Consider the following 72,089-nt stretch of genomic DNA (forward strand, 5'->3'; position numbering starts at 1 on the left):
TTGTCCTTTCATATATTATGACTAAATCAAAATTCAGCCCTCTGGAAATTTTTCCGAAGTTTGACCAAATTTTTTACTTAAGTCAATGGACTATGAACTAAAATAAAAAATATAATATGTTACTCTTACGTCACAAGACACAACTTATTTAGTACAATCGTCGCACGCGCGATTTGCACGCGCGCTTTGAAAACCTATATTCCTCTGGCAACGTAGACTTGTGAAAACAAGATAATAGGCGAAAATTATTCGCTAGTTTTGAAGTAATTTTTAGGAAATAGCGAGCAACTTCAAAATACAGTTTGGCTGTTATTGTATGGAAGAAGTTGGTAGTTTGGGGTAAAAGGTGTACTCTTTTCGTCCCAAAGCGAGCGAATAGTTTTGGCCTAATGTGACGTAAGAGCTACATTAAGCAACAGGGCCATGTTACTTTATCAATAGAACTTTTGGGAAGGCGAGTTCTCCCGGTAGGATTAGATCATGCTGCATGAACAGTCATCCTTCGGCGTTTTAAATCGCTTCCGCTGAAGCACTTCCGCCTGCAGTTTGTCATCGCATTGAGATTTGGATATCACGCGAACAAGGAGATGAAAACGGAAGCTAATGGAGCGGATTTTGAATGCGCGCCGAATAATCCTTTTTTCCCTCGCGCGTATCTAACTTTAACAATCTATAATTTAGCTCATGCCTCGCGATCACGTTAATTTGTTTCCATGGTAACCTTTTCAATAGGACAAGGCTAATAAGACATTTACATTTTTGGGTCCACTTAATTAAGCCACTGTCAAACTAGTGCTTAAAACACAGTTTAGGTCTGTTTGAATGCCAGTTTTGACCGCCGACGATAAATCTTGGTTCACACGTGCGAAATCGCTTCACCCCGGTTCGCTTATAGCCAAGGCTTAACGTCATTTCAAATTATGACCAGAATTTGACAAATACTACACTGTTTCCTAAAACAATTAGTTCATTTTGTTTAGTATACATACAGTAATATTTTTTAACATTATTTCGAATTTATTGCCATTATTTTTGAAAATACGAGCAATGTTACTTCTCCACCTTGTCGTTTTGAAAGCGATTCTAAGCGAACCAGCGAACCAACTTGAATGAGTTGCTTCCCGAACCAATACGAAGCGATTTCTCACGCTGATTTTGAAAAGTTGTTATCTAAAACCCATCGATTTTAGGGAAAAGTGTGAGCCGGACTTTATTGTGTGTTCCGTCACTTCGTGTAAAACAAGGCCTCATTTCAATGGTTTCTATAGAAATATTATACAGAGACACATATTAGTGATTATGTTACATATGGTATTACTAGATATCATAGTTTATCTGATATTTGACAAAGTAATAGTTGGATATATTTAAGAAAAGAAGTTAACTGAATCCTAACTGCACGTTAGAACTAGAGAATATTACAACAATCGTGCATTATTTTTTGGCAGATGTAATTTATATTGAGTGCTTGAAAAATTTTAAATGTCGAGGAAACGAAACGGTGGCTTAATTCCAGTACGCGTGCTCGACATTATCCTCTAAATATTTAGAGTTAAATCTGTGGCTGAATTGGTTTTTAATGCTAAAAGTTTAGGTTTTTTAACAATATGGTTAATAGTGTTTTGTTTCTGGCTGTAAAAACAACGTGACTACACAGAAAAACAAATTGGCAAGCCAAAATATACCTCTCCTCGGAAGAATTGTCCCTAGTGGTATTAATTTCTCGAGATAACCCTTAAAGATATATCTCCGCAATTTAGAGTTATTTGTTAAACATATTAACCCATTTCTATCCGCCCGGTATAAAATTTTTATTATAATTAAAATAATTGAGACGAAACGACCAATTTTAATTTATTCAGAATATCATAATTTAAGTAGTTACAACAGTAAGTTAGACGTACTATAACAATGCACAATTGAATTAAACCCTTTTACAGAACAAGTTTATCAGTTAAATATAATACGAAGCAAATTTTAATGAAATAAATATCTACAGAGGCTTTTTGGAATTACTCGCTTACGAAATACTTGCCGCATCTTTAACGCTCATTTTATTTCAACACTCGCCCTTGATGAAGATACCGTAGATATCTGGTAGTGGACGACTCGTTCACTTCCTGTTGACGTTGTGACGCATACCACATGAAAAAGACCAATGCCGTCCAATTTCCAATATCATATAATGACTCGCACACCCAAGAAATCATTGACTGCGTTAGAAATCGTAGATATCCAAATATCCACACCAAATGTATTTACAAGAAGCAAAAACCTTACCATCAACAAAGCACAGAGAGCCACTTGACTAACCGCCAGCTTTTAAAGCAATTAACGTTAAATTATCTCCTTTGAATTAACAGAACTATATATAGGTCGTTAAGAAAGTGGACCACCCACAGGGTCTACCCTTTAACCCTCTAATCTCGGCTGACTGCGCTAAAACAAGATTTAACCTTTAAAAAATACCAGATTAGGCCTTCATAAATTCATTAATAAAAAAAGACTTTATTACCTATTATGCTTACGATGCCTGTCTTAATTTCAGTGAAACTAAGCAGCTATCGGTGGTTCTGTGGTAGAGCGCTCGACTGCCAAGCCGAATGGTCTGGGTTCGAAACCTGGGTGGCGCATTTGTTTTTAATCAATAGAGAAACGCTAAATTAGAATTTCTTCGATGCAATAATTTCAATTTCAATTCTATTTCAATTAAACCAAAATTTCGTACTCTATTAAATACGCTTCCGATAAAGCTGAAGGTCTAATTTTCAATAAGGCGTAACAAGTGTCGGTGGCTCTGTGGTAGAACGTCCGCCTGTCAATCAGGAGGTCTCGGGTTCAAATCCCGCCCGATGCGATCGCAAATTGATACTAAGACGAATACCGTGTACAACTGGTGGAAACCCTGCCATTGGACGTTGAGAGGTAGCATTACACTCAGCACTCGGTCCGTCCCAAAGTCATTAAGAAGAAGTTGGAGAGAAAACGCCCATATAAACACAACAGACTCAACATGCACATCCATCAGAACACAAACACAACAAATTCAACACTCACAACCTACGCATAAACATTACAAAAACCGTAATACACCAAACCGTCACGACGGTGAGCGAAAAAACACCATCCAAACCAAACCGCAAATGCATCCGTTAACGCTCACCGTCACACGGTGGTTTCGCCAACCCTTTGAGAAACTGCGTACGCAGTGATTACACTTTGCGCCGAAAATGCGAACGCGTTCGCAGTCCTGACAGACAGACACACCCACAGACCCACCCACAGACCCACCCACAGACAGACACGGTCGTTGTATAACCCCTCCTAGGGGACTTTGTCCCCTCGGAGAGGTAAAAAGGTGTTTAGATACTAAACACTTTCTTAAACACCAAAATGCAACAGAATATTTATCATGTTTAAAAACGATCATGTTTAGGCGATAGTGGTGTATAGCTTTGCAACATCATGCGTTTAGAAATTAAACGTGTTATTTGCTTCTTATATTTATCGTTAAAACGTGGTTAGATAAAATACGTTTAGAGATTACACATATTAAATGCATTTGGGGCTTACAATGAAAACACGTCTAAAGATTAGTTTCTAAACATGTTCAAAGGTTCGGGTGTTGTGGTTTAAAACATATGTTAATTTTTCCGTATACGCCACTCTTTGAGTAGCCGTATATTTGAGTGGCTTAATTACGATCTAAAATAACATTATTATTAATTGGCTACGAATTAATGAAACCTACTGCCTATACTGTCGATTTCATTTCTTTAACTGCCTGATTATACTTTAGCGATATTAATTTAAATTATATTTGTGTTAATACGGACTTAAAACACATCAAAAGTATTTCGTAGTTCATGTTCAATTATTGATTTACAGACATTAGTGTTATTTAATAAGTCTTAATTACCAATAACCTAAAATTATGAGATGATATAGGAACCCGTTCCATATTGTAGTTAACACTATTAATATAACCAGGAGACATGTCTCCTGATATAACGGTGATTAACGAATATTATTTTTTTAGAAAAATAGAAAACGAAATTAAACGAAATATATAGACAATGCGAAATATGCATTAAACTCGTAACGCAATATACACTTATTAAACATCAGTGTTTAGAATTATGTTTAAAAACATCAAAGTTTAATTTCTAAACATGACCTCTTACCAGCTGTTCCGGTTTGGAACACTACCGCAAAGATCTTGGAAGATTGTTTGAGAAACTCGTTTTATTTAAACAGATGTGTTTTAGGAAACAACACCAACTCTTATCCGTGTTTAGCTGTCAAACATGTTTAGATGTTAAAAACCTAAACACCTTTTTTCTGTGTATGTTAAAGGCCTCTCGGTAACTAAATTAAAAATGGCAAAAAAAACATCGATAAATATGGTTGAGCTCTTCCCATTTCTAAACAAACGATTAAAAAACCATTCCGCATTATGAAAATACAGGTATTTATCCATATTCTGCTAGCTGTTGCCATTTGTTAAGTAATAATCAATTCAAATTAAGGCTGACCAGTTATTCCCCCCCCCCCTTGAAACTTAGTTCGAATAGATTCCGTTTAGGGGCACTAATGAAATTTTGGGTTGCAATATTCCTTTCTGCATTGATAGTCAGGTCGCAGCTGTTAAGTACTTTGGTAAATTTGCCAAGTTTGATTTTTCAACTGAAATAGATTAATTACATGCTAAGCTTAATATTTAGCCTTGGGTTAAAGAATTCTTTGGCCATTTTCTATTAATTTTAGTCATTTAAATTATCGCAAAAAGTTTTAATTTGGTTGTTTAGTTTGCATGGTACGTAGAATCTTTACCATCATCTTTAATACGTTTTATAAATATCTCTAAAAACCACCAAATTCCAACAACAATTTTGTAGATTAAAAAAACTAGAGTTCAATTAAATATTTTTAATTAATTAATTAATTAATTATCGATCACAAATATGAAAATTAAGATTATTTCGGATAGCTTTAGTACTTTTAACTTTAATCTGGCAAAATATTAATAGTTCAGTACATTCTAGATTGTTTTTGTTACACCCACATGATCGATTTTTATAGCCCTTTGTGCAATTGCATTTTCGAAACTGTGCGGGAGGTAGGTTGCATTGTTTAGGCCTATATACGTGATCCAAATATTCCCATCTAAAGTCAGTTGCGAGTGGTAATTAGAGGTCGGGGTTGGTTAACTTTTATTCAATAGATAAAGCTCTCAAAATTATTCGTAAAATGTTTTGATCAAGTAATTTATATTTCTGTATTATACGATTAATTTTTTGATAAATTTGTAAAATTAATCGGAAATACGACTTTTTTTTCAATAAAAAGCTAAAATTTTACGAATAATACATGTTTTTTAATCATTTTTCGAAATATTAACCGGTAAATTTCTTTGTTTACATTTTTTCCTTGAAAAAAATCATTTTAAACATGGCTAATGATTAACCATCCCCGACCTCTAGGGGTAATCTCGGCAATGGTTGATTTGATTTCTTCAAAACAAAACGTGAAAATATGCGCGATTAGTGTAAGTTTCCTACAGACCCAGAATTGTTTCCAAAGAGTGAAAAAGTCACTGGTGATAAAAGCTTTAAAGTTTAATTTTAGACCCTTTGTCAAGAAACACCCAGTATTATCAAAAGTAAATGAACCGCAGTTATCATACTGCTATACTCCCTATGTTGGAGGCATTTTCCTAATGAAGTTACATTTTTACCTCGAATTTGAAATTTTGTGCGCTCCTAGACCGAAAAAAATTGTTTTTGTTTTTATGAAACCATTTTTTAAACATATAAATAGCTATACCCACAATTCCCAAGTGCAATTTATCGCTTCAAAAGGGGGGGAATGGAAATTAGCTTTTATTTGACTCGATTTTCATAAGGAAAACGCCCTCCGATTTTGATCGCTATTTTGGTAACTTCGGTTCATTTACTTCTGGTATTATCGCATACTATAAAGACGAACCAGCCAATTCAAACCTTTGATCGATTTGGTCCTATAGTCAAAAGTAAATATCATTTCTTTTTTTTTACCTTTATTTCTTATCATGGTAGTATTGGAGGGTAATTGTTCGTATAAACTCGTTAATAAGACCAGCACATCTCTTTTCAAATAAACGCGAATGTTTTTAGCGACATCTGGGGCGTGTAGAATTATTTGTTGGTTCGCTTCTTCTAAACAATGCCGACTTTGTTGCATTTCTTCAGTTTTTAAAGTTTCATGCAAATGGCTGTTCGACGAGATAATATTTTGAAAAGAAACTATAAATGTCTCACTGCTTTTTTTCAAGTTACCCATTTTTTTAATAATCTTAATGATCATATTTGTTCTTGATATTTGATTAATTGATAATATTACCTTAAAAAGTGTTTTTTTATCTGCAAAATTGTTGCTGGACGTTTGTGCTTCTTAGTGTTATTGATAAAACCATAAGGCTATAATAACATTCCATACGTTTGTTACTTTGGTGAATATGTTATTGAAAGCTTGCAACGGAGTGAAGTCATCACAAGCTCTATTAAAGTTTGTGTGGAAGTTCTATTAAAGTTTGTGTGGAAGCTCTATTGAAGTTTGTGTGGAAGCTCTATTGAAGTTGGTGTGGAATTTCTATTGAAGTTTGCGTGGAAGCTCTATTAAAGCTTGTAATCTTTATCAATACATGTACAGGTTTCATTGCCTTTTCGCTATTTCCTTTATTTAATTGGCCAGAGATTCGGTTATTATTCGATTCGGGTGTCTTTCTAAATTCAATTCGGTTTTCGATTTGGTATTCCAATTTGCCGAATGGGGTGTTTCGCAAATAATCAGAGCGGACGAGAATCCCCATAACAAGGTCCGGAAAGATGAATAGCTTTCCGAGACATAGCTAATACATCCCGAAGCAACTAAGGGCCGATTTCGATCCATTTTAGAAAGGCCAAACGCACACAAGAAACATTTATTAAAACTAATTAATGGGAAGTAGTAAAAAATAGCCAAAATATCAAAAGGAAACTTTCATCTGCTTCTTGCAGACATCTCTAGAGCAAAACCTAATTATCTGATTTGCATGGAAATTGGTGTCTACTTCATCTTTCTTTCCCATTGTGGCGTTCCAAAGGATAATACTCAGCCCCGAACGGTCGTTGAGTAAATGGAGAAACTCATTATCAAAACTTTGAAATATATACAGGGTGTTTTTTTTTGTTGCTCGAAAAAGTGATTTTTTTCAAAAACTATGTTTTTTAGAAAGTTGAAATTTGTACTGTACAGTATACGTGCCGGGTGACACTTTCTACCAAAAAGGCATCTAAATCAAAGTATATTTTCACGTTTTTTTAAATTTTAATTTTAACCGTTAGGTGCTATAAGAAAATTGTCAAAGAGAAAATTGTTTAGCGTCACCGAAAACGTACAAATAGCGTTGGCGCGAAAAAAATAGACGTATTTTTCACTGAAAAATTACGACTTGAAAAAGTGACAAGTTAGGCAAGCTAAAATAACTTTTTTTGAATTCCATTGGGAGAGTAGTGTAACTTTATGAAAGTCAGAAATTTGTTAATCTGGTGTTTAATGCAATAAACACCGCTGAAAAATCGAGGAGACAATGGCGAAGAAGGTATTACCCTATTTAATTTCGAAGGATGAAAAATGCGAATTTTTTTTAAAAAACAAAGAGACATTTTATTTATCTACTTACAAACAAAATTTATAAGTACGTTTCGAAAATACCACCTTCGGCTGCAATTCAGGCTTGGGCGTGAACAATCATATTGTCGAAGGCAGCTTGAATCATTTCCGGGGTTACCTTCCGCCAAGCGCTTACAATTCGTTGACGCAGCTCTTCAAGGGTCTCAACCGAAGTGGCGTACACCTTGTCCTTGACGAACCCCAAAGAAAGAAATCCAACGGAGTCAGATCGGGCGTACTTGCTGGCAAGTGTACGGGACCGTTTCTCCTTATCCATCGTTGTGGAAATTCGTTATTTAGGTAATCTCTCACGGCTCTGTGGTAATGCGGAATTCCAATAATTATTGTTTGACTGAGCCTCAGTCTATTGTGGTTGTAGCTGGTAGTAAATTATCCCACACGACCCTGGAGATTTTCAATCGTTCAAATATTCAAATAAAATAAAATGATGGATATTGTGGTATCGCAGTCTACCGCCCTAGCCAAGGCAGCTTCTGGCAAAGCGTATCATTGCCGAGATAAATAATGAACAAGACTCAGTGATTGCGAGTAAAAGAGTGCTTAATTTATTTAATAAAAACAGGTTGTATAGGTATGGATAAAAAACAATCTATGTATAAAAACCATAATTGATAACAGATTACATCACTTCCCCTCGAAATTAGAAATCGGGGAAGACTATTTGATTTATTAAATTTATTTAGTACTGAAGTCTGTCCAGTGGTTTCCGGAGTCTGGTGGATCGTCGTGGTTCTGGATCTTGGTCCGGACTCTCAGGTGACTGTCCAGCTCCGGAACTGGTATATCCGGCTCTTTAGTTCATGTCGTTGGTTGTGGTTCAGCCGTTGGTACAGGAACCCCTGAAACATCGGTTTTGGTTTTGTGTCGCCATACATGTAGTTGATCGACATGCCATCGCCAGGATTGGTTATCTTCGGTCGATACGGTGTAATTACGTGCGTCGCTGTCACGACTGATTACTGTAGAAGGCATCCATGTCTGACCTTGGCGTAGATTTTTTGGCGAAGACTGAATCGCCGACATGGGACTCTCGGTTGTGCCCTCCATAGCCATTCACTTGTTGTTGTTGTTTCGCATACACCCGGCGTTCTCGTTCGATTGGACGTAAAATGAGTGTCTCTAAAGTACTTTATAATTTATTTAACATGCTCCTTTATTCCTGGGTTTCCTTTATCAATGTCATGGGCCAACAAGTTGAATATGTGCGCAGAACATCCGTAGCTAATAATGTCCACTGTACCGAGATCTTCCGAAGTTGCCAAGCGTGTTCTCATATTTACCATGTTTGATGCGTTATCGGTGACAAAACTCTTCACAATACAGTTGTCTTTCTGCCAATTTTTATAGATTCCACAGCCAGGTTATATACATTTTCAGCATCATGCTTTTGTGCTCCAGTGTCAATAGTTTCGACTAAATGGTATGTATCATCTAACAAATCGGTGACTGAAACACAAATCACAGGTTCCATGTGAACATTGCTCCAGCCGTCTAATGACATGCAAACTGTTTTTCCATTCAGATTGTTCTTCATTTCAGTCAAAACACTTTGATATACTTCATCGAGTAACTGGTTTCCAACTTGACGACGCGACGGTGGTGTATATCCTGGTCTTAAACTATTGATCAATTTGATGAATTGTGGATGTTCAACGTGACGAAAAGCCGAATTGGTTGCATACGTATATCACGCGATTTGCAAATGAAGCTTTTTCTTTTCGGATGCAGATGTACGAATTACAAATTTACTTATTTTAGCACTCGATGACCCTGAGCTGGAGATTACTCACTGAGATTTTCTTTTGTGATTGGAGAGTGACAGTTCAGACGGAGTAGAGGAAATGGAGGTTACAGATATAGTAGATCCACTGGCAGTACTAGTGTTACCAGGAGTTAATGGTCGTTGGGGAAGGGCCCGGGGTACTACAAATACCAAAGAACAAAATAAAAATGATAATTATGATAATAAATAAATAAATGAAATAAAATCATTAAAATGACACCAGCCTATTTCATTTTCAGAAGCGACGTCGAATCAAAAAATACGTCTTCTTGTCCTAGAGTTGACAAATTAGCTAGGGGTATGTCATCTTCATCCAGATCATCCTCATCTGTTTTACAATTATTGTCAGAAATATCTATAGCACTTTCCAATGTGGCAAGACAAATGTCAACGTGTTTCTTCATTCTAGCAACCAGTCCTACCATCTCCGTATGACACTTCTTGCACCTCGCTCTAGTTATTTTAGTCTTCCTCAAACGGCCATCCACAAACTCTGCCTCACAGACGCTTGGGATTACAGGAGTACGCCACTACTCCCGGCGGCGTGAGAACTTTAACTGACGTTTGAACCCACGACCGAGGTAAAAAGGTTAACTTTTTAAGATTGTAACGCCATCTACAAGCGTTACTACAAAGAGTTTAAAACACGTTGAAAACAATTATTTAGTGTTTAAAACGTATTTTTTTACTTAGAAATAAAAACAGTTTAAAACTAAGAAGACTTGTTTAAAACAAAAAAAAGAGTATTTCTGTTTTTTTTTTAAACTCAAATTTTGCCAACCCTGTTCAAAACGGCCTGCTCCCGAATTCCCGCAATGAATTGATCACGTAGATAGTCATCGATTTGCGCTCCAAACAGGCAGAATCGAGCGAGATGTCGTAACGCTACGACGTAATCAGCGACAGACTCGCCAGCCCGTTGATGGCGTCAATACTGAACCAGATCCTTGTATGACAGCGTTTTCGGCGCCGCTGGAGAAAATAAATCTTGGATGATAGAATATATTTTCTTAGCGACAGATGTTAACAGGACTCCAGCGCGCAATGTGTCGTCAATCTGGTTAACGGCCATGAAAATCTCCCAACCTTTCTACATAAGTAGCCCAATCTTCTTCAGCAGGAACGAGTTCCCCGACGCTGCCCAGAAAAGATGCCATGCAAACGGAAGAGCTGCGCCTTGAATTTACTTGAAAATCCCGCAGACCAAATTATCCCCGTCGCCACTTGTGGTATCGTAGTCTTCCGCCCTAGTCAAGGCAGCTTCTGCAACAGCGTATCATTGCCGAGATAAATGATGAACACGACTCAGTGATTGCGAGTAAAAAAGTGCTTAATTTATTTAATAACAAGTTGGCAAGCCAAAATATACCTCTCCTCGGAAGAATTGTCCCTAGTGGTATTAATCTCTCGAGATAACCCTTAAAGATATATCTCCGCAATTCAGAGTTATTTACTTAAAACGTAATCCCGGTTCAATCCCGCCCGGTATAAAATTTTAATTTAAATAATTGAGACGAAACAACCGAGTTTAATTTATTTAGAATAATATAAATTAAGTAGTTACAACAGCGAGTTAGACGTACTAAAACAATGCACAATTGAATTTAACCCTATTTACAGAACAAGTTTATCGGTTAAATATAATACGAAGCAAATTAAATTCAATATAATTCACAAAAGCGTAAAATGTTGTTGAAAAACAATTTACAAAAGTGTAAAATGTTGTAGGAAAAAAATTGACGTCAATAACTTTATAACAGCGTAAAGGACTATCGCTTAGCTGTTTTTGAAAAACACCGAAGCTTAACAAGCGTTGGTGGCTGAGGTGTTAGAGTAAATCTCTCCACGCAGCAGACCCGGGTCCGATTCCCGGCTGCGCCAATAAATCGCAAATAGACACTAAGACGAATACCGTGAGCAATTGGTGGAAACCCTGCCATTGGAAGTTGAGAGGTTGTTAAACACTCAGCAATCGGTCCGTCCCAAAAGTCAACAAGAAAAAGTTGGAGAGAAAATGCACGTACACACAACCAACACAAACATAACACAACCAACACTAACACAATCAACACTAACATAACACACTCAACACCCACAACCGTCATAACACAAACTAAACATTCACACCCTACACATAAACATTAAAATAAGGTAATATCCAATCAAACTGCATCCACACTGTCGCGACGGTGAGCGTAAAACCATCAAAACCGAACCCAACCGCATTGTCATCCGTTAACGCTCACCGTCAAACGGTGGTTTTGCCATCCGTTAGACTTCGCTCCCTAATTCCTAGCAACTGCGAACGCAAAGAGCCCTAGCAACTGCGAACGCAGTGATTACACTTTGCCCCGAAAATGCGTACGCGTTCGCAGGACACACACACACCCACCCACAGACACGGTGATTGTATAACCCCTCCAGGGTACAAAGTACCCTCGGAAAGGTAAAAATAGGTTATATAGTTATGGATAAAAAATCTATGTATAAAAAACCATAATTGATAACAGATTACAACAGATATCAAAAAGTTATCTACTCCATATTTTACTGTCTCTAGCAGCTTGTACGAAACTCCCGCATAAAATGTCAATCAATAGAATGTTTCTACAAAATGAAATGAAAATAGAATAATAACAGACAGACCTTTCTCAGTTTAATTTTGGAAGGCGCGATTTTCACACGCAAGACGTAAGAGCTACATTGAAAAGCTGGTGTATTTTATCACCCTGACGGTTTCTGAGATATATTTTGCCCAATTTTGTAAAACCCCAATGGCCTAATATAATTTGGAGGCATTTCTTATAGCTATCATAAATTTTAAAAGTTTGTTCCATGGTCTTGGTTGACTATAAAATGTTTATAATAGACTGCTACTTCGTGGAAATGTTTCAGAAGTATTTATTTAATTATTATTTATTATTGTAATAAGAATTTAGTAACGTGCAGCTGAGGAAGGGCCACGGTCCGAAAGCTCCTGTGTATTTTAAATATTTTAATTACATCATTCAGTGTATGCCTAATATTTTACCATACATTTTTAAATAAAAAGGAAAAAATAAAAGGAACAAGATAAACATTTAGACTATTTACATATTTTTTAAACGCCCACAGGATATTCGCTCGCTACGCTTTTCCCCTTCAACGACTGACGTTAAACACACGATATATTAATAGCGTAAATGTACTTATTCCGCATAACGTTACGCAACAAAACATTTCGCTCCTTTTACACTATTTTATTTCCTTTGATTAATTTTCAGGCGTATTAACAGAATGATAAGGATATGCAACCCACGCAAACGACTAATATAAACCACACGAGAGGCGGGTTAGATATACAAATAGCAATTTTCCATGAATATAAGTCGGAGGTTTAAAATGCTAAGTTATATACAACGATAAATATTTTATCGTTCAGGTTTAACGTCTAAGAGTAAATTAAAGTAATTTGAAGTAGGTGAACATGGGAAATTTTGTACAGTAGGTGTACTTTCCTTTGACGTTTATGCCACAAATATTCTATATGTGATGTGTTTAAGTATTAGTACGAAATGTATATGTGAAGACGGAGTGCAAGTGAAATGTGAATGTGAAAAGTAAGGGTCAGTGTGAAATGTGAAGAATGAGTGTCCGTGTGAAATGTGAAGAATGAGTGTCTGTGTGAAATGTGAATATGTAAAGTAAGTGTCGGTGTCAAATCTTAATGTGAAAAGTAAGTATCAGTGTGAAATGTGAAGAATGAGTGTCCCTGTGAAATTTAAATGTGGAGAATGACTGTCAATGTGAAATGTGAATGTGAAGTATGAGTTTCAGTGTGAAATGTGAATGTGACGAATGACTGTCAATGTGAAATGTGAATGTGAAGTATGAGTTTCAGTGTGAAATGTGAATGTGACGAATGAGTTTCAGTGTGAAATGTGAATGTGAAGAAAGAGTGCCAATGTGAAATTTGAAGATTTAATGACAATGTGAAATTTGAAGATTTAGTGACAATGTGAAATTTTAAGATTGAGTGAAATTGTGACAGTGTGAAATTTTAAGATTGAGTGAAATTGTGACAGTGTGAAATTTTAAGATTGAGTGAAAATGTGGCATGTGATGATTGAGTGCCAATTGGAATGGGGTGGAAGATTGGATAGTTCTTCGTGCCGCAGCAAGAGGACCCGGGTTAGATTTCAGCTTGTGGCCCTTCCATCACTGGGTGAAAAGTGGGATCAATTCCTTCTGCATCGAGTTTACAGATTAAATCCCCCCCCCCCGAAATCTCAATTTTCCGGTTATTGTAAGAACGTGGTCAGTTTTTTTTTAAACAATTTTGCCCTCTAGGAACATGGTCAACTGTGAGCAGCTTCGTAACCTCAGAGGTCAACCTCACTCCTTATTTCCGTTTCCATATAACGTTTTTTTCGAACAACCACTAGTTAGTGTTTCGAGCAACCCTAGGTTTTAGCGATTTTTGGTCTTACGTTCAATACTTTTGTGTTATCAAAATCTGCCCAAAAAAGAACTGCCACTGAACTGGCAACTCATGTGACATGACCGGCTTGTCTCGACTCTAGCTCGCTGACTTCCGAGAATGAATATTTCTTGGAATTTCTGAACTTTGTGACTAATTTGTTTAATATTGAAATTCAAAACTAAGCAAATAGTCAAAACATTCAGACGGTCTTTTCAATAATTTTCAAATTTTGAGTTCAGAAATTCCAAATTCAGCGAAATATTCAAAAAATACAAATTCTGCATAGTAAACAATTTAAGACGGTTCATAAATTCAAAATTCAGCAAATTATAATCAAAAAGATCAGACGGTAGGTTTTTACAGGAGGATCAAACTAAAATTAGACATTCAGACGTTTCAGAAGTTCAGCAAAATAGTCAATATCTTGAATTCCTGTAAAGCCTATTAGTTCGAATGTGACGAATGAATTTAGAGTTGAAAGTGTGATTAGTTTGACCCTAGCTAAAACCGGAAGAGCTATGTTATATTGGTTATTCCTTTATTATTAAGATCAAATTCAACGCTTCGAAGCATTCCCATTGCAACTATGAGAGCGCCACCGACCATACACGAATTGGCCATGATGGGCATGGTCGACGACGTAAGCTCTGAGCTCAAGAAAGGCGTCAAAATAAACAAGCGTGACCACAAAACAAAAACAGCCATATTTCACGCCTCTAAACAGGGACACGCGGACGTAGTGGAACTCCTTTTACAAAAAAGCGCCAAATTGAACAAAAGAGACGCCAACGGAAGAACACCCTTATCTCACGCCTCCAAACAGGGACACGCGGACGTCGTAAAACTCCTTCTTCAAAATGGCGCGAAATTGAACAAAAGAGACGACAAAAGAAGAACGCCCTTATTTCACGCCTCTAAGCAGGGACACGCCGATGTCGTGACACTCCTTCTTCAAAAAGACGCCAAAATAAACGAGCCGAATGACAAAAAAAGAACGCCCTTATGTCACGCCTCTAAGCAGGGACACGCCGATATCGTGACACTCCTTCTTCAAAAAGGCGCCAAAGTCAACAAAGCGGACGCCGAATACAAAACGCCGCTGTACGTCGCGTCGGTAAAAGGACACGCCCAGATCGTCCGAATGTTGTTGGAGAAGGGAGCTGACGTCAACAGCCCCAGCTTCGAGGGCGTCACTCCCCTGTGGCAAGCGGCGAAAAAGGGACACGCCGACGTCGTCAAAATCCTCATCGGACATAAAGCCGATATCAGATGGGGCAAAATTGGAAACTACACCCCTTTATATATCGCCTGCAGACACGAGCATTTAGAAATATTTCGGATTTTAGTCGAGGGAGGCGCCGACTTCAACGCGTCCTCCTGCGCCGGGAAGACGCCGCTGCACTGTGCCAGCGAAGATGGACATTTTGAAATCGTCAAGTATCTGTTGGAACTCGGGGCGAACGATCGCGCGCTCACGGAAGACGGCGAGACGGCGGCCGATTTGGCGCGAAAACACGGCCACGAGAAGATCGCGTCTTGGCTGGCAACCCGGCCGTCAGAGAGAAATCAACTCGTGGTGAAGGAGCTGCGTTAACAGTTGACCGATCGAGAGGACGAAATCGCGGAGCTGAAACGAGTTTTAGAAAGGACTGGCAAAAACGCTAATGGCAGTAACTTCGCGAATGTAATTGTTAAAGTGCCTGTCATGAATACAATCAATAATAACAATACTGGCGCTAATCACGGTAATTTGCAAGTTAATCAAAACAATGCCGGTTCACGACAATGATGTTTCCATTTTATAGCATTCAAAATACTTTGATTTAGATGAATTATAATTCACTTACATCCCGATTTTGCGCTGGCTAAAAAATGTTTCGATTATAGCCTGAATGTTATTGCGCTATCTGTACTATAAAGACTCTTCCATGTCGTTACTGCATTTAATTGTTTGATGAAAATGTACTTCTTAATTTAATCAAATAAATACACTATTTAAATTATTCACGTTTAAATCCATGCATTGTGTCATAAGCTCACAATAAACGTCCTTGGGATGAAAGAAACATATCTTTGATTCGTTGTGACTCGCATTGGAAACGACATATGAATTATGACCAAAACCTTTGCCCATTTTTCACAGCACGTGCGTCATAAAACAGTCAATTACAGAAATCCTTAATTCAAAAAACACCGAATATTAGAAGATGATTGAAGCCTCTACGTTGTCAAGGTCAACAAAATCTATTCCGTTTTTATAATGTGATTTATTTTTAGTTAATACCGAAAACGTTTTTTAACATAACCGGCTATAAGCATTTCAATCGAGCGTTTATGATGAACCCTGTTTAGGTGGAAATACCCGGGAAAACACGAGTCTCCGGTTTGGTGACCGAGCAAAAACAATGTCAGGATCCTTTGTTTTGGATGCGAAATTAACCTCGGCACAAACGGACGAACTCGAAAAACTAATAGGCCAATCGGAAGTAGCGGCGACCGACAAAGTTGGCTTGAATTTCCATCGTCTCTTTATTTTCGGCAAGTCAACGCAGCACAACTATTTCATTGATACAGGTGCTGATGTTTCCGTGATACCACCTTCTAAACAGGAAAAAAAAGAAACTCCAAATGTCATCTTCAACTATTTGCCACGAGCGGAACGCAAATCACTACGTACGGAATGAAAATACTTCAACTTGACTTATGACTGCGTAGATCTTATTTGTTTAGATTCGTTATTGCGGATATAGGAAAACCAATCATTGGGCCTGATTTCTTGACTACTTCTTACCAACTGCCCGATATGAAACTGAGGAAGTTGGTGAACTGCAAAACATCATTGGCGGCTCGTTGTAAAGTCATCAATCAGCCGCCAACACGTATCACGACGACCCTGGGTACAAGATCATCCCGGAATTTCCAGAGTTAACTCGCCCATCAATGCCATTGCAACACCCCAAGCATAATGTTATTCGTTATATCGAGACTACCGATCCTCCCGTTGTTGAACACGACCGCAACTTCGATCCCAAGACACTCGCTTTTGCGAAAAAGGAATTTATTTTCTAGACCGAACAAAGTATCTGTCGTTCATCAAAAAGTAATTTTGCCAGTCCACCTCACATGGAGTGCAAGTCTAACGGGGAGTGGCGGCCATGCGGGGATTATCGAGCGCACTCGTCCGGTTCGGTATCCTTTGGCAACACTAAGCAACTTCACTTCTTATTTCGGGGCTTTCGAAGTGTTCACATGTCTGGATTCGAATCGACAAAGTCAGAAAACCTTTGCAACCTAAGTATGATGGTCCATATCAGGTTTTTGACTGCCACGAAAATACTTCAAGCTGCTCATCAAGAATAAACCCGATACCACCACCATTGCCAGTTCAAGCTTCATTGCAGTTCAGGACCCTCGGTTGTTGTACCGGAAGTAATTCCAAGGTCTAGGGAGTTCAATACTATTTGCAAATCAGTATCAGATTCGACGTGCCACCGCACTTCGTCCGGGCTTTTGTCCAAGGCGTTACTACGTAATGTGGGCGTTTAAAAAATGCATATATTATGTTTGTTTTTTAAAGATTAATTTAATTCGAAAACATTTTTTTTTTAATATGCGTGTATAAAGATTGGTGTGGGTGTTTTTATCGAACACGTCAAAATAAAAGACAGATAGAGCCTTGTTTATTGAAAAGATTGCAAATGATGACATGATTAAGCACCGATTATTCCTTGAGCAATACTGAGTCCCAAATGAAAGACACGTCTGTTCAGGGCAGAGTTGCCAGTTACGCGGTTTCTCGCCCAAATTGGGCTTCTTTACGAACGCTGTTGTGGGGAAAAAGCGTTGTGCGGACGGCGGTTTTTTGGGCTGATTTCTGCAAGTTCGACAGAATTATATTGGGCTTGGTCTCGAAATGAGTAAACGGAAATAAAATCCAAAACCCAAAAATCTAAGCATAAAAAATCATAACCAAAAATCTACGGCCAAAAAATCTAAAATAAATAAAATCCACGGACATTTAATAAAAATAAAAATATGATAGGAAAATGTAAATGTCAATAATTAAAACTGATAAAAATAAAAATAATGTAAATAATTAAAAGGATTATTAGTTCATTCACAAATTTCATGTCATGCAGGTTATTACTTCAAATGAGGGGAAGGAAAAACTTTGTTACAATGGCTATATTTATGTTGTTCAAGTACGCGATAAATCACGTATTCGCTGGCGGTGCTCAAAATCTAGTTCAATCAAGTGCAAAGCCATTCTTAAAACTACACTAGAAATAGATGACACCAAGATTTCAATAGCTCACAATCATCCGACAGATCCCGAAGAAGTAAAGGTTGCCAAATGCATATCACAAATCAAGGACAAGGCGTTAATATCGCGAACAAATCCGGTAGAATTATTTGTAGAGGGGGTGGCAATGCTTGACAATGTAACTAAGTCACGTATGTCTATTAGAGATTTGCAACCTATTCCAATCACTTTAAACATGGATTTTGAAAAAGCCGTGATACAAGCGTTTAGAAGTTGCATCTGACGAGACGAAAATTGCGCAACCAATTGTCTATATACCTTACCTGATACCACTACCAAAGGCTAAAGTGCCATCGTAGTTCTAGTTTATTATTTAAAGTATCTGGTAATATACCGATTTTCATCAAGAAAGACTTTTGTTTGGGGATAATTTTGGGTTAGTTTCCCAATTGGAGTGTGCCTGATCCTTACAATTATTCTGGCAAATATGGTTCAGGGCCGAACTAACATTAGGCACATAGCTCTTTCGTAGGTCTCAGATATTACTACTGAATACGAAAGATATAAGAAAAAAGTTTACCACATTTTTTACGAAAGTTCCGAATTAAAGAGCCAAGGACGTACGAACGCGAAACTTATTTGGTAAGAGTCAAATCAACTTAAAATTTAAAATGAATGGTGTAAATCTAAGCTTTCCTTAACGAGTCGACACTGAAACGAATCCAACGAGTTTAGTAACCTACATAAAACCAAAAAAACACAACCTGAATCCATAAAGAGCAAATAAATTAATTTTTTCCTAGGTTCGAACTTGGGCTTAGCACACGGAAAGTTTTAGTTAAATGGGTTCTGCACATTTCAGCTAACGATAAAGGTCGCTACCGTTACTGAAATTGAAACCGGGGCCATACCGAACGAAGGTCAAATTCGGGCAAAGAAGGCTGGATTTTGCCAATTCTACTTTGTCGAGTCGTATCTTTGAAAATTTCCTGAAAAAATAGGGTTTTTTAAAAAGGTCGTCAAAAGTCTAATATTTCCAAAGGACGTCATTTCACCAATTTATTCAAAGGGGCATCCCTGATTGAGAAGGAAACTGCATCCAGCGCTAGGACATTATTGTTTAATAGTGTAAAACTATCTATTTTGTTGGTCGATTTCATTTGTTGCAGTTTAAAGTGACTATTCGAAAGCGCAGTCTAATCATCGGACTTTTTCAGGGTCGAGCGTATTAGTTACAGGCGACAATCGTGTCCACAAGTGCGCTGTCCAACAGGATGAATTATTTGATTTAGAGTCTTATTGAATAACAGTTTAAAATAAATGGGCCGATTGTTTACGTTCAGCTATTTAAAGTACAATCCTGGACAGTTAGTGGCACTAGACCACGGTGATTCGACACAGTGTTTCGGTACTTGTAAAGCGAAGCGGAACAATGAAGAGCTTTTTCTCGACAGCACTTGCCATTGCGCTCTTGGCTGCCGCATATGGTAAGACAATTCAACATCTCTGCAGATATTAATTCAATGCACTTTGCTATCATACATAGTACGGTGCACTTACTTATCATTCACTTTTACACATTGAAGGCACTAACAAGGAGAGTACCCGAGGTGTTTATTTCCGATTTAGTTCAAAGTCGGCCGTAATGTGGACCTATATGAGATATGAAATTTCCCAAAAGGAGACGTTGCACTACCCATTCGATTTGCCATGGCAACCGAAAATGTTTTTGACCACTTACAACCAAAATAAGATTTTTCCCTTATTTTACCCAAAAAGTGTTACAAATTTACCCTAAACATGTTTCAATTTACCCAAACTTGATGAAATTTACCTAAATGTGGTCCAAACTACACATTTCGTGATTTTCAAAATTTAAAAAAAAATTCGTAGCTAGGACCCTGTGAAACCGAGAAAATCCCATGCTTTTTTAAATGGAGATTTTATCGTTTTAAGTGATCAAAAACATTTTCGGTTGCTATAGCAAAACGGATGGGTAGTGCAACGTCTCCTTTTGGGAAATTTCATTTCTCATATAGGTCTACATTACGCCCGACTTTAAACAAAATCGGTAATAAACACCTCGGGTACTCTCCTTGTAAGTGATAGAGCTCGGGGAAACGTATAAATTAATCACCAAAATTTCAATTAATTATAATAAATTCAATTAATTGTTTATTTATGGATATTATTCGCGACTACTAAACGATTTAATAAGCAACAAATATTTTTTTATTCGGATAATTTTCGGATATATATGTAAAAGAAATGAACGGAAAATTTCTTATCCGAACGCCGAGCCCTACTAACAATTGAAAGTGATCGTATTCTGTGCACTAAGAGCTTACTTTCAGCGTAGATAAATTAAATGTACTATAACATTCAATGTAAAATTACATTTCATTTATTTCAAGTGCGCTTAATGAGCATTCAGTATATATTCATTTAATGCAATCATAGATCATTAAGTATATATACATTTATTGCACTCAAAGAGCATTCAATATATATACATATAATGCATTCAAAAATCATTCAGTGTATATAAATGAAGTGCACTTAGAGATTAAGTTACGACATTCAATGCACTGGAAGCTCACATTCAGCGTATATATATGTATTGTACAATCACATTCGATGTTGAAGTACATGCATGTATTGTAATATAATGAACACTAAAAGATCATTCAGTATATATAAATTAAGTACCTAAGAGATTATTTAGTGTGCATTAATTCAATGCATATACATACGTGTTCAGTTGCAGTTAGCAAGACATTCATTGCATATACAACTAGTGCAGTTGGCTATGGCATTCCGTGCACATATTTGCTCAGTGCAAGTAGTGATCACATTACGAAATACTAGTTGCAGCTTTCGTTAAGTTGATACTGATTTGTTCGTAATAGGGCAAGACGGAAGCAGCTCTTCTGAGACCAGTTCGCAGGTAAAATAAAACACTCGGATACTCCAAATATCCGTTCATCTAGGAGCAGCTAACACAACAGCCCCCACAAGGAGAACGCAGCTAGCCTTTAAACACGCTAACGAAGTTTTGTGTGCAACTTTCATTGGACGAGCCTTTACGCTGAAAGTTTTACGGGCGGGGGGAAGACAATTTCCGAAATTTTCCCTACCGTCGGCAGCAGGCGCTAAAGCGTCCAATCAATGAAGACTGTACACAAGACGGTTTGCGTTCTCCTTGTGTGGGGTGCTGTGTTAATGCTCCAAGGTGGCATAATATTCAAATTGTCGTCTGTCCTAATTGCTCTCTACTCTGTTAAAAAAATTCGTTCAGAAGACGTTCAACTTAGAACAGTCTGTTCAAATATGAACGACAGCGTTCTAAAGCTAGGTAACAGAGAATGGTGTGTTCAAGATATATTATTTCGTTCAAATAAGAACGAATGCTCTTTCACCCTCTGGAGGAAGGTTTGTAAACTACACAATAGAATAGATTCGTTCCAATAGCCAGGAGCTCGTTCCCCTTAGAACAGGTTTTACACACAATCCTAAATGGATTTCTTTGTATTGGTTTCATGTACATGTACTAACATATAAGCGTGACACTTTCAACGTATGACCAAAAGTAAAAAATAAGTGTGACACTATTTTGCGGAAATCTTCGTATGGCCAAAAGTAACAAACAAGTATAACATCCATAAAGTAATAAATGAGTGGTTTAGAGTGCGCTTTGTTATAGGTAGTTTTTTCGTACATTATTATGTTGTTTTAAGTTAGTGTACTGGTTGATTAAACTATTACTCGTAGTAATTTATTTACAGGGTAAGTTAGAACATGTTGTAATGAAGTTGTTTTTGTAGTTGTATGTACAGTGTGTTTGGAAATTTACCGAAGATTCAATTTCATTGTTGGAGCGTAGCTCCTTCCCTAGCGACTCAAATGGCGTTAGGTCTGTAAAGCTGTTTCTCAGAAACTACCCCACCTATTGAAAAGAAACTTTACACAAATAACGATATAAATAACCTCCGTGTCCTAACGAAGTGGAAAACAAAAAAAGTTGTGAAAGGTCCGAATTTATAGGACACGCACCGTTTTTGTTAAATATATTTTTATTTGATTGGCAAGGTAGATGAAATTCGTTCGGAAATGTAATAGTTCTTTTTATAAACTAACGTGGCCTTCTTGTTGAAATGTTGCTCTTACGTCACAGTCTCTTACTTTGACAAGCCTGTTAGCGCGCGCTACAGTCGCGAGGAATATAGCTTTTTCTAGAGCGCGTGCAAATCGCTCGTGCGAAGAATACACAAATAAAGCTGGGTCTTGTGACGTAAGAGCAACATTTTAACAAGTTGGGCAAGACCACTTTTTATTTTATAAAATCAACTATTGCCCAAGTTCCAGAATTAAAATTTACAGAAAATATATCGTAATATACTGCAATTTTTTTTGACGTTTTCAGCATAGATATAAATTCTAAAATCGTCCGTTACCAGTTCTCGGCCTATCGGCTGAGAATAGAATGTAATATCTTTTGCGCTATGAAAAGGTTTTATTTATTTTGCGCATATCACTTTCGTGGTAGATATTTTAAGCTTAATAAGATGGTTGTAGTTGAGGTTGGAACTAAATTCAAATAATCTAGTTTTAGACCTGGTTTTCCTTTTCGGGGGGCAATGGGTTAGGTTAGGTTACTATTAGTAATTTAGCATGATGAACCGCCGGCAGAAGACATGAGCTATAATTTTGAAAACAATAACTGTATGTACTTTTTGTATTGGATAACGATAAAACATTCCAAGTCGAACGATAAAATGATCCACGGTGAACGACAAAGTGTTCCGCGGCCAACGAGAAAATGATCCAAGGCATACGACAAAGCGTTCCACCGCAAACGACAACACGTTCTAATTTGAACAAAGAAGGTTTGTTCAATATAGAACATCTAAGTTCAATATTGAACCATCAACCATCGTTGTTCATATTAGAACAAAATGGCGTTATGTTACAGGGACAACCTTCTGAACGGCGATTTGTTCAAATTATAATAAATTTTTATAACAGTGTACGGCATCCCCTTATTTTGATTTCTGAGGCTGTTATAACGATTGAGCTTTAGCTAGCGCTAAAGAACGATAGGTGGAAAACGTATGAAATATTACAAGTAACTTTATTATGCACAGGACACGATCATAGTAGGCGTTCTCCTTTCATGATATTAAGAACGAGCTTAATATTGTTTTCTTCCGCAGACATGTCTCAAAGGGGGCCAATGTGTGGATAAAAAATTAGCCGATCAATGTTACGAAAAATCATATCAAACTCCAACCTCGATAACAAAGGTAATTAACCAAACTGAAGAAAGTACTGTACTAGATATGGGACAGACATTACGTTTTCGATTACATTAAGACTTTATTAAAGCTAGTTTCGGTCCTATCATTGCCACCTATATTATGAAAAGGCCCCTGTTTTTAGAGATGGCCATGAATCTATTCTATACTAAAACAATTGGAAGGGTAGTTCTCATTGTTATTATGTTATTTGTGCTAAATGAATGGATTTGTTTTTAATTTTGGTACTTTAATATCTATTAGGTAATTTTTTCTTAATTCACTAGTCATATTGTTTAGCGATTCCATCAGGGTAAACAATTAAGCGTGACCAAATGTAACATAATTACTCGTAAGTATGCCTCTGTAAAACATTTCTATAGAAAAAATCTACATTTCCATAGAAAGCAAATCTTCTTCGCTAAACTCCGGCTCCCATAAGTTGATGACCAGTTTCTCGTCACAAATTGGGTTTACGTCAGAACCCGTGTGCAAGGTTTCAAGAAAAACCTTTTCAACATACATATGAGTTATTACGTTACAATGGCGTAACTGATAACAAGCTCGGTTACTAAAAAAAAACAACTATTTTTTTCGAACTTTTCAGTCAGGATGTCAATGGAAGTGTGTTACGGACGGCCACGCGATTCCACTCGACGATGACGATGGCGCAGATTGTGTCATCAGCATATTTGTAAGTCGATTTTCCCTACAATTAATATATAATTTAAGTAAGCTGGCAGCGCAGTCGAAAAACATCTAGTTCTTGCTTAAGCTCCGTCTTAACATAAAATGCATTAATTTATCATTTAAAATAATTCAAGCCGTACAAGTAAATACTTTCTAGATAATGTCTGATAAAAGAGAACTGACGGAGCTATTAAAACAATAGTATGCTCATTAGATAATTAACGCATTCCGAAGTTGGCTTTACTATTGAAAATACGAAAAAAATACAATATTTTCCTGGTAAAACCTATTACGTGGGAATTATATTGTTTGGCCAAAACGAAAAATGCAATAGTCCCATGGCGAAACGAAATATTTAAGATTTAATTTAGTTGAATATTTAGATAAATATTAGTTTAAAGTTTTAGATTGGATGTGAAATAGTGCTCCGCAGATCCGGCTCCGGCTCCGGCTTTTTAGGGAGCCGGAGCCAAAACTCGGCTCCCTAAAAAGCCGGAGCCGGAGCCGGATGCAAAATCCTAGAGCCGGAGCCAGAGCCGACTCCGATTGCACTAATAACTGTTTTAAGCGCATGTATATATTCAGATAACACTAATATTTCTGTGAAAGAATACACGATTGTGTTTCAAAAGCTAATTAAAGCGTTAAATAAACTTCACAGCATCATCATTCATCAATACTAATAAAAATATTTTATTTTATTTTTACACAAGATAGAAAACAAAATTACCAGTGGAGTGTACCACTACTACTGCTAGGACTTAAATAATTAGTATTTACCAAGTTATCAGTGGAGTGTACCACTCCTACTGCTAGGACTCGTAAATTCATAACAAAAAAGGGAGCGTTCATTAATTACGTGAGGCGATTTTGGTGATTTTTCGACCCCCCCCTCTCCCATTGGTGAGATGTCGTGAGATTAGGCTCGACCCCCTCCCCCCCTAATAGCACGTGAGATTTTTCAAAGTGTGTATTTTTAGTGTAAATACGTTAATCTGTGTTTGATTGCGTTGGATTTATTTAAAAAAACGTAATTTGCTTAATTATTTATATTAAAGACAAGTTAAGACTAGTATTTTAGAACGTAGTCTAGAATCACAGTGAGAAAATCGAACAATAACAAACTTAAATTTAAAGTATTAAGGAACTACTAAAATTCGTAAATTAATATTCATTCTAATTCAGTCCACGGGGACTCATGTGTGGTCTCAAGAGTGACTACTGGAACCAACATGTCCATGTGATTTTCAGTAAAATAATCTGCTCCTTCAACCTCGCTCTGATTAAGCCACTTAAAACCGTTGTCGCTTGTACACAGAAGCTCAGTAACTCGGCGTGCCACAATCCGTGAAGATCACACTTTGCACGCTGGTGCAGGTGGTGCTCTGTGGACCGCACGCCGGTGCTCTGCAGCTCTTGTGACGGATGAAAAGTAGATACCGCATGTACTGCAGCATCTCTTTTTCAGATCACCACGTACACTTGGGCAATAGAGGTCATAGGGCATGCTGATGAAGGTGTGTAAGGGTTGAATTACTTAATTTAACCCAGTTTATCGCAATTTTACACTTTTTCTTGCGGAAAAATTACGTGATATTTGCCGAACCCCCCCCCTCTCCTCCACGTGAGATTGGATGAGATTCAGCTCGATCCCCTCCCTCCCCTAAACGCCCCACTTAAATTTATGGACGCTCCCAAAGCTTAGACATAGAAAATTACCATAAAGGTATTGAAGCCGGCTCCTGGAGCCGGTTTGAAACACTTGGAGCCGGAGCCGCGGCTCCAGATCCGAGTCCGGTCTTCACCGGAGCCGTATTGAAGCCGGAGCTGGAGCCGAAGCCGACTCCGGCTCCGGAGACATGCGGAGCACTAATGTGAAATTACTTCTAAACCTTAAATTCGCTATTAACTATCTTTTTCAAAATGGCCTTTATAGTAGTTATTTATTGAATGTGTTTCGCCATTTCCGCCATTACCACTCGCTATGATTGGCCATTCTCGCTCACGTAGAAGTGACCGAATGTGCCGGTTTTGGAAACTTCCTAACCAATCATCCTACAGCTGCTTCTGCTGAAGTGCTTGCTCTCTTTTGAGTCTGAAGGGGTAATAATTTATCCCCACTTATTTATCTGATAAATATTTAAAAGCAACCTTTCGAAACCAAGAAATATCAATATAATCAGCTAGGCTAATACCCAAGGCACCACCTTAGGCCCAAGTCATCGAGCGACTTTTCATTCCACTAAACAAGTGGCCAGGTTACAATGCGTAGGAGGGTGGTGGCAAGTCCTTCATGCCACGTGAGCAGGAATCCATACCTCTACTTGGAATGCTAATCTTGACGTATCGCGTCTGGTAAGATAACTCTGACGGCTTTGGCCCCGCCTACGAGAGTAAAATCCCCTTTGCGCGTGCTCCCCTCTCACGTAGTTGTTTGTTAAGAAAATCTGCCGCCATAAGCATTCCAAGTAGAGGTATGGATTCCTGCTCCCTACACTCACTATTACCATTAACCTTTACAAGTTTTTATATTTCAATGTTATGTTATAATAGTGTATTTTGAAACAATTGTAGTAGGTCACCTGAAAAATACCAAATGGTAAACAACTCTAATAGCTGTGGAGGCGTATACATATTTGGGCGAAACAAATTCTACATTTTCGAGGTCACCGTTTGGAAGGTCAAGATCGCCATTTACCAAAGATCGACCACTTGGACACCCCTGACTTAGACCTATGGAGGTGGCTTGGGATAATAATTATGATGATTATTTATTTTTATAAGAACCAGTACAGTCGTGGATATATTCATATACTCCAATGAAAATAGTTATAGAGCCTGTCAACGCCCCACGGCTAAGTCACTATTGGATAGCGGAAAATAGACTATGAGTAGAGTAAGAGCGACTTTGTAATTCGTACAAGAATAGTCAATGAAATTATCAGGCCAATTTAACAGCAGCATTTAGAGCGTCATCGAAATCGATAATCTTAATCCTGCCTCTACGCCAGGAACATTGTAGTAAGGAGATCTATGGACGTTCTATATTCATGGGTGTATATGAAGAAATCCATGGTACAAATATTGCGTTAATTTTTAATCAGACCGCCGCCGATTAGTTAACAAAAGCATTTCGCCGAAATGATTAGTCCATGCATGAATAGATATATCTTTTAAGGCATTGTATCAAGAACCCGTAAATGTAGATTAATTTATTCCTGTTTGTACATATTTTGATTGCATTTACATAATTTTATCCATTATAGGGTGTTATTGCATACCCGGGAAAATGCAGGTCCGGAAGGTGCTCATTTTTTCGTCGTTAAAATATACAAAACTTTGTTTAGAGCGTAAGCTCAAAAAATACGATTATTAAAGGAAGGAGTAAAGCATTAAAAAATAACACAACTTTGCATTTTTATTTTTTCTAAGTTTAAAATTTTGGGGAAATAGCGAGTTGTTTTAATTTGTGGTGTCAGCCACCAAAAGAAAATACAGTGAAAATTTAACTGCTACTACGATGGTGTTATATTTCCTATAGAAGAATCAGGTGTCACATACATTTATTTTCCTGTAACGATTTCCAATTATCGTGTCCTATTTCTTAGCACCCGATTTCCAAAATTGACATTGCTACCTGCACTTTCCGATGGTAGTGGTCGAGTTCGGGTAAAAAACATTTAGTTTTGTGCTCTGGTATCAAAGTTGGGTTGTCAAAACACATTTATAAATATTTTGTTTATCATGGTGAAAATTATTAAGTTAAAATATTATTAAAAAAGAGCTTCTACTTCATGGTATGTACATTTTAATAAAACCTTAAAATATTAAGTTATATTCTATTAACAAATGGATAAACCTAGGCGAAAATCAAATTAAGAAGAAGAATCAAGCCTTCTCAACACACTCAAGGGTCAAGTGAAGATTCTTAATGATTTATTAGTTTATGAAATTCATTTTTAGCGTGGTTGTTGTAAGCCTAAGTTAAATGTTCCAAACTCGATAAATGTTCAAAAAATGACGTGATGCAACACAAGTCAGATGAAGAGGTAATGAACTTTTATCAGCATTCCTTTTAAAGAGACAATTCAATTAAACCCATCAGTACCAAAATAATTTCTAAAACCAAACTTATGATATGCACAAGATATTTCAAGATATGGCTGTTTTGTTCAGGACAATCTAATCTCAAACAGGGAATAGCTATAACTTCGATAGATCAATTTCAACCCAAACAGGGAATAGCTATAACTTCGATAGATCAATTTCCACCCAAACAGGGAATAGCTATAACTTCGATAGATCAATTTTAACCCAAACAGGGAATAGCTATAACTTTGGTAAATCAATTTCAACCCAAACAGGGAAAAGCTATAACTTCGATTGATCAATTTCAACCCAAAGAGGGAAAAGCTAAGGCTTCGATAGATCAATTTCAACCCAAACAGGGAATAGCTATAACTTCGATAGATCAATTTCAACCCAAACAGGGAAAAGCTATAACTACGATAGATCAATTTCAACCCAAACAGGGAAAAGCTATAACTTCGATAGATCAATTTCAACCCAAACAGGGAATAGCTATAACTTCGATAGATCAATTTCCACCCAAACAGGGAATAGCTATAACTTCGATAGATCAATTTTAACCCAAACAGGGAATAGCTATAACTTCGGTAAATCAATTTCAACCCAAACAGGGAAAAGCTATAACTTCGATTGATCAATTTCAACCCAAAGAGGGAAAAGCTAAGGCTTCGATAGATCAATTTCAACCCAAACAGGGAATAGCTATAACTTCGATAGATCAATTTCAACCCAAACAGGGAAAAGCTATAACTACGATAGATCAATTTCAACCCAAACAGGGAAAAGCTATAACTTCGATAGATCAATTTCAACCCAAACAGGAAATAGCTATAACTTCGATAGATCAAGTTCAACCCAAACAGGGAAAAGCTATAACTTCGATAGATCAATTTCAACCCAAACAGGGAAAAGCTATAACTTCGATAGATCAAATTCAACCCAAACAGGGAATAGCTATAACTTCGATAGATCAATTTCAACCCAAACAGGGAAAAGCTATAACTTCGATAGATCAATTTCAACCCAAACAGGGAATAGCTATAACTTCGATAGATCAATTTCAACCCAAACAGGGAAAAGCTATAACTTCGATAGATCAATTTCAACCCAAACAGGGAAAAGCTATAACTTCGATAGATCAATTTCAACCCAAACAGGGAAAAGCTATAACTTCGATAGATCAATTTCAACCCAAACAGGGAATAGCTATAACTTCGATAGATCAATTTCAACCCAAACAGGGAAAAGCTATAACTTCGATAGATCAATTTCAACCCAAACAGGGAATAGCTATAACTTCAATAGATCAATTTCAACCCAAACAGGGAAAAGCTATAACTTCGATAGATCAATTTCAACCCAAAGTGGGAATAGCTATAACTTCGCTAGATATAAATAGAAATCCTTCAAAAATATCTTGAAAAACACCCAAAATACCAATCTAAGTTGTAAATTGTACCGAGAATCTAACATTTTAAATATTATATAAAATATTTGTGGGTGCCCCACTGTTGTAGCAAAACGCAATATAATTTAGTAGCAGAGATAAAGTCAATTTGGCTAAAGGAACGGTGGCGGGCGAAAATACTCGTCGGTGGTCAAATTTAATTTAAAGATAGCCAATTGGAAACTTAAGCAGACACTTGACGTAATTAGACCTTTTATACGGTTTGGCACCGTTGCGTCATCTAGACCCATTTCGGTCGCTAATAGTTTCACAGTGATCAAGAATGCGTTGTCATAGGTCGTAAATGTTTCGAACTTCAGTCTTGTGTACCATTTTTTCAAGATGTCACCAGAACTAAAAGTTGGGTATGGGTAGAAATTCACGTTCTTCGAGTAACAAGGAGTTAAAACGTCTTATGAGATAAGTGAATAAAAATTTCAAGGTGCAAAAGCTTACTAAGCGTTCGCTTCTAGAAGTATGCTATCGTTACGATTTAAAACCATGACAAGGTGATTTAAATTACCAATACACAGTACAAAATTCATTTCTTTGTTTTATGTTTTCTCAGAGATAACCTAACATTATTACATTGATCATTGTTTTTACAAACGTTGTTGGAAATCGCCCCAATTGGCGAGAAGGCAAGCTTGGACGCGTCTTCGGAAAAATTCTCGAACACGACGAAAGATTTCTGGCGTGTTTAGTATTGTGTCGCCGCGGCGTCAATTACGCGTTTACGTAGGTCTTCAACTTCTCAAACTTAAATCTTGTATACCAAGTCCTTGATATGGCCCCAAAGATAGAAATCACATGGGTTCAAATCAGGAGATCTGACTAGCCGTGCAACTTTGTGACTAATTTGTTTAATTTTGAAATTAAAAACTAAGCAAATTGTCAAAACATTGAGACGGTCTTTTCAATAATTTTCAAATTTTGAGTTCAGAAATTCCAAATTCAGCGAAATATTAAAAAAATACAAATTCTGCATAGTAAACAATTTAAGACGGTTCATAAATTCAAAATTCAGCAAATTATAGTCAAAAAGATCAGACGGTAGATTTTTACAGGAGGATCAAACTAAAATTAGACATTCAGACGTTTCAGAAGTTCAGCAAAATAGTCAATATCTTGAATTCCTATAAAGCAAATTAGTTCGAATGTGACGAATGAATTTAGAGTGTGATTAGTTTGACCCTAGCTAAAACCGGAAGAGCTATGTTATATTGGTTATTCCTTTATTATTAAGATCAAATTCAACGCTTCGAAGCATTCCCATTGCAACTATGAGAGCGCCACCGACCATACACGAATTGGCCATGATGGGCATGGTCGACGACGTAAGCTCTGAGCTCAAGAAAGGCGTCATAATAAACAAGCGTGACCACAAAACAAAAACAGCCATATTTCACGCCTCTAAACAGGGACACGCGGACGAAGTGGAACACCTTTTACAAAAAAGCGCCAAATTTAACAAAAGAGACGCCAACGGAAGAACACCCTTATCTCACGCCTCCAAACAGGGACACGCGGACGTCGTAAAACTCCTTCTTCAAAATGGCGCGAAATTGAACAAAAGAGACGACAAAAGAAGAACGCCCTTATTTCACGCCTCTAAGCAGGGACACGCTGATGTCGTGACACTCCTTCTTCAAAAAGAAGCCAAAATAAACGAGCCAAATGACAAAAAAAGAACGCCCTTATATCACGCCTCTAAGCAGGGACACGCCGATATCGTGACACTCCTTCTTCAAAAAGGCGCCAAAGTCAACAAAGCGGACGCCGAATACAAAACGCCGCTGTACGTCGGGTCGGTAAAAGTACACGCCCAGATCGTCCGAATGTTGTTGGAGAAGGGAGCTGACGTCAACAGCCCCAGCTTCGAGGGCGTCACTCCCCTGTGGCAAGCGGCGAAAAAGGGACACGCCGACGTCGTCAAAATCCTCATCGGACATAAAGCCGATATCAGATGGGGCAAAATTGGAAACTACACCCCTTTATACATCGCCTGCAGACACGAGCATTTAGAAATAGTTTGATTTTAGTCGAGGGGGGCGCCGACTTCAACGCGTCCTCCTGCGCCGGGAAGACGCCGCTGCACTGTGCCAGCGAAGATGGACATTTTGAAATCGTCAAGTATCTGTTGGAACTCGGGGCGAACGATCGCGCGCTCACGGAAGACGGCGAGACGGCGGCCGATTTGGCGCGAAAACACGGCCACGAGAAGATCGCGTCTTGGCTGGCAACCCGGCCGTCAGAGAGAAATCAACTCGTGGTGAAGGAGCTGCGTCAACAGTTGACCGATCGAGAGGACGAAATCGCGGAGCTGAAACGAGTTTTAGAAAGGACTGGCAAAAACGCTAATGGCAGTAACTTCGCGAATGTAATTGTTAAAGTGCCTGTCATGAATACAATCAATAATAACAATACTGGCGCTAATCACGGTAATTTGCAAGTTAATCAAAACAATGCCGGTTCACGACAATGATGTTTCCATTTTATAGCATTCAAAATACTGTGATTTAGATGAATTATAATTCACTTACATCCCGATTTTGCGCTGGCTAAAAAATGTTTCGATTATAGCCTGAATGTTATTGCGCTATCTGTACTATTAAAGACTCTTCCATGTCGTTACTGCATTTAATTGTTTGATGAAAATGTACTTCTTAATTTAATCAAATAAATACACTATTTAAATTATTCACGTTTAAATCCATGCATTGTGTTATAAGCTCACAATAAACGTCCTTGGGATGAAAGAAACATATCTTTGATTCGTTGTGACTCGCATTTGAAACGACATATGAATTATGACCAAAACCTTTGCCCATTTTTCACAGCGCGTGCGTCATAAAACAGTCAATTAGACAAATCCTTAATTCAAATAACACCGAATATTAGAAGATGATCGAATCCTCTACGTTGCAAAGGTCAACAAAATCTATTATGCCCGTATAAGTCAGTCCGTTTTCCTGAAGTGTTTTATTTTTAGTTAATACCGAAAACGTTTTTTAACAGAACCGGAATTAAGAATTTCAATCAAAGGTTTATGATGAACCCTGTTTAGGTGGAAATACCCGGGAAAACATGAGTCTCACATTTACCAAGCTGCAAAGGCCCCACTTTATAGATGCGTATTTCATTTGATTTTCTTCATTTGGTCATACTGTATTTTAAACTATACGCCTAGCTAAAATATCACAAAGACAAATTTGAAAAATTTCGATCTAACATTACGAATAGTTTACTCGAGAAAATTGCGTTGGCGTTAGATTAAATTAAACTAGCAGTTGTAGTAGATTCTTCGGACACGTCATGGTATCAGTGGCGTAGCCAGGGGGGCACAGGGGACACATGCCCCCCCCCCGAAACGTACGGTCGTATGTACAAATTTTTTTATTTTTTTACTTTTTTTTCAATGGCATGCCCCCCCCCCCCCCCCCCGAAACAAAATCCTGGCTACGTAACTGCATGGTATATAGTTTCTATAAAAAGTGGACACAGTATCTTTGGAACTGCAGTAATTACCCACGCTAGTGTCCAGAATTTGATTCGTTAGATCCGCTCTCAAATTCGCTGAAAGAGTAAAATTTTTCAACTGATTCTTTGGCCCTTTAGGCCTTGGTCCAATCTTTTGTGCAACTAAGGGAAGATTTAATTTGAAGATATATCATTTTATAGTTTTTAAAATTGCTACTTGAGCAAGAATGATTTAAGTAACGTTGGACATTTTACTTAATTTTTAATTACTGCGAATTTGAAGGGCCAAAATGGCACGAATACTTCACCAGAAAAGCACCGCATTGCAGCTGTCTCTTCACTTTTTGTAATATAGATAAATAAATTTTAATAATGTTGATTTTAAATTCAGTTAACAGTATTTGTATCTTACTTTATCTTTCTAAGAAGTCTCAAACTCATGATTACAAGAAAGGGTGCTGCAAATCAACATCCATTATTTAAGCCATACGTCCAACTTTATCATAGCTTAATCGGAAGTAGCGGTGACGGACTAAGTTGGCCTGAATTACCAGGAAAAAGTAAACTCCAAATGTCACCTTCAACTATTTGCCGCAAACGGAACGTAAATCACAACGTACGGAATGAAAATACTTCAACTTCACTTGGGACTGCGTAGATCTTTCAAGTGGAGACTCGTTATTGCCGATATAGGAAAACAAATCATTGGGGCTGATTTCCTGACTACTTTTTACCAACTGCCCGATTTGAAACTGCAAAATATCATTGGCAGCTCTTTGTAAAGTCATCAATCAGCCACCAACAGGTATCACGACGACCCTTGGTACCAGATCCTTCCGGAATTTCCAGAATGAACTCGCCCATCAACGGCACTGCAACACCCCAAGCACAATGTTATTCGTTATATCGAGACCATCGATCCTCCCGTTGTTGAACACGACTGGAACCTCAATCCCAAAAACTCGCTCTTGCGAAAAAGGAATTTATCTTCATGGCCGAACAAGGTCCATCAAAAAGTAATTTTGCAAGTCAACTTCACATGGAGCGCAAGTCTAACGGGGAGTGGCGGGCATGCGGGGATTATCGAGCGTTGAACAGTCGTACTCGTCCGGTTCGGTATCCTTTGGCAATACTAAGCAACTTCACTTCTTATTTCACAGGTTGTCGTATATTTTCCAAATTCAATCTGTTAAGGGCATTCCATCAGATATCAGTATATCCCGACGACGTCCATAAAACTGCAGTTATCACACCGTTTGGACTATGGGAATTCCTGCGGATGCCATTTGGTTTGTGCAAATTGGCACAATATATTCAACGATTCATGGACAAAGTTTTCATGGGATTGAATTTCGTATTTGTCTATGTGGATGACATAGCCGTGGCATCACGTGAAGCTGAAACGTACAAAAAGCACCTCCAGATTTTCTTTGACATCAACTCAGCCGCTTCTGAGATGGTGTACGGTGAAACTCTAAACAACCTGGAGATTTTTTCCGCCCTTTCCAACCACGCCAAAACCCTGAAGATTTCCTCATTGCATTACGCACAGTCATGGAGTCAGTCCGTCCAGAGCCTGCTTCCAATCACTCCAATCAATGTGCATTTGTGCATAAGGGGCTTTCGAAGTGTTCACATGTCTGGATTCGAATCGACAAAGTCAGAAAACCTTTGCAACCTAAGTATGATGGTCCATATCAGGTTTTTGACTGCCACGAAAATACTTCAAGCTGCTCATCAAGAATAAACCCGATACCACCACCATTGATCAGTTGAAGCCAGCGTTCATTGCAGTTCAGGACCCTCGGTTGTTGTACTGGAAGTAATTCCAAGGTCTATGGAGTTCAATGCTATTTGCAAATCAGTATCAGATTCTACGTGCCACCGCACTTGGTCCGGGAGTTTTTTCAAGGCGTTACCACTGTAATGTAGGCGTTTAAAAAATATATTATGTTTGTTTTTTAAAGATTAATTTAATTCGAAAACATTTTTTTTTAAATATGCATGTATAAAGATTTAAAATTAAAAACAAGTTCAGTCTTTTTTCAACAGTTAAATGATACGTTTATTTTATTTTCGCTGCGTCACTGCCACTTCAAGTGATTAATCAAGTATTGGTGCGGGTGTTTTTATCGAAGACGTCAAAATAAAAGACAGATAGAGCCTTGTTTATTGAAATGATTGCAAATGATGACATGATTAAGCACCGATTATTCCTTGAGCAATACTGAGTCCCAAATGAAAGACACGTCTGTTCAGGGCAGAGTTGCCAGTTACGCGGTTTCTCGCCCAAATTGGGCTTCTTTACGAACGCTGCTGTGGGGAAAAAGCGTTGTGCGGACGGCGGTTTTTTGGGCTGATTTCTGCAAGTTCGACGGAATTATATTGGGCTAGGTCTCAAAATGTTTAAGTTAAGTAGAAAGTTGGGTGGTTAAAGTATGTAAAAGTCCCAAAACCCCAATGGTCAGGAACCCAGCGCAACGACCAATTGTCTATATACGTTACCTGATACCACTACCAAAGGCTAAAGTGCCGTCGTAGTTCTAGTTTATTATTTAAGATTTTTGTTTGGGGATAATTTTGGGTTAGTTTCCCAATTGGAGTATGCCTGATCATTACAATTATTCTGGCAAATATGGTTCAGGGCCGAACTAACATTAGGCACATAGCTCTTTCGTAGGTCTCAGATACTACTACTGAATACGAAGGATATAAGAAAAACGTTTACCACATTTTTTACAAAAGTTCCGAATTAGAGAGCCATAGACGTACGAACGCGAACCTTTTTTGGTAAGAGTCAAATCAACTTAAAATTTAAAATGAATGGTGTAAATCTAAGCTTTCCTTAACGAGTCGACACTGAAACGAATCCAACGAGTTTAGTAACCTACAGAAAACCAAAAAAAAACACAACCTGAATCCATAAAGAGCAAATAAATTAATTTTTTCCTAGGTTCGAACTTTGCTTAGCACATAGAAAGTTTTAGTTAAATGGGTTCTGCACATTTCAGCTAACGATAAAGGTCGCTACCGTTCTGGAATTGAAACCGGGGCCATACCGAACGAAGGTCAAATTCGAGCCAAGAAGGCTGGATATTGCCAATTCTACCGAATTGTTTCAAGTCACTTTGTCGAGTCGTATCTTGGAAATTTTCCGGAAAAAATATGATTCTTTAAAAAGGTCGTCAAAAATCTAATATTTCCAAAGGACGTCATTTCACCAATTTATTCAAAGGGGCATCCCTGATTGAGAAGGAAATTGCACCCAGCGCTAGAACATTATTTTTGAATAGTGTAAAATTCTCGATTTTGTTGGTCGATTTCAGTTGTTTCGGATTGAAGTGACTCTTCGAAAGCGCAGTCTAATCATCGGACTTTTTCAGGGTCGAGCGTATTAGTTACAGGCGACAATCGTGTCCACAAGTGCGCTGTCCAACAGGATGAATTATTTGATTTAGAGTCTTATTGAATAACAGTTTAAAATAAATGGGCCGATTGTTTACGTTCAGCTATTTAAATACAATCCTGGACAGTTAGCGGCACTAGACCACGGTGATTCGACACAGTGATTCGGTACTTGTAAAGCGAAGCGGAACAATGAAGACCTTTTACTCGACAGCAATTGCCATTGCGCTCTTGGCTGCCGCATATGGTAAGACAATTCAAAATCTCTGCAGATATTCATTCAATGCACTTTGTTATCATACATAGTACGGTGCACTCACTTATCATTCAGTTTTACACATTGAAGGCACTAAGTGATAGAGCTCGGGGAAACGGATAAATTAATCACCAAAATTTCAATTAATTATGAAAAATTCAATTAATTGTTTATTTATGGATATTATTCGCGACTATTTACGATTTAATAAGCAACAAATATTTTTTTATTCGGATAATTTTCGGATATGGATGTTAAAGAAATGAACGGAAAATTTCTTATCCGAACGCCGAGCCCTACTAACAATTGTAAGTGATCATATTCTGTGCACTAAGAGCTTACATTCAGTGTGGATATATTAAATGTAATATAACATTCAATGTAAAAGTACATTTCATTTATTTCAACAGAAAGTGCGATTAATGAGCATTCAGTATATAAACATTTAATGCACTCATAGATCATTCAGTAAATGTACATTTATTGCCCTTAAAGATCATTCAGTATATATACATTTAATGCACTCATAGACCATTAAGTATATATACATTTATTGCACTCAAAGATCATTCAGTATATATATATATACATATAATGCACTCAAAGAGCATTCAATATATATACATATAATGCATTCAAAAATCATTCAGTGTATATAAATGAAGTGCACTTAGAGATTAAGTTACGACATTCAATGCACTGGAAGCTCACATTCAGCGTATATATATGTATTGTACAATCACATTCGATGTTGAAGTACATGCATGTATTGTAATATAATGAACACTAAAAGATCATTCAGTATATATAAATTAAGTACCTAAGAGATTATTTAGTGTGCATTAATTCAATGCATATACATACGTGTTCAGTTGCAGTTAGCAAGACATTCATTGCATATACAACTAGTGCAGTTGGCTATGGCATTCCGTGCACATACATATTTGCTCAGTGCAAGTAGTGATCACATTAGGAAATACTAGTGACAGCTTTCGTTAAGTTGATACTGATTTGTTCGTAATAGGGCAAGACGGAAGCAACTCTACTGAGACCAGCTGTTCGCCAGAATGCACCAGTTCCCAGGTAAAATAAAACACTCGGATACTCCAAACTTCCGTTCATCTAGGAGCAGCTAACACAACAGCCCCCCACAACGAGAACGCAGCTAGCCTTTAAACACGCTAACGAAGTTTTGTGTACAACTTTCATTGGACGAGCCTTTACGCTGAAAGTTTTACGGGCGGGGGAAGACAATTTCCGAAATTTCCCCTACCGTCGTCAGCAGGTGCTAAAGCGTCCAATCAATGCAGACTGTACACAAGACGGTTTGCGTTCTCCTTGTGTGGGGTGCTGTGTTTGTTGCCCCTAGGTGGCGTAATATTCAAATTGTCATCTGTCCTAATTGATCTCTACACTCTAAAAATTACAGGTTTAAATATGGCATATAATTGGTTTAAATGGAAATTGTATACCATTAATGGCGAAAATTATGGATGTATAATGGTTTGTAAATAACTTAACCAACTTTAAACCATAAATGGATTACCTGCTGTACTGGTTCTAAACCATAAATATAGTTAAAATTCTTCCATTATTGGGAAGCCTTTGGTGTGATGCTGAAAGCACTATATTGGTTTAAAATTAAGCCTTTAATATACTAGCAGGAAGCCTTTATTATACTGTTGAAAACACCGTAATGGTTTATAGGTAAACTCTTTTTATATTTGAAATAAACCATTATTGTGCTATTTAAGTCAGCATAATGGTGGGAAGCTAAACTATTCTTCCATTTTTGGGTTACCCTTAGTGTGCTGCTGAAAGCACTATACTGGTTTTGAAGTAAGCCTTTAATATACTGGCAGGACACCTTTACTATAAAGTTGAAAACACCATAATGGTTTATAGTTAAACTCTTATTATATTTGAAATAAACCATTATTGTGCTATTTAAATCATCATAATGGTGGGAAGCTAAACTATTCTTTCAATATTGGGTAACCCTTACTGTGCTGTTGAAAGCACTATACTGGTTTAAAAGTACGCCTTTAATATAACAGCGGGGAACCTTTACTATAAAGTTGAAAACACCATAATGGTTTATAGTTAAACTCCTACTATATTAGAAATAAACCATTATTGTGCTATTAACACTGTATAATGGTGGGAGGCTAAACTATTCTTCCATATTTGGGTAACCCTTACTGTGCTGCTGAAACCATCGAGAGAAAAATGAAATTATAAAAAAGGTCGGCATTGGACAAACTTCGCCTGTTTGTGGCGCCTCGCGTAGAAAAAAAGTTAAATAATTAGCCATTTCACGTTAAACGTGGATTTTTTACGCATGCTGGAATATTTGAATTTCATTGAAAGTTGACCATTAAGTATGACCAGAAATAACAAGTAAGTGTGGCACTTATCGAAACATTATGCGTCAATTTCAACGTATGACTAGAGGTAACACATAACTCTTTCCCATTGATGAGGGAAAGGCTCAAACCTGGGACCCTTTGGTTGTACGGGCCCTGGGAATGTGTACCGGCTTTTATATACGAAAGCTGTATGGTTATGCCACAGGCGTTACAAAAGTTATATTTCTAAGTAAGTGATGGTTGGTTTGAAGGCTGTGCATATGGTATCGTATTACCAAAAGTAACATAACAACAATAAGTATACGATAACTGTATGGTTATGACAAAGATAAGTAAACGAAAACTATATGTTTTAGACACAGATAAGTAAACGAAAACTGTATGGTTATGACACAGATAAGTAAACGAAAGCTATATGGTTATGACACAGATAAGTAAACGAAAACTGTATGGTTTTGACACAGATAAGTAAACGAAAACTGTATAGTTATGCCGGTTTACCCCCATTTCGCCCAAAATAGTTCTCCCAATTCCAATTTCTCCCAATCCCATTTCTCCCAATTCCCATTTATCCCAATCCCATTTCAATTCACATATTCACAAAACGGTAAACTTACTTTGTTTACCGATTCCAAATAATGATTGGGAGAAAGGGGAATCCACATTTTTGGGAATATTGATCGTTGGGAGAAATGGGAATCAATTTTTTTGGGAAACTTGATCGTTGGGAAAAATGGGAATACATATTTTTTGGTTAAATGAACTCCGGTTCGGAGAAATAGAATTGGGACAAATGGGACACCATGTTTTTGGGAGAACTGATAACTTTGGGAGAAGGTAAAATTGGGTTAAATGGGAACATACCGTTATGCCACAAGCGTTACAAATTTAAGTGTTTAGGCTCGACTCGGTTTAGGCTCGACTCGATTTAGGCTCGACTCGATTTAGGCTCGATTCGGTTTAGGCTCGACTCGGTTTAGGCTCAACTCGGCTTAGGCTCGACTCGGCTTAGGCTCGACTCGGTTTAGGCTCGACTCAGCTTAAGCTCGACTTGATATGTGCTCAGCTCGTTTATGGATCAGTTCGACAAAGGCTCTAAAAAAACTGACTCGGCTCGAGTTCGACTCGGGTGGCGTTTTAGCTCGCCGAACCCTATTTTAGTCGCGCTCGACTCGTTTAAGACTCGCTCGCCGCATAACTCGCTCAAAATGTCTAAAAGTCAAAATTTCAGCCGGAGAATCCAACCGTAGACCGGTTTCGCCCTTTCGTGGCTCATCAGTACTGTGTAGGATTTCTGGCTTTTCTCGAAAAACTACCGATATCACTAAAACTAATAAAAAGTTGTGTATATAGGGCAACACAGTTGTATATTCGCTGAAAATGGTTTCCGATTTAAATTGCTCTGTTCGACTTGTGTAAAATACATAGTTTTACCGAGCGAGTTTATGAAAATAAATAACCACTTACAATCCGTCAATTTATGTTTTAAAATTAATTACCCGAACAATAATAAATGCGGCTATTTTAATTGAAACCTTGGTCACCACTCGAGAATGCTATTTACAATTTTTATTCTAGCACCAAAAAATTAAGTAAAACTTATCGTCGAACTAGACAGTTTAAAGGCCCATCCACACTATCCAACTTTAGTCAGCTGACAACTTGAAAGATTTTTGTCGGACGAACAAGGCGGGTAATGTGAACGTGTCAGTTGGTTAGTGTGAATGAAAAATAAGTCAGGCTGACTAGTCTGCCTGATTTGGTCAGCTGACTAAAGTTGGATAGTTAGAATGAGCCTTAAGGGTGATTTCAAAGTGAACTGATGAATAACAACAAACATTTAGAACTTTAAATCAGTGCAAATGCAGACCGAGTAAAAGCACAGTTAACGCGTAACGTTCAAGTCAATGAGGCAATGTAGAAATTCACAAAAAAATGCATAGAAAATGTTTTCAATAAGTAAAATAAAAAGGAACTGTCCAAGCCTAAATATAATTTTCGCAATCAACTATTACTGTGTAAATCGTGTTAGGATATAAGACCGTTAAAGGTCTTTGTTATGTACAGAAACGTCAATTAAGGCCGCTAAATTCAAGACCACACTGACCTATAGGCCGAATTAGCGATCGCCCTTTTGCCCTGGTCTCAAGAAGCAGTTTTGCCGCCCCAGTTTGAAACACTACTGCTGACTACAGCAACTTTCACCTGAGTCTTTACGTACCCAGTCCGACCCTAGCTTAGGCAAGCTACACTAATGAAATGAATACATTTAATTTAGTGCTCAAGGAAACCACATTTGTTTAAACGGTTTATTGTCTGGGTTTAAAATAAAGGCCAGCTATAATGTACAAAAAGTTTTATATATTCCTCACCATCCATGATTATCGCTGAGCAACCACCTGGTTGCTCCTACCCCCAAAGAACATCCTTGAATGCCTCAAATATAATACAGAATAATATGAACCTAATATCCATTTTTAGAAAGGTGTTACGATATGCGTTCCTTTAACCTTAGAAAGTAAGCTTTCGAGCTATTAAATAGCGAACCAATGGTTTTTTCAAGCGAGGGCACTTGATTCGTTTCAGGGCTCAACTTTTTAGCTCGTAGTTCGATGCGTTCGCCAAGAAACTAGCTCGACTCGTTCGCTCGATATGACATAGGCTTGGTTCGTGACATGGTTCGTTTTCTGCTGATTAACGAGCGAGCTCTAGAACTCGGCTCGATACGTTTTTGCTCGCTTCGACACGCGACTCACTTATTCTTTGCTCGCTTCGACACTCGACTCGGTTCGATACACTTTGAGCGTGTCGAGTTGCGAGCCCTCGCGAGTTTGCTCGGCTCGTTGACACCTCTAGTGGCGGCGTTAGGTTAACGTAAGCCTACATCTTTTGTTAATTATTAAATTTAGGTTTCTGTATTTAAATGGATTAAATTTAATTATAATAAAGATTACAGTTGTTTATATTAGCATCACCTACCTTACACTAGCAAGGAGACTACCCGAGGTGTTACTCACCGATTTTGTTTAAATATAGGGATTAAGTAGACCTTCATGCAACTTAAAAAACCCCAAAGGGAAAAAATGCGATGGGATTTAGTTTTACCATCGCAACGCAAAACGTTTTTGACAACTAAAATATTATATTTCTCTATGTAAATTAACATGGCAAAATCGAAGATTCTAAGGGTCCCTTATGAAATTATTCAAAAATTTTTAAACAAAGGTGGTTAAATTTGGGTAAATATCAAATTTCGGGTAATTGTCTCAATTTGGGTCAGTGTTTTAAATTGGGTATAATTTAAATAATAATTAGGGTACAATCTACTATATGTTTTCTGGTAAATAATGCTAACAGAACAACCATTACTGTGTTTTCAAAAGCGCAGTAAAGGTCTCCCACCAGTATAGTAAGAGTTTAAACACCAACCATTATGATGCCACTAGAAGCGCAGTAAAGGTCTCCCGGCAGTATAGTAAGAGTTTAAACACCAACAATTAAGATGCCACTAGAAGCGCAGTAAAGGTCTCCCGCCCATATAGTAAGAGTTTAGCTTCAAACCATTAAGCTGCTATTGGAAGTGCAGTAAAGGTCTCCCGGAAGTATAGTAAGAGTTTAACTTCAAACCATTAAGCTGCTATTGGAAGCGCAGTAAAGGTCTCCCGGAAGTATAGTAAGAGTTTAACTTCAAACCATTAAGCTGCTATTGGAAGCGCAGTAAAGGTCTCCCGGCAGTATAGTAAGAGTTTAACTTCAAACCATTAAGCTGCTATTGGAAGCGCAGTAAAGGTCTCCCGGCAGTATAGTAAGAGTTTAACTTCAAACCATTAAGCTGCTATTGGAAGCGCAGTAAAGGTCTCCCGCCCATATAGTAAGAGTTTAGCTTCAAACCATTAAGCTGCTATTGGAAGCGCAGTAAAGGTCTCCCGGAAGTATAGTAAGAGTTTAACTTCAAACCATTAAGCTGCTATTGGAAGCGCAGTAAAGGTCTCCCGGAAGTATAGTAAGAGTTTAACTTCAAACCATTAAGCTGCTATTGGAAGCGCAGTAAAGGTCTCCCGGCAGTATAGTAAGAGTTTAACTTCAAACCATTAAGCTGCTATTGGAAGCGCAGTAAAGGTCTCCCGGCAGTATAGTAAGAGTTTAACTTCAAACCATTAAGCTGCTATTGGAAGCGCAGTAAAGGTCTCCCGCCCATATAGTAAGAGTTTAGCTTCAAACCATTAAGCTGCTATTGGAAGCGCAGTAAAGGTCTCCCGGAAGTATAGTAAGAGTTTAACTTCAAACCATTAAGCTGCTATTGGAAGCGCAGTAAAGGTCTCCCGGAAGTATAGTAAGAGTTTAACTTCAAACCATTAAGCTGCTATTGGAAGCGCAGTAAAGGTCTCCCGGCAGTATAGTAAGAGTTTAACTTCAAACCATTAAGCTGCTATTGGAAGCGCAGTAAAGGTCTCCCGGCAGTTTACTAAGAGTTTAACTTCAAACCATTAAGCTGCTATTGGAAGCGCAGTAAAGGTCTCCCAGCAGTATAGTAAGAGTTTAACTTCAAACCATTAAGCTGCTATTGGAAGCGCAGTAAAGGTCTCCCGGCAGTATAGTAAGAGTTTAACTTCAAACCATTAAGCTGCTATTGGAAGCGCAGTAAAGGTCTCCCGGCAGTATAGTAAGAGTTTAACTTCAAACCATTAAGCTGCTATTGGAAGCGCAGTAAAGGTCTCCCAGCAGTATAGTAAGAGTTTAACTTCAAACCATTAAGCTGCTATTGGAAGCGCAGTAAAGGTCTCCCGGCAGTATAGTAAGAGTTTAACTTCAAACCATTAAGCTGCTATTGGAAGCGCAGTAAAGGTCTCCCGGCAGTATAGTAAAAGTTTAACTTCAAACTATTAAGCTGCTATTGGAAGCGCAGTAAAGGTCTCCCGGCAGTATAGTAAGAGTTTAACTTCAAACCATTAAGCTGCTATTGGAAGCGCAGTAAAGGTCTCCCGGCAGTATAGTAAGAGTTTAACTTCAAACCATTAAGCTGCTATTGGAAGCGCAGTAAAGGTCTCCCGGCAGTATAGTAAGAGTTTAACTTCAAACCATTAAGCTGCTATTGGAAGCGCAGTAAAGGTCTCCCGGCAGTAGAGTAAGAGTTTAACTTCAAACCATTAAGCTGCTATTGGAAGTGCAGTAAAGGTCTCCCAGCAGTATAGTAAGAGTTTAACTTCAAACCATTAAGCTGCTATTGGAAGCGCAGTAAAGGTCTCCCGGCAGTATAGTAAGAGTTTAACTTCAAACCATTAAGCTGCTATTGGAAGCGCAGTAAAGGTCTCCCGGCAGTATAGTAAGAGTTTAACTTCAAACCATTAAGCTGCTATTGGAAGCGCAGTAAAGGTCTCCCGGCAGTATAGTAAGAGTTTAACTTCAAACCATTAAGCTGCTATTGGAAGCGCAGTAAAGGTCTCCCGGCAGTATAGTAAGAGTTTAACTTCAAACCATTAAGCTGCTATTGGAAGCGCAGTAAAGGTCTCCCGGCAGTATAGTAAGAGTTTAACTTCAAACCATTAAGCTGCTATTGGAAGCGCAGTAAAGGTCTCCCGGCAGTATAGTAAGAGTTTAACTTCAAACCATTAAGCTCCTATTGGAAGCGCAGTAAAGGTCTCCCGGCAGTATAGTAAGAGTTTAACTTCAATCCATTAAGCTGCTATTGGAAGCGCAGTAAAGGTCTCCCAGCAGTATAGTAAGAGTTTAACTTCAAACCATTAAGCTGCTATTGGAAGCGCAGTAAAGGTCTCCCGGCAGTATAGTAAGAGTTTAACTTCAAACCATTAAGCTGCTATTGGAAGCGCAGTAAAGGTCTCCCGGCAATATAGTAAGAGTTTAACTTCAAACCATTAAGCTGCTATTGGAAGCGCAGTAAAGGTCTCCCGGCAGTATAGTAAGAGTTTAACTTCAAACCATTAAGCTGCTATTGGAAGCGCAGTAAAGGTCTCCCGGCAGTATAGTAAGAGTTTAACTTCAAACCATTAAGCTGCTATTGGAAGCGCAGTAAAGGTCTCCCGGCAGTATAGTAAGAGTTTAACTTCAAACCATTAAGCAGCTATTGGAAGCGCAGTAAAGGTCTCCCGGCAGTATAGTAAGAGTTCAAATTCAAACCATTAAGCTGCTATTGGAAGCGCAGTAAAGGTGGTATTTGCAGTAGCATATAAATATATTTAAAATGCTTTATATACAAGCCATTATTTTTTTTTAATACCCAAGGCACCACCTTCGACCACATAAGCAATGTTGCTTGTGCGTGATCAAGTAACAGGTTACAATGCGTAGGAGGGTGGTGGCAAGCCCTTCATGCCACGCGAGCCAACAGCTCCCTACACTAACTATTACCGTTAACCTCAGCAAGTTTTTATGGGAAGGGGAAACCGAAGATCTCGGTGGAAAACCCCTTTAACCAGTGGGGAGAGAACTTACAAACTCAACGCGGAAGGAGTAGTTCCGAGTTTTCACCCAGTGCCACAAGCTGGGATCGAACCCGGCTCCTCTTGCTGCGAGGCTAAAGTGCTAACCACTCAGCCACCCCACCTAAACTCTAATATCATATAAATCGTTTTATATTGCTACAGTAATGGTTTAAAATTAAACCAAATAAATAAATGTTAACTTCTCTGGAAATATAAATGGTTTAGAACTAAACCAATTAAATTTAGAATGGTTTTTATGAAATCCTTCGATGGATTGGATTTTGGACAAAAAGTGTATACACATTAATGGTTTAAATTTAAACCCTTAGTTTTTAGAGTGTACGGCGTCCCCTTATCTTGATTTCTGTAGCTGTTATAACGATTGAGATTTAGCTAGCGCTAAAGAACGACAGGTGGAAAACGTATGAAATATTAGAAGTAACTTTACTCTGCACAGACCGCGAGCATCGTAGGCGTTCTCCTTCCACGATATTAAAAACGAGCTAAAAATTGTTTTCTTCGGCAGACATGTCTCAGCGGGGGCCAATGTGCGGAGACGAAATACGTCGATCAATGCTCCGAAAAATTAGATGAAATGCCAACCTCGATAACAAAGGTAATTAACCAAACTGAAGAAAGTACTGTACTAGATGGGACAGACATAACGTTTTCGATTACATTAAGACTGTATTAAAGCAAGTGTCGGCTCTATCATTGCCACCTGTATTATGAAAAGGCCCCTGTTATTAGAGATGGCCATGAATCTATCCGATTCTTCAAAAAACGCGACTTTACTGGAGAGCGTGGTGCCATATATTTATGTCAAAGGAAGCTAAAATTGAAAATTGAGTAGAGTTTTATAGTTAGACAACTTGTACTTTATTTAGTGAACTTTAACCTAAATTATATATCCCATGTAAAAATATTGTTCATAATTGCGGTAGTTTATGTTATTGACCAATTTACAAACCAATCTACGCGCCATTTGGATTTTGACGCTAGCGACATCTATTGAAAAAAGAGCTACTTAACGTGGGGCTCCACTTGGTTTAAATTGATCTGTTGTACGGTAAATTCATGACTAAGACCATAGATAAAAAAATTAAAATAAGTATGACAATTAGCATAAGGTATCACCGAACTGATTTTCAGAGCTATTGCGAAGTTAAGATTTAGGTTAATGCAGAGCCACCTAGTGTTTAAATATGCCCAATTCAAAATAAACCATGAACGATAATATCATATTCAGTTCAATCGGATCAGAGCGAGAGTCTCAGTGCCTAAAAAAGGTTCGGTAAGAAAATTGGAATTATTTTATTTGTGCTAAAATGAATGTATTTGTTTTTAATTTATTATCTACTAGGTAGATTTTTTCTTAATTCACTGGCCATATTGTTTAGCGATTCCATCAGGGTAAACAATTAAGCGTGACCAAATGTAACATAATTACTCGTAAGTATGCCTCTGTAAAACATTTCTATAGAAAAAAAAATACGTTACAATAGAAACCAAATCTTCTTCCGGCTCCCATAAGTTGATGACACGTTTCTCGTCACAAATTGGATTTACGTCAGAACCCGTGAACAAGGTTTCAAGAAAAAGCTTTTCAGCATACATATGAGTTATTATGTTACAATGGCGTAACTGATAACAAGCTCGATTACTAAAAAAACCAACAATTTTTTTCGAACTTTTCAGTCAGAATGTCAATGCACCTGCATTTCGAACGACAATGCGATTTCAGTCAACGATAAAGATGGCGCAGAATGTGTCATGAGCATATTTGTGAGTCAATATTCCCTACAATTAACAGAGAAGTTAAGTAAGCTGACAGCGCAGTCGAAGACCATCTAGTTCTTGCTTAAGCTCCGTCTAACCTTAAATTCATTAATTTATCATTTAAAATAATTCAAGCCGTACAGGTATAATGTCTGATAAAAGAGAACTGACGGAGCTATTAAAACAATTGTATGTTCATTAGATAATTAACTCATTCCGAAGTTGGCTTTACTATTGAAAATACGAAAAAAATACAATATTTTCCTGGTAAAACCTATTACGTGGGAATTATATTGTTTGGCCAAAACGAAAAATGCAATAGTCCCATGGTGAAACGAAATATTTAATTTTAGTTTAAAGTTTTAGATTGGATGTGAAATTACTTCTAAACCTTAAATTCGCTTTTAAATATTGTTTTCAAAATGGACTTTATAGTAGTTATTTATTTAATGTGTTTCGCCATTTCCGCCATTACCACCCGCTATGATTTGTCCATTCTCGCTCACGTAGCAGTGACCTAATGAGCCGGTTTTGGAAACTTCCTAACCAATCATCCTACAGCTGCTTCTGCTGAAGTGCTTGCTCTCTTTTGAGTCTGAAGGGGTAAAGATTTATCCCCACTCATTTATCGGAGAAATATTTAAAAGAAACCTTTCGAAACCAAGAAATATCGATTTGATCAGCTAGGATAATACCCAAGGCACCACCGGGTTACAATGTGTAGGAGGGTGGTGGCAAGTCCTTCATGCCACGTGAGCAGGAATCCATACCTCTACTTGGAATGCTTATCTTGACGTATCGCGTATGGTAATATCACTCTGACGGCTTTGGCCCCGCCTACGAGAGAAAAATCCCCTTTGCGCGTGCTCCCCTCTCACGTAGCTGTTTGTTAAGAAAATCTGCCGCGATAAGCATTCCAAGTAGAGGTATGGATTCCTGACGTGAGCCAACAGCTCCCTACACTCACTATTACCGTTAACCTTTACAAGATTTTATATTTCAATGCTATGTTGTAATAGTGTACTTTGAAACAATTATAGTAGGTCATCTGAAAAATACCAAATGGTAAACAACCCTAATATGGGCGAAACAAATTCTACATTTTCGAGGTCACCGTTTTGAAGGTCAAGATCGCCATTTACAAAGATCAACCACTTGGACACCCCTGACTTAGACCTATGGAGGTGGCTTGGGTTAATAATTTGGAAGATTATTTATTTTTATAAAAACAAGTACAATCGTGAATATGTTCATATACTCCCATGAAAATAGTTATAGTTTTCACGGCATGAGCCTGTCAACGCCCCACGGCTAATTCACTATTGGATAGCGGAAAATAGACTATGAGTAGAGTAAGAGCGACTTTGTAATTCGTACAAGAATAGTCAATGAAATTATCAGGCCAATTTAACAGCAGCATTTAGAGCGTCATCGAAATCGATAATCTTAATCCTGCCTCTACGCCAGGAACATTGTAGTAAGGAGATCTATGGACGTTCTATATTCATGGGTGTATATGAAGAAATCCATGGTACAAATATTGCGTTAATTTTTAATCAGACCGCCGCCCATTTGGTTAACAAAAGCATTTCGCCGAAATGATTATTCCATGCATTAATACATATATCTTTTAAGGCATTGTATCAAGAACCCGTAAATGTAGATTAATTTATTCCTGTTTGTACATATTTTGATTGCATTAACATAATTTTATCCATTATAGGGTATTTTTACATTTAATGGAAAATGCAGATCCGGCCGATGCTCATTTTTTCGTCGTTAAAATATACAAAACTTTGTTTAGAGCGTAAGCTCAAAAAATACGATTATTAAAGGAAGGAGTAAAGCATTAAAAAATAACACAACTTCGCATTTTTATTCTTTATAATTTTAAAATTTTGGGGAAAAAGCGAGTTGTTTTAATTTGTGGTGTCAGCCACCAAAAGAAAATACAGTGAAAATTTAACTGCTACCACGATGGTGTTATATTTCCTATAGAAGAATCATGTGTCACATACATTTATTTTCCTGAAAGGATTTTCAATTATCGTGTCCAATTTCTTAGCACCCGATTTCTAAAATAGACATTGCTACCAGCACTTTCCGATGGAAGTGGTCGAGTTCGGGTAAAAAACATTTAGTTTTGTGCTCTGGTATCAAAGGTGGGTTGTCAAAACACATTTATAAATATTTTGTTTATCATGGTGAAAATTAGTAAGTTAAAATATTATTAAAAAAGAGCTTCTACTTCATGGTTTATGTACATTTTAATAAAACCTTAAAATAAAAAGTTATATTCTATTAACAAATGGATAAACCAAGGCGAAAATCAAATTAAGAAGAAGAATCAAGCCTTCTCAAAACACTCAAGGGTCAGGTGAAGATTCTTAATGATTTATGAGTTTATGAAATTCATTTTTAGCGTGGTTGTTGTAAGCCGCCTAAGTTAAATGTTCCAAACTCGATAAATGTTCAAAAAATGACGTGATGCAACACTACAAGTCAGATGAAGAGGTAATGAACTTTAATCAGCATTCCTTGAAAAGCGACAATTCAAACCTATCAGTACCAAAAGATATTCTAAAACTCATCAACTTCACAAGATATTTCAAGATATAGCTGTTCAGGTCAATTTAAACCCAAACAGGGAAAAGCTATAACTTCGCTAGCTCAATTTCAACCCAAACAGGGAATAGCTATAACTTCGCTAGCTCATTTTCAACCCAAACAGGGAATAGCTATAACTTCAATAGATCAATTTCAACTCAAACAGGGAATAGCTATAACTTCGCTAATTTAATTTCAACCCAAACATGGAATAGCTAGAACTTCGCGAGCTCAATTTCAACCCAAACAGGGAATAGCTATAACTTCTATTGATCAATTTCAGCCCAAAGAGGGAATAGCTATAACTTCGATAGATCAATTTCAACCCAAACAGGGAATAGCCATAACTTCGATAGATCAAGTTCAACCCAAACAGGGAATAGCTATAACTTCGCTAGCTCATTTTCAACCCAAACAGGGAATAGCTATAACTTCAATAGATCAATTTCAACTCAAACAGGGAATAGCTATAACTTCGCTAATTTAATTTCAACCCAAACATGGAATAGCTAGAACTTCGCGAGCTCAATTTCAACCCAAACAGGGAATAGCTATAACTTCTATTGATCAATTTCAGCCCAAAGAGGGAATAGCTATAACTTCGATAGATCAATTTCAACCCAAACAGGGAATAGCCATAACTTCGATAGATCAATTTCAACTCAAACAGGGAATAGCTATAACTTCGATAGATCAATTTCAACTCAAACAGGGAATAGCTATAACTTCGCTAGATCAATTTCAACCCAAAGAGGGAATAGCTATAACTTCGCTAGCTCATTTTCAACCCAAACAGGGAATAGCTATAACTTCAATAGATCAATTTCAACTCAAACAGGGAATAGCTATAACTTCGCTAATTTAATTTCAACCCAAACATGGAATAGCTAGAACTTCGCGAGCTCAATTTCAACCCAAACAGGGAATAGCTATAACTTCTATTGATCAATTTCAGCCCAAAGAGGGAATAGCTATAACTTCGATAGATCAATTTCAACCCAAACAGGGAATAGCCATAACTTCGATAGATCAATTTCAACTCAAACAGGGAATAGCTATAACTTCGCTAGCTCAATATCAACCCAAACAGGGAATAGCTATAACTTCGCTAGCTCAATATCAACCCAAACAGGGAATAGCTATAACTTCGCTAGCTCAATTTCAACCCAAACAGGGAATAGCTATAACTTCGATAGATCAATTCCACCCAAACAGGGAATAGCTATAACTTCGCTAGATCAATTTAAACCCAAACAGGGAATAGCTAAAACTTCGCTAGCTCAATTTCAACCCAAAGAGGGAATAGCTATAACTTCGATAGATCAATTTCAACCCAAAGAAGGAATAGCTATAACTTCGATAGATCAATTTCAACCCAAACAGGGAATAGCTATAACTTTGCTATCTCAATATCAACCCAAACAGGGAATAGCTATAACTTCGCTAGAACAATTTCAACCCAAACAGGGAATAGCTATAACTTCGCTAGCTCAATATCAACCCAAACAGGGAATAGCTATAGCTTCGCTAGCTCAATTTTAACCCAAACAGGGATTAGCTATAACTTCGATAGATCAATTTCAACCCAAACAGGGAATAGCTATAACTTCGCTAGATCAATTTCAACCCAAACAGGGAATAGCTAAAACTTCGCTAGCTCAATTTCAACCCAAAGAGGGAATAGCTATAACTTCGATAGATCAATTTCAACCCAAAGAGGGAATAGCTATAACTTCGATAGATCAATTTCAACCCAAACAGGGAATAGCTATAACTTCGCTAGATCAATTTCAACCCAAAGAGGGAATAGCTATAACTTCGATAGATCAATTTAAACCCAAACAGGGAATAGTTATAACTTCTATAGATCAATTTCCACCCAAACAGCGAATAGCAATAACTTCGCTAGATCAATTTCAACCCAAACAGGGAATAGCCATAACTTCGCTCGCTCAATATCAACCCAAACAGGGAATAGCTATAACTTTGCTATCTCAATATCAACCCAAACAGGGAATAGCTATAACTACACTAGCTCAATTTCATCCCAAACAGGGAATAGCTATAACTTCGCTAGATCAATTTCAACCCAAACAGGGAATAGCTATAACTTCGCTAGCTCAATATCAACCCAAACATGGAATAGCTATAACTTCGCTAGCTCAATTTAAACAAAAACCGGGAATAGCTATAACTTCGCTAGATCAATTTCATCCCAAAGAGGAAATAGCTATTACTTCGATAGATCAATTTCAACTCAAACAGGGAATAGCTATAACTTCGCTAAATCAATTTCAACCTAAACAGGGAATAGCTATAATTTCGCTAGCTCAATATCAACCCAAACATGGAATAGCTATAACTTCGCTAGCTCAATTTAAACAAAAACCGGGAATAGCTATAACTTCGCTAGATCAATTTCAACCCAAACAGGGAATAGCTATAACTTCTATTGATCAATTTCAACCCAAAGAGGGAATAGCTATAACTTCGATAGATCAATTTCAACCCAAACAGGGAATAGCCATAACTTCGCTAGCTCAATATCAACACAAACAGGGAATAGCTATAACTTCGCTAGATCAATTTCAACCCAAACAGGGAATAGCTATAACTTCGCTAGCTCAATTTCAACCCAAACAGGGAATAGCTATAACTTCGATAGATCAATTTCAACCCAAAGAGGGAATAGCTGTAACTTCGATAGATCAATTTCAACCCAAACAGGGAATAGCTATAACTTCGATAGATCAATTTCAACTCAAACAGGGAATAGCTATAACTTCGCTCAATCAATTACAACACAAACAAGGAATAGCTATAACTTCGCTAGCTCAATATCAACCCAAACAGGGAATAGCTATAACTTCGCTAGCTCAATTTCAACCCAAACAGGGAATAGCTATAACTTCGATAGATCATTTTCAACTCAAACAGGGAATAGCTATAACTTCGCTAAATCATTTTCAACCCAAACAGGGAATAGCTATAACTTTGCTATCTCAATATCAACCCAAACAGGGAATAGCTATAACTTCGCTAGCTCAATATCAACCCAAACAGGAAATAGCTATAACTTCGCTAGCTCAATATCAACCCAAACAGGGAATATTTATAACTTTGCTAGCTCAAATTCAACCCAAACAGGGAATAGCTATAACTTCGATAGATCAATTTCAACCCAAAGAGGGAATAGCTATAACTTCGATAGATCAATTTCAACCCAAACAAGGAATAGCTTTAACTTTGATAGATCAATTACAACCCAAACAGGGAATAGCTATAACTTCGCTAGCTCAATATCAACCCAAACAGGTAATAGCTATAACTTCGCTAGCTCAATTTCAACCCAAACAGGGAATAGCTATAACATCGATAGATCAATTTCAACTAAAACAGGGAATAGCTATAACTTCGCTAAATTAATTTCAACCCAAACATGGAATAGCTAGACCTTCGCGAGCTCAATTTCAACCCAAACAGGGAATAGCTATATCTTCGATAGATCAATTTCAACCCAAACAGGGAATAGCTATAACTACGATAGATCAATTTCAACTAAAACAGGGAATCGCTATAATTTCGCTCAATCAATTACAACCCGAACAGGGAATATCTATAACTTCGCTAGCTCAATATCAACCCAAACAGGGAATAGCTATAACTTCGCTATCTCAATTTCAACCCAAAGAGGTAATAGCTATAACTTCGATAGATCAATTTCACCCAAAGAGGGAATAGCTATAACTTCGCTAGATCAATTTCAACCCAAACAGGGAATAGCTGTAACTTCGCTAGCTCAATTTCAACCCAAAGAGGGAATACCTATAACTTCGATAGATCAATTTCATCCCAAAGAGGAAATAGCTATTACTTCGATAGATCAATTTCAACTCAAACAGGGAATAGCTATAACTTCGCTAAATCAATTTCAACCTAAACAGGGAATAGCTATAAATTCGCTAGCTCAATATCAACCCAAACATGGAATAGCTATAACTTCGCTAGCTCAATTTAAACAAAAACCGGGAATAGCTATAACTTCGCTAGATCAATTTCAACCCAAACAGGGAATAGCTATAACTTCTATTGATCAATTTCAACCCAAAGAGGGAATAGCTATAACTTCGATAGATCAATTTCAACCCAAACAGGGAATAGCCATAACTTCGCTAGCTCAATATCAACCCAAACAGGGAATAGCTATAACTTCGCTAGATCAATTTCAACCCAAACAGGGAATAGCTATAACTTCGCTAGCTCAATTTCAACCCAAACAGGGAATAGCTATAACTTCGATAGATCAATTTCAACCCAAAGAGGGAATAGCTATAACTTCGATAGATCAATTTCAACCAAACAGGGAATAGCTATAACTTCGATAGATCAATTTCAACTCAAACAGGGAATAGCTATAACTTCGCTCAATCAATTACAACACAAACAAGGAATAGCTATAACTTCGCTAGCTCAATTTCAACCCAAACAGGGAATAGCTATAACTTCGATAGATCATTTTCAACTCAAACAGGGAATAGCTATAACTTCGCTAAATCATTTTCAACCCAAACAGGGAATAGCTATAACTTTGCTATCTCAATATCAACCCAAACAGGTAATAGCTATAACTTCGCTAGCTCAATTTCAACCCAAACAGGGAATAGCTATAACATCGATAGATCAATTTCAACTAAAACAGGGAATAGCTATAACTTCGCTTAATTAATTTCAACCCAAACATGGAATAGCTAGACCTTCGCGAGCTCAATTTCAACCCAAACAGGGAATAGCTATATCTTCGATAGATCAATTTCAACCCAAACAGGGAATAGCTATAACTACGATAGATCAATTTCAACTCAAACAGGGAATCGCTATAATTTCGCTCAATCAATTACAACCCAAACAGGGAATATCTAAACTTCGCTAGCTCAATATCAACCCAAACAGGGAATAGCTATAACTTCGCTATCTCAATTTCAACCCAAAGAGGTAATAGCTATAACTTCGATAGATCAATTTCAACCCACAGAGGGAATAGCTATAACTTCGATAGATCAATTTCAACCCAAACAGGGAATAGCTATAACTTTGCTATCTCAATATCAACCCAAACAGGGAATAGCTATAACTACACTAGCTCAATTTCATCCCAAACAGGGAATAGCTATAACTTCGATAGATCAATTTCAACCCAAACAAGGAATAGCTATAACTTCGCTAGATCAATTTCAACCCAAAGAGGGAATAGCTATAACTTCGATAGATCAATTTCAACCCAAACAGGGAATAGCTATAACTTCGATAGATCAATTTCAACTCAAACAGGGAATAGCTATAGCTTCGCTCAATCAATTACAACACAAACAAGGAATAGCTATAACTTCGCTAGCTCAATATCAACCCAAACAGGGAATAGCTATAACTTCGCTAGCTCAATTTCAACCCAAACAGGGAATAGCTATAACTTCGATAGATCATTTTCAACTCAAACAGGGAATAGCTATAACTTCGCTAAATCATTTTCAACCCAAACAGGGAATAGCTATAACTTTGCTATCTCAATATCAACCCAAACAGGGAATAGCTATAACTTCGCTAGCTCACTATCAACCCAAACAGGAAATAGCTATAACTTCGCTAGCTCAATATCAACCCAAACAGGGAATAGCCATAACTTCGCTAGCTCAATATCAACCCAAACAGGGAATATTTATAACTTCGCTCGCTCAAATTCAACCCAAACTGGGAATAGCTATAACTTCGATAGATCAATTTCAACCCAAAGAGGGAATAGCTATAACTTCGATAGATCAATTTCAACCCAAACAAGGAATAGCTTTAACTTTGATAGATCAATTACAACCCAAACAGGGAATAGCTATAACTTCGCTAGCTCAATATCAACCCAAACAGGGAATAGCTATAACTTCGATAGATCAATTTCAACCCAAACAGGGAATATCCATAACTTCGCTAGCTCAATATCAACCCAAACAGGGAATAGCTATAACTTCGCTAGATCAATTTCAACCCAAACAGGGAATAGCTATAACTTCGCTAGCTCAATTTCAACCCAAACAGGGAATAGCTATAACTTCGATAGATCAATTTCAACCCAAAGAGGGAATAGCTATAACTTCGATAGATCAATTTCAACCCAAACAGGGAATAGCTATAACTTCGATAGATCAATTTCAACTCAAACAGGGAATAGCTATAACTTCGCTCAATCAATTACAACACAAACAAGGAATAGCTATAACTTCGCTAGCTCAATATCAACCCAAACAGGGAATAGCTATAACTTCGCTAGCTCAATTTCAACCCAAACAGGGAATAGCTATAACTTCGATAGATCATTTTCAACTCAAACAGGGAATAGCTATAACTTCGCTAAATCATTTTCAACCCAAACAGGGAATAGCTATTACTTTGCTATCTCAATATCAACCCAAACAGGGAATAGCTATAACTTCGCTAGCTCAATATCAACCCAAACAGGAAATAGCTATAACTTCGCTAGCTCAATATCAACCCAAACTGGGAATAGCCATAACTTCGCTAGCTCAATATCAACCCAAACAGGGAATATTTATAACTTCGCTAGCTCAAATTCAACCCAAACAGGGAATAGCTATAACTTCGATAGATCAATTTCAACCCAAAGAGGGAATAGCTATAACTTCGATAGATCAATTACAACCCAAACAAGGAATAGCTTTAACTTTGATAGATCAATTACAACCCAAACAGGGAATAGCTATAACTTCGCTAGCTCAATATCAACCCAAACAGGTAATAGCTATAACTTCGCTAGCTCAATTTCAACCCAAACAGGGAATAGCTATAACATCGATAGATCAATTTCAACTAAAACAGGGAATAGCTATAACTTCGCTAAATTAATTTCAACCCAAACATGGAATAGCTAGACCTTCGCGAGCTCAATTTCAACCCAAACAGGGAATAGCTATATCTTCGATAGATCAATTTCAACCCAAACAGGGAATAGCTATAACTACGATAGATCAATTTCAACTCAAACAGGGAATCGCTATAATTTCGCTCAATCAATTACAACCCAAACAGGGAATATCTATAACTTCGCTAGCTCAATATCAACCCAAACAGGGAATAGCTATAACTTCGCTATCTCAATTTCAACCCAAAGAGGTAATAGCTATAACTTCGATAGATCAATTTCAACCCAAACAGGGAATAGCTATAACTTTGCTATCTCAATATCAACCCAAACAGGGAATAGCTATAACTACACTAGCTCAATTTCATCCCAAACAGGGAATAGCTATAACTTCGATAGATCAATTTCAACCCAAACAAGGAATAGCTATAACTTCGCTAGATCAATTTCAACCCAAAGAGGGAATAGCTATAACTTCGATAGATCAATTTCAACCCAAACAGGGAATAGCTATAACTTCGATAGATCAATTTCAACTCAAACAGGGAATAGCTATAACTTCGCTCAATCAATTACAACACAAACAAGGAATAGCTATAACTTCACTAGCTCAATATCAACCCAAACAGGGAATAGCTATAACTTCGCTAGCTCAATTTAAACCCAAACAGGGAATAGCTATAACTTCGATAGATCATTTTCAACTCAAACAGGGAATAGCTATAACTTCGCTAAATCATTTTCAACCCAAACAGGGAATAGCTATAACTTTGCTATCTCAATATCAACCCAAACAGGGAATAGCTATAACTTCGCTAGCTCAATATCAACCCAAACAGGAAATAGCTATAACTTCGCTAGCTCAATATCAACCCAAACAGGGAATAGCCATAACTTCGCTAGCTCAATATCAACCCAAACAGGGAATATTTATAACTTCGCTAGCTCAAATTCAACCCAAACAGGGAATAGCTATAACTTCGATAGATCAATTTCAACCCAAAGAGGGAATAGCTATAACTTCGATAGATCAATTTCAACCCAAACAAGGAATAGCTTTAACTTTGATAGATCAATTACAACCCAAACAGGGAATAGCTATAACTTCGCTAGCTCAATATCAACCCAAACAGGGAATAGCCATAACTTCGCTAGCTCAATATCAACCCAAACAGGGAATATTTATAACTTCGCTAGCTCAAATTCAACCCAAACAGGGAATAGCTATAACTTCGATAGATCAATTTCAACCCAAAGAGGGAATAGCTATAACTTCGATAGATCAATTTCAACCCAAACAAGGAATAGCTTTAACTTTGATAGATCAATTACAACCCAAACAGGGAATAGCTATAACTTCGCTAGCTCAATATCAACCCAAACAGGTAATAGCTATAACTTCGCTAGCTCAATTTCAACCCAAACAGGGAATAGCTATAACATCGATAGATCAATTTCAACTAAAACAGGGAATAGCTATAACTTCGCTAAATTAATTTCAACCCAAACATGGAATAGCTAGACCTTCGCGAGCTCAATTTCAACCCAAACAGGGAATAGCTATATCTTCGATAGATCAATTTCAACCCAAACAGGGAATAGCTATAACTACGATAGATCAATTTCAACTCAAACAGGGAATCGCTATAATTTCGCTCAATCAATTACAACCCAAACAGGGAATATCTATAACTTCGCTAGCTCAATATCAACCCAAACAGGGAATAGCTATAACTTCGCTATCTCAATTTCAACCCAAAGAGGTAATAGCTATAACTTCGATAGATCAATTTCAACCCAAACAGGGAATAGCTATAACTTTGCTATCTCAATATCAACCCAAACAGGGAATAGCTATAACTACACTAGCTCAATTTCATCCCAAACAGGGAATAGCTATAACTTCGATAGATCAATTTCAACCCAAACAAGGAATAGCTATAACTTCGCTAGATCAATTTCAACCCAAAGAGGGAATAGCTATAACTTCGATAGATCAATTTCAACCCAAACAGGGAATAGCTATAACTTCGATAGATCAATTTCAACTCAAACAGGGAATAGCTATAACTTCGCTCAATCAATTACAACACAAACAAGGAATAGCTATAACTTCACTAGCTCAATATCAACCCAAACAGGGAATAGCTATAACTTCGCTAGCTCAATTTCAACCCAAACAGGGAATAGCTATAACTTCGATAGATCATTTTCAACTCAAACAGGGAATAGCTATAACTTCGCTAAATCATTTTCAACCCAAACAGGGAATAGCTATAACTTTGCTATCTCAATATCAACCCAAACAGGGAATAGCTATAACTTCGCTAGCTCAATATCAACCCAAACAGGAAATAGCTATAACTTCGCTAGCTCAATATCAACCCAAACAGGGAATAGCCATAACTTCGCTAGCTCAATATCAACCCAAACAGGGAATATTTATAACTTCGCTAGCTCAAATTCAACCCAAACAGGGAATAGCTATAACTTCGATAGATCAATTTCAACCCAAAGAGGGAATAGCTATAACTTCGATAGATCAATTTCAACCCAAACAAGGAATAGCTTTAACTTTGATAGATCAATTACAACCCAAACAGGGAATAGCTATAACTTCGCTAGCTCAATATCAACCCAAACAGGTAATAGCTATAACATCGATAGATCAATTTCAACTAAAACAGGGAATAGCTATAACTTCGCTAAATTAATTTCAACCCAAACATGGAATAGCTAGACCTTCGCGAGCTCAATTTCAACCCAAACAGGGAATAGCTATATCTTCGATAGATCAATTTCAACCCAAACAGGGAATAGCTTTAACTACGATAGATCAATTTCAACTCAAACAGGGAATCGCTATAATTTCGCTCAATCAATTACAACCCAAACAGGGAATATCTATAACTTCGCTAGCTCAATATCAACCCAAACAGGGAATAGCTATAACTTCGCTATCTCAATTTCAACCCAAAGAGGTAATAGCTATAACTTCGATAGATCAATTTCAACCCAAAGATGGAATAGCTATAACTTCGATAGATCAATTTCAACCCAAACAGGGAATAGCTATAACTTTGCTATCTCAATATCAACCCAAACAGGGAATAGCTATAACTACACTAGCTCAATTTCATCCCAAACAGGGAATAGCTATAACTTCGATAGATCAATTTCAACCCAAACAAGGAATAGCTATAACTTCGCTAGATCAATTTCAACCCAAACAGGGAATAGCTATAACTTCGCTAGCTCAATATCAACCCAAACAGGGAATAGCTATAACTTCGCTAGTTTAATTTCAACTAAAACAGGGAAATAGCTATAACTTCGCTAAATTAATTTCAACCCAAACATGGAATAGCTAGAACTTCGCGAGCTTAATTTCAACCCAAACAGGGAATAGCTATATCTTCGATAGATCAATTTCAACCCAAACAGGGAATAGCTATAACTACGATAGATCAATTTCAACTCAAACAGGAAATAGCTATAACTTCGCTCAATCAATTACAACCCAAACAGGTAATATCTATAACTTCGCTAGCTCAATATCAACCCAAACAGGGAATAGCTACAACTTCGCTAGCTCAATATCAACCCAAACAGGGAATAGCTATAACTTCGCTAGCTCAATTTCAACCCAAACAGGGAATAACTATAACTTCGATTGATCAATTCAACCCAAACATGGAATAGCTTTAACTTCGCTAGATCAATTTCAACCCAAACAGGGAATAGCTAAAACTTCGCTAGCTCAATTTCAACCCAAAGAGGGAATAGCTATAACTTCGATAGATCAATTTTAACCCAAAGAGGGAATAGCTATAACTTCGATAGATCAATTTAAACCCAAACAGGGAATAGCTATAACTTTGCTATCTCAATATCAACCCAAACAGGGAATAGCTATAACTACACTAGCTCAATTTCATCCCAAACAGGGAATAGCTATAACTTCGATAGATCAATTTTAACCCAAACAGGGAATAGCTATAACTTCGCTAGCTCAATATCACCCAAACAGGGAATAGCTATAACTTCGATAGATCAATTTTAACCCAAACAGGGAATAGCTATAACTTCGCTAGATCAATTTAAACCCAAACAGGGAATAGCTATAACTTTGCTGTCTCAATATCAACCCAAACATGGAATAGCTATAACTACACTAGCTCAATTTCATCCCAAACAGGGAATAGCTATAACTTCGATAGATCAATTTCATCCCAAACAGGGAATAGCTATAACTTCGATAGATCAATTTCAACCCAAACAGGGAATAGCTATAACTTCGCTAGATCAATTTCAACCCAAACAGGGAATAGCTATAACTTCGCTAGCTCAATATCAAACCAAACAGGGAATTGCTATAGCTTCGCTAGCTCAATTTCAACCCAAACAGGGAATAGCTATAACTTCGATAGATCAATTTCAACCCAAACAGGGAATAGCTATAACTTCGCTAGATCAATTTCAACCCAAACAGGGAATAGCTAAAACTTCGCTAGCTCAATTTCAACCCAAAGAGGGAATAGCCATAACTTCGCTCGCTCAATATCAACCCAAACAGGGAATAGCTATAACTTTGCTATCTCAATATCAACCCAAACAGGGAATAGCTATAACTACACTAGCTCAATTTCATCCCAAACAGCGAATAGCTATAACTTCGCTAGATCAATTTCAACCCAAACAGGGAATAGCTATAACTTCGCTAGCTCAATTTCAACCCAAAGAGGGAATACCTATAACTTCGCTAGCTCAATTTCATCCCAAACAGCGAATAGCTATAACTTCGCTAGATCAATTTCAACCCAAACAGGGAATAGCTAAAACTTCGCTAGCTCAATTTCAACCCAAAGAGGGAATAGCCATAACTTCGCTCGCTCAATATCAACCCAAACAGGGAATAGCTATAACTTTGCTATCTCAATATCAACTCAAACAGGGAATAGCTATAACTTCGCTAAATCAATTTCAACCTAAACAGGGAATAGCTATAATTTCGCTAGCTCAATATCAACCCAAACATGGAATAGCTATAACTTCGCTAGCTCAATTTAAACAAAAACAGGGAATAGCTATAACTTCGCTAGATCAATTTCAACCCAAACAGGGAATAGCTATAACTTCTATTGATCAATTTCAACCCAAAGAGGGAATAGCTATAACTTCGATAGATCAATTTCAACCCAAACAGGGAATAGCCATAACTTCGCTAGCTCAATATCAACCCAAACAGGGAATAGCTATACTTTCGCTAGATCAATTTCAACCCAAACAGGGACTAGCTATAACTTCGCTAGCTCAATTTCAACCCAAACAGGGAATAGCTATAACTTCGATAGATCAATTTCAACCCAAAGAGGGAATAGCTATAACTTCGATAGATCAATTTCAACCCAAACAGGGAATAGCTATAACTTCGATAGATCAATTTCAACTCAAACAGGGAATAGCTATAACTTCGCTCAATCATTTACAACACAAACAAGGAATAGCTATAACTTCGCTAGCTCAATATCAACCCAAACAGGGAATAGCTATAACTTCGCTAGCTCAATTTCAACCCAAACAGGGAATAGCTATAACTTCGATAGATCATTTTCAACTCAAACAGGGAATAGCTATAACTTCGCTAAATCATTTTCAACCCAAACAGGGAATAGCTATAACTTTGCTATCTCAATATCAACCCAAACAGGGAATAGCTATAACTTCGCTAGCTCAATATCAACCCAAACAGGAAATAGCTATAACTTCGCTAGCTCAATATCAACCCAAACGGGGAATAGCCATAACTTCGCTAGCTCAATATCAACCCAAACAGGGAATATTTATAACTTCGCTAGCTCAAATTCAACCCAAACAGGTAATAGCAATAACTTCGCTAGTTCAATTTCAACTAAAACAGGGAAATAGCTATAACTTCGTTGAATTAATTTCAACCCAAACATGGAATAGCTAGAACTTCGCGAGCTTAATTTCAACCCAAACAGGGAATAGCTATAACTTCGATAGATCAATTTCAACCCAAAGAGGGAATAGCTATAACTTAGATAGATCAATTTCAACCCAAACAGGGAATAGCTATAACTTCGCTAGATCTATTTCAACCCAAAGAGGGAATAGCTATAACTTCGATAGATCAATTTCAACCCAAACAGGGAATAGCTATAACTTCGCTAGCTCAATATCAACCCAAACAGGGAATAGCTATAATTTCGCTAGCTCAATTTCCACCCAAACAGGGAATAGCTATAACTTCGATAGATCAATTTCTACCCAAACAGGGAATAGCTATAACTTCGCTAGATCAATTTCAACCCAAACAGGGAATAGCTAAAACTTCGCTAGCTCAATTTCAACCCAAAGAGGGAATAGCTATAACTTCGCTAGCTCAATATCAACCCAAACGGGGAATAGCCATAACTTCGCTAGCTCAATATCAACCCAAACAGGGAATATTTATAACTTCGCTAGCTCAAATTCAACCCAAACAGGGAATAGCTATAACTTCGATAGATCAATTTCAACCCAAAGAGGGAATAGCTATAACTTCGATAGATCAATTTCAACCCAAACAAGGAATAGCTTTAACTTTGATAGATCAATTACAACCCAAACAGGGAATAGCTTTAACTTCGCTAGCTCAATATCAACCCAAACAGGTAATAGCTATAACTTCGCTAGCTCAATTTCAACCCAAACAGGGAATAGCTAAAACATCTATAGATCAATTTCAACTAAAACAGGGAATAGCTATAACTTCGCTAAATTAATTTCAACCCAAACATGGAATAGCTAGACCTTCGCGAGCTCAATTTCAACCCAAACAGGGAATAGCTATATCTTCGATAGATCAATTTCAACCCAAACAGGGAATAGCTATAACTACGATAGATCAATTTCAACTCAAACAGGTTATCGCTATAATTTCGCTCAATCAATTACAACCCAAACAGGGAATATCTATAACTTCGCTAGCTCAATATCAACCCAAACAGGGAATAGCTATAACTTCGCTATCTCAATTTCAACCCAAAGAGGTAATAGCTATAACTTCGATAGATCAATTTCAACCCAAAGAGGGAATAGCTATAACTTCGATAGATCAATTTCAACCCAAACAGGGAATAGCTATAACTTTGCTAACTCAATATCAACCCAAACAGGGAATAGCTATAACTACACTAGCTCAATTTCATCCCAAACAGGGAATAGCTATAACTTCGATAGGTCAATTTCAACCCAAACAAGGAATAGCTATAACTTCGCTAGATCAATTTCAACCCAAACAGGGAATAGCTATAACTTCGCTAGCTCAATATCAACCCAAACAGGTAATAGCAATAACTTCGCTAGTTCAATTTCAACTAAAACAGGGAAATAGCTATAACTTCGTTAAATTAATTTCAACCCAAACATGGAATAGCTAGAACTTCGCGAGCTTAATTTCAACCCAAACAGGGAATAGCTATAACTTCGATAGATCAATTTCAACCCAAAGAGGGAATAGCTATAACTTCGATAGATCAATTTCAACCCAAACAGGGAATAGCTATAACTTTGCTATCTCAATATCAACCCAAACAGGGAATAGCTATAACTTCGCTAGCTCAATTTCAACCCAAACAGGGAATAGCTAAAACATCTATAGATCAATTTCAACTAAAACAGGGAATAGCTATAACTTCGCTAAATTAATTTCAACCCAAACATGGAATAGCTAGACCTTCGCGAGCTCAATTTCAACCCAAACAGGGAATAGCTATATCTTCGATAGATCAATTTCAACCCAAACAGGGAATAGCTATAACTACGATAGATCAATTTCAACTCAAACAGGTTATCGCTATAATTTCGCTCAATCAATTACAACCCAAACAGGGAATATCTATAACTTCGCTAGCTCAATATCAACCCAAACAGGGAATAGCTATAACTTCGCTATCTCAATTTCAACCCAAAGAGGTAATAGCTATAACTTCGATAGATCAATTTCAACCCAAAGAGGGAATAGCTATAACTTCGATAGATCAATTTCAACCCAAACAGGGAATAGCTATAACTTTGCTATCTCAATATCAACCCAAACAGGGAATAGCTATAACTACACTAGCTCAATTTCATCCCAAACAGGGAATAGCTATAACTTCGATAGGTCAATTTCAACCCAAACAAGGAATAGCTATAACTTCGCTAGATCAATTTCAACCCAAACAGGGAATAGCTATAACTTCGCTAGCTCAATATCAACCCAAACAGGTAATAGCAATAACTTCGCTAGTTCAATTTCAACTAAAACAGGGAAATAGCTATAACTTCGTTAAATTAATTTCAACCCAAACATGGAATAGCTAGAACTTCGCGAGCTTAATTTCAACCCAAACAGGGAATAGCTATAACTTCGATAGATCAATTTAAACCCAAAGAGGGAATAGCTATAACTTAGATAGATCAATTTCAACCCAAACAGGGAATAGCTATAACTTCGCTAGATCTATTTCAACCCAAAGAGGGAATAGCTTTAACTTCGATAGATCAATTTCAACCCAAACAGGGAATAGCTATAACTTCGCTAGCTCAATATCAACCCAAACAGGGAATAGCTATAATTTCGCTAGCTCAATTTCAACCCAAACAGGGAATAGCTATAACTTCGATAGATCAATTTCAACCCAAACAGGGAATAGCTATAACTTCGCTAGATCAATTTCAACCCAAACAGGGAATAGCTAAAACTTCGCTAGCTCAATTTCAACCCAAAGAGGGAATAGCTATAACTTCGATAGATCAATTTCAACCCAAAGAGGGAATAGCTATAACTTATATAGATCAATTTCAACCCAAACAGGGAATAGCTATAACTTCGCTAGATCTATTTCAACCCAAAGAGGGAATAGCTATAACTTCGATAGATCAATTTCAACCCAAACAGGGAATAGCTATAACTTCTATAGATCAATTTCAACCCAAACAGGCAATAGCAATAACTTCGCTAGATCAATTTCAACCCAAACAGGGAATAGCCATAACTTCGCTCGCTCAATATCAACCCAAACAGGGAATAGCTATAACTTCGCTAGCTCAATTTCAACCCAAACAGGGAATAGCTATATCTTCGATAGATCAATTTCAACCCAAACAGGGAATAGCTATAACTACGATAGATCAATTTCAACTCAAACAAGAAATAGCTATAACTTCGCTCAATCAATTACAACCCAAACAGGTAATATCTATAACTTCGCTAGCTCAATATCAACCCAAACAGGGAATAGCTACAACTTCGCTAGCTCAATATCAACCCAAACAGGGAATAGCTATAACTTCGCTAGCTCAATTTCAACCCAAACAGGGAATAACTATAACTTCGATAGATCAATTCAACCCAAACATGGAATAGCTTTAACTTCGCTAGATCAATTTCAACCCAAACAGGGAATAGCTAAAACTTCGCTAGCTCAATTTCAACCCAAAGAGGGAATAGCTATAACTTCGATAGATCAATTTTAACCCAAAGAGGGAATAGCTATAACTTCGATAGATCAATTTAAACCCAAACAGGGAATAGCTACAACTTTGCTATCTCAATATCAACCCAAACAGGGAATAGCTATAACTACACTAGCTCAATTTCATCCCAAACAGGGAATAGCTATAACTTCGATAGATCAATTTTAACCCAAACAGGGAATAGCTATAACTTCGCTAGCTCAATATCACCCAAACAGGGAATAGCTATAACTTCGATAGATCAATTTTAACCCAAACAGGGAATAGCTATAACTTCGCTAGATCAATTTAAACCCAAACAGGGAATAGCTATAACTTTGCTATCTCAATATCAACCCAAACATGGAATAGCTATAACTACACTAGCTCAATTTCATCCCAAACAGGGAATAGCTATAACTTCGATAGATCAATTTCAACCCAAACAGGGAATAGCTATAACTTCGCTAGATCAATTTCAACCCAAACAGGGAATAGCTATAACTTCGCTAGCTCAATATCAAACCAAACAGGGAATTGCTATAGCTTCGCTAGCTCAATTTCAACCCAAACAGGGAATAGCTATAACTTCGATAGATCAATTTCAACCCAAACAGGGAATAGCTATAACTTCGCTAGATCAATTTCAACCCAAACAGGGAATAGCTAAAACTTCGCTAGCTCAATTTCAACCCAAAGAGGGAATAGCCATAACTTCGCTCGCTCAATATCAACCCAAACAGGGAATAGCTATAACTTTGCTATCTCAATATCAACCCAAACAGGGAATAGCTATAACTACACTAGCTCAATTTCATCCCAAACAGCGAATAGCTATAACTTCGCTAGATCAATTTCAACCCAAACAGGGAATAGCTATAACTTCGCTAGCTCAATTTCAACCCAAAGAGGGAATACCTATAACTTCGATAGATCAATTTCATCCCAAAGAGGAAATAGCTATTACTTCGATAGATCAATTTCAACTCAAACAGGGAATAGCTATAACTTCGCTAAATCAATTTCAACCTAAACAGGGAATAGCTATAATTTCGCTAGCTCAATATCAACCCAAACATGGAATAGCTATAACTTCGCTAGCTCAATTTAAACAAAAACAGGGAATAGCTATAACTTCGCTAGATCAATTTCAACCCAAACAGGGAATAGCTATAACTTCTATTGATCAATTTCAACCCAAAGAGGGAATAGCTATAACTTCGATAGATCAATTTCAACCCAAACAGGGAATAGCCATAACTTCGCTAGCTCAATATCAACCCAAACAGGGAATAGCTATAACTTCGCTAGATCAATTTCAACCCAAACAGGGACTAGCTATAACTTCGCTAGCTCAATTTCAACCCAAACAGGGAATAGCTATAACTTCGATAGATCAATTTCAACCCAAAGAGGGAATAGCTATAACTTCGATAGATCAATTTCAACCCAAACAGGGAATAGCTATAACTTCGATAGATCAATTTCAACTCAAACAGGGAATAGCTATAACTTCGCTCAATCATTTACAACACAAACAAGGAATAGCTATAACTTCGCTAGCTCAATATCAACCCAAACAGGGAATAGCTATAACTTCGCTAGCTCAATTTCAACCCAAACAGGGAATAGCTATAACTTCGATAGATCATTTTCAACTCAAACAGGGAATAGCTATAACTTCGCTAAATCATTTTCAACCCAAACAGGGAATAGCTATAACTTTGCTATCTCAATATCAACCCAAACAGGGAATAGCTATAACTTCGCTAGCTCAATATCAACCCAAACAGGAAATAGCTATAACTTCGCTAGCTCAATATCAACCCAAACGGGGAATAGCCATAACTTCGCTAGCTCAATATCAACCCAAACAGGGAATATTTATAACTTCGCTAGCTCAAATTCAACCCAAACAGGTAATAGCAATAACTTCGCTAGTTCAATTTCAACTAAAACAGGGAAATAGCTATAACTTCGTTAAATTAATTTCAACCCAAACATGGAATAGCTAGAACTTCGCGAGCTTAATTTCAACCCAAACAGGGAATAGCTATAACTTCGATAGATCAATTTCAACCCAAAGAGGGAATAGCTATAACTTAGATAGATCAATTTCTACCCAAACAGGGAATAGCTATAACTTCGCTAGATCTATTTCAACCCAAAGAGGGAATAGCTATAACTTCGATAGATCAATTTCAACCCAAACAGGGAATAGCTATAACTTCGCTAGCTCAATATCAACCCAAACAGGGAATAGCTATAATTTCGCTAGCTCAATTTCAACCCAAACAGGGAATAGCTATAACTTCGATAGATCAATTTCTACCCAAACAGGGAATAGCTATAACTTCGCTAGATCAATTTCAACCCAAACAGGGAATAGCTAAAACTTCGCTAGCTCAATTTCAACCCAAAGAGGGAATAGCTATAACTTCGCTAGCTCAATATCAACCCAAACGGGGAATAGCCATAACTTCGCTAGCTCAATATCAACCCAAACAGGGAATATTTATAACTTCGCTAGCTCAAATTCAACCCAAACAGGGAATAGCTATAACTTCGATAGATCAATTTCAACCCAAAGAGGGAATAGCTATAACTTCGATAGATCAATTTCAACCCAAACAAGGAATAGCTTTAACTTTGATAGATCAATTACAACCCAAACAGGGAATAGCTTTAACTTCGCTAGCTCAATATCAACCCAAACAGGTAATAGCTATAACTTCGCTAGCTCAATTTCAACCCAAACAGGGAATAGCTAAAACATCTATAGATCAATTTCAACTAAAACAGGGAATAGCTATAACTTCGCTAAATTAATTTCAACCCAAACATGGAATAGCTAGACCTTCGCGAGCTCAATTTCAACCCAAAGAGGGAATAGCTATAACTTCGATAGATCAATTTCAACCCAAACAGGGAATAGCTATAACTTCGATAGATCAATTTCAACTCAAACAGGGAATAGCTATAACTTCGCTCAATCATTTACAACACAAACAAGGAATAGCTATAACTTCGCTAGCTCAATATCAACCCAAACAGGGAATAGCTATAACTTCGCTAGCTCAATTTCAACCCAAACAGGGAATAGCTATAACTTCGATAGATCATTTTCAACTCAAACAGGGAATAGCTATAACTTCGCTAAATCATTTTCAACCCAAACAGGGAATAGCTATAACTTTGCTATCTCAATATCAACCCAAACAGGGAATAGCTATAACTTCGCTAGCTCAATATCAACCCAAACAGGAAATAGCTATAACTTCGCTAGCTCAATATCAACCCAAACGGGGAATAGCCATAACTTCGCTAGCTCAATATCAACCCAAACAGGGAATATTTATAACTTCGCTAGCTCAAATTCAACCCAAACAGGTAATAGCAATAACTTCGCTAGTTCAATTTCAACTAAAACAGGGAAATAGCTATAACTTCGTTAAATTAATTTCAACCCAAACATGGAATAGCTAGAACTTCGCGAGCTTAATTTCAACCCAAACAGGGAATAGCTATAACTTCGATAGATCAATTTCAACCCAAAGAGGGAATAGCTATAACTTAGATAGATCAATTTCTACCCAAACAGGGAATAGCTATAACTTCGCTAGATCTATTTCAACCCAAAGAGGGAATAGCTATAACTTCGATAGATCAATTTCAACCCAAACAGGGAATAGCTATAACTTCGCTAGCTCAATATCAACCCAAACAGGGAATAGCTATAATTTCGCTAGCTCAATTTCAACCCAAACAGGGAATAGCTATAACTTCGATAGATCAATTTCTACCCAAACAGGGAATAGCTATAACTTCGCTAGATCAATTTCAACCCAAACAGGGAATAGCTAAAACTTCGCTAGCTCAATTTCAACCCAAAGAGGGAATAGCTATAACTTCGCTAGCTCAATATCAACCCAAACGGGGAATAGCCATAACTTCGCTAGCTCAATATCAACCCAAACAGGGAATATTTATAACTTCGCTAGCTCAAATTCAACCCAAACAGGGAATAGCTATAACTTCGATAGATCAATTTCAACCCAAAGAGGGAATAGCTATAACTTCGATAGATCAATTTCAACCCAAACAAGGAATAGCTTTAACTTTGATAGATCAATTACAACCCAAACAGGGAATAGCTTTAACTTCGCTAGCTCAATATCAACCCAAACAGGTAATAGCTATAACTTCGCTAGCTCAATTTCAACCCAAACAGGGAATAGCTAAAACATCTATAGATCAATTTCAACTAAAACAGGGAATAGCTATAACTTCGCTAAATTAATTTCAACCCAAACATGGAATAGCTAGACCTTCGCGAGCTCAATTTCAACCCAAACAGGGAATAGCTATATCTTCGATAGATCAATTTCAACCCAAACAGGGAATAGCTATAACTACGATAGATCAATTTCAACTCAAACAGGTTATCGCTATAATTTCGCTCAATCAATTACAACCCAAACAGGGAATATCTATAACTTCGCTAGCTCAATATCAACCCAAACAGGGAATAGCTATAACTTCGCTATCTCAATTTCAACCCAAAGAGGTAATAGCTATAACTTCGATAGATCAATTTCAACCCAAAGAGGGAATAGCTATAACTTCGATAGATCAATTTCAACCCAAACAGGGAATAGCTATAACTTTGCTATCTCAATATCAACCCAAACAGGGAATAGCTATAACTACACTAGCTCAATTTCATCCCAAACAGGGAATAGCTATAACTTCGATAGGTCAATTTCAACCCAAACAAGGAATAGCTATAACTTCGCTAGATCAATTTCAACCCAAACAGGGAATAGCTATAACTTCGCTAGCTCAATATCAACCCAAACAGGTAATAGCAATAACTTCGCTAGTTCAATTTCAACTAAAACAGGGAAATAGCTATAACTTCGTTAAATTAATTTCAACCCAAACATGGAATAGCTAGAACTTCGCAAGCTTAATTTCAACCCAAACAGGGAATAGCTATAACTTCGATAGATCAATTTCAACCCAAAGAGGGAATAGCTATAACTTAGATAGATCAATTTCAACCCAAACAGGGAATAGCTATAACTTCGCTAGATCTATTTCAACCCAAAGAGGGAATAGCTATAACTTCGATAGATCAATTTCAACCCAAACAGGGAATAGCTATAACTTCGCTAGCTCAATATCAACCCAAACGGGGAATAGCCATAACTTCGCTAGCTCAATATCAACCCAAACAGGGAATATTTATAACTTCGCTAGCTCAAATTCAACCCAAACAGGGAATAGCTATAACTTCGATAGATCAATTTCAACCCAAAGAGGGAATAGCTATAACTTCGATAGATCAATTTCAACCCAAACAAGGAATAGCTTTAACTTTGATAGATCAATTACAACCCAAACAGGGAATAGCTATAACTTCGCTAGCTCAATTTCAACCCAAACAGGGAATAGCTAAAACATCTATAGATCAATTTCAACTAAAACAGGGAATAGCTATAACTTCGCTAAATTAATTTCAACCCAAACATGGAATAGCTAGACCTTCGCGAGCTCAATTTCAACCCAAACAGGGAATA

General features: G+C 37.4%; 4 protein-coding genes across 4 annotated transcripts; all 4 read left to right on the top strand.

The window, feature by feature from the left end:
* The first annotated feature begins 12,957 nt into the window (after positions 1–12,957).
* Positions 12,958–15,804, top strand: LOC149962892 (uncharacterized). Its single transcript, XM_090170387.1, has 2 exons — positions 12,958–12,979; positions 14,508–15,804. Exons 1-2 carry the CDS (start codon positions 12,963–12,965, stop codon positions 15,550–15,552), a joined length of 1,062 nt encoding a protein of 353 aa, XP_090026513.1. The 5' UTR covers positions 12,958–12,962; the 3' UTR covers positions 15,553–15,804.
* A 3,785-nt stretch (positions 15,805–19,589) lies between these two features.
* Positions 19,590–27,614, top strand: LOC149962893 (uncharacterized). The gene is made up of 5 exons (XM_090180234.1): positions 19,590–19,709; positions 21,132–21,169; positions 23,436–23,525; positions 24,124–24,210; positions 27,473–27,614. Exons 1-5 carry the CDS (start codon positions 19,655–19,657, stop codon positions 27,530–27,532), a joined length of 330 nt encoding a protein of 109 aa, XP_090036360.1. The 5' UTR covers positions 19,590–19,654; the 3' UTR covers positions 27,533–27,614.
* A 3,247-nt stretch (positions 27,615–30,861) lies between these two features.
* On the top strand, positions 30,862–32,240 carry LOC149962894 (uncharacterized). The gene has a single exon (XM_090170388.1). The coding sequence runs from the start codon at positions 31,026–31,028 to the stop codon at positions 31,776–31,778; it is 753 nt and encodes a 250-aa protein (XP_090026514.1). The 5' UTR covers positions 30,862–31,025; the 3' UTR covers positions 31,779–32,240.
* Positions 32,241–36,754: 4,514 nt separating this feature from the next.
* LOC149962895 (uncharacterized) lies at positions 36,755–49,339 on the top strand. Its single transcript, XM_090170389.1, has 5 exons — positions 36,755–36,874; positions 37,908–37,966; positions 46,219–46,308; positions 47,391–47,477; positions 49,195–49,339. The coding sequence occupies exons 1-5, from the start codon at positions 36,820–36,822 to the stop codon at positions 49,252–49,254; spliced, it is 351 nt and encodes a 116-aa protein (XP_090026515.1). The 5' UTR covers positions 36,755–36,819; the 3' UTR covers positions 49,255–49,339.
* Positions 49,340–72,089: the final 22,750 nt, after the last annotated feature.

Source organism: Leiobunum rupestre, chromosome 1 (genome assembly GCF_980474605.1).
Source record: "Leiobunum rupestre chromosome 1, qqLeiRupe1.1.hap1, whole genome shotgun sequence".
Classification (NCBI taxonomy): Eukaryota; Metazoa; Arthropoda; class Arachnida; order Opiliones; family Sclerosomatidae; genus Leiobunum; species Leiobunum rupestre.

Coding starts and splice junctions, on each gene's coding strand:
- LOC149962893 (XM_090180234.1), top strand. CDS start 19,655: ATGAAGAGCTTTTTCTCGACAGCACTTGCCATTGCGCTCTTGGCTGCC. Junction 19,710..21,131: donor GCTCTTGGCTGCCGCATATG/GTAAGACAATTC, acceptor TGTTCGTAATAG/GGCAAGACGGAAGCAGCTCT. Junction 23,526..24,123: donor CTCCAACCTCGATAACAAAG/GTAATTAACCAA, acceptor CGAACTTTTCAG/TCAGGATGTCAATGGAAGTG.
- LOC149962894 (XM_090170388.1), top strand. CDS start 31,026: ATGAGAGCGCCACCGACCATACACGAATTGGCCATGATGGGCATGGTC.
- LOC149962895 (XM_090170389.1), top strand. CDS start 36,820: ATGAAGACCTTTTACTCGACAGCAATTGCCATTGCGCTCTTGGCTGCC. Junction 36,875..37,907: donor GCTCTTGGCTGCCGCATATG/GTAAGACAATTC, acceptor TGTTCGTAATAG/GGCAAGACGGAAGCAACTCT. Junction 47,478..49,194: donor AATGTGTCATGAGCATATTT/GTGAGTCAATAT, acceptor TATCCATTATAG/GGTATTTTTACATTTAATGG.